Consider the following 72,089-nt stretch of genomic DNA (forward strand, 5'->3'; position numbering starts at 1 on the left):
CTATGTAGGTTAACTAGTTGACCCATGGACTATCTAGGTTAGCTAACGGGCACTTGGAATATATAGGTAAATTAGCGGGCACTTGGACTATGTGGGTGCCCTAGCGGGCATTTGGACTATATAGATTACCTAGCAGGCAATTGGACTTAGTAGGTTACCTAGCGGGCACTTGGACTATCTAGGTTACCTAGCGGGCACTTTGACTATCTAGGTTTTCTAGCGGGCACTTGGACCATGTAGGTTACCTAGCGGGCACTTGGACTATCTAGGCTCCCTAACAGGCACTTGGAATATATAGGTTCCCTATCGGGCACTTGGAATATGTAGGTTCCTCAGCGGGCACTTGGACTTTGTAGGTTCCCTATTGGGCACTTGGACTATGTAGGTTAACTTGAGGGCCCTTGGACTATGTAGGTTAACTAGCGCGCACTTAGACTATCCAGGTTACCTCGCGGGTACTTGGACTATGTACATACCCTAGCGGGCACTTGGACTATCTAGGTTACCTAGCGGCACTTGGACTGTGTACGTCCCCTAGTGGGCACTTGGACTATCTAGGATTACTAACGTGCACTAGGATTATTTGGTTAACTAGAGGGCACTTTGCCTTTCTAGGTTACCTAGCTGGCACTTGGACTATGTAGGGAACCTAGCGGACACTGGACAGTCTAGGTTACCTAGCGGGCACTTGGACTATCTAGGTTAATGAATGGGCACTTGTACTATGTAGGTTACCTAGCGGCCACTTGGACTATCTAGGTTAGCTAACAGGAAATTGGAATATCTAGATTACCTTGCGGGCCCTTGGACTATGTAGGTTAACTAGCGGGCACTTGGACTATCTAGGTTAACTAGCGGGTTCTTGCACTATGTAGTTTAACTAGCGGGCCCTTGAACTATGCAGGTTAACTAGCGGGCACTTGGACGATCAAGGTTAACTAGAGGGCACTTGGACTATCTAGGTTAACTAGCGGGCACTTGGACTATCTAGGTTAACTAGCGGGCACTTGGACAATGCAGATTCCCTAGCGGGAACTTGGAATATATAGGTTCACTACGGGCACTTGGACTATGTAGGTTAAATAGCGGGCACATAGACTATCTAGGTTACCTAGCAGGCCATTGAACTATGTACATACCCTAGCGGGCACGTGGACTATGTAGGATAACTAGTGGGCACTTGGACAGTCTAGGTTACCTGGCGGGCACTTGGACTATGTACGTCCATAAGCGGGCACTTGGGCTATGTAGGTTCCCTATCGCGCACTTAAACTATGTAGGTTAACTTGCGGGCCCTTGGACTATGTAGGTTAACTAGCGCGCACTTAGACTATCCAGGTTACCTAGCGGGTACTTGGACTATGTTCATACCCTAGCGGGCACTTGGACTATCTAGGTTACCTAGCGGCACTTGGACTGTGTACGTTCCCTAGTGGGCACTTGGACTATCTAGGATAACTAACGTGCACTAGGATTATCTAGGTTAACTTGAGGGCACTTGGACTTTCTAGGTTACCTAGCGTGCACTTTGACTATGTAGGGAACCTAGCGGGCACTGGACAGTCTAGGTTACCTAGCGGGCACTTGGACTATCTAGGTTAATGAATGGGCACTTGTACTATGTAGTTTACCTAGCGGGCACTTGGACTATCTAGGTTAGCTAACAGGAAATTGGAATATCTAGGTTACCTTGCGGGCCCTTGGACTATGTAAGTTAACTAGCGGGCACTTGGAATATCTAGGTTAACTAGCGGGTTCTTGGACTATGTAGTTTAACTAGTGGGCCCTTGGACTATGTAGGTTAACTAGCGGGCACTTGGACGATCAAGGTTAACTACAGGGCACTTGGACTATCTAGGTTAACTAGCGGGCACTTGGACTATCTAGGTTAACTAGCGGGCATTGGACAATGCAGATTCCCTAGCGGGAACTTGGAATATAAAGGTTCACTACGGGCACTTGGACTATCTAGGTTCCCTAACGGGCACTTGGACTATCTAGGTTAACTAGCGGGCACTTGGACTATGTAGGTTAACTAGCGGGCACATAGATTATCTGGGTTACCTAGCGGGCAATTGAACTATGTACATACCCTAGCGGGCACGTGGACTATCTAGATTAACTAGAGGGCCCTTGTACTATGTAGTTTAACTAGCGGGCACTTGGACCACCTAGGTTAACTAGCGGACCTTGGACTTTGTAGGTTAACAAGCGGTCCCTTGGACTATGTAAGTTAACTAGCGGGCACTTGGACGATCTAGGTTAACTAGCGGGCACTTGGAGTATCTAGGTTAACTAGCGGGCACTTGGACTATCTAGGTTAACTAGCGGGCACTTGGACTATGTAGGTTAACTAGCGGGCACTTAGACTATCTAGGTTACCTAGCGGGCACTTGGACTATGTACATACCTTAGCGGGCACTGGACTTTCTAGGTTACCTAGCGGCCACTAGGACTATGTACGTCCCCTAGTGGGCACTTGGACTATCTAGGTTAACTAACGGGCAATAGGACTATCTAGGTTAACTAGCGGGCCCTGGGCTAGGTAGGTTAACTAGCGGGCACTTGGACTATGTAGGTAACCTAGCGGGAACTTGGACTGTCTAGGTTACCTAGCGGGCACTTGAACTATCTAGGTAAACGAACGGGCACTTGGACTATGTAGGTTACCTAGCGGGCACTTGGACTATCTAGGTTAGCTAATGGGCACTTGGACTATCTAGGTTACCTACCGGGCATTTGGATTATGTACGTCCCCTAGCGGGCACTTGGACTATCTAGGTTAACTAGAAGGCTCTTGGACTATGTAGGTTAACAAGCGGGCCCTTGGACGATCTAGGTTAACTAGCGGGCACTTGTACTATCTAGGTTAACTAGCGGGCACTTGGACTATCTAGGTTAACTAGCGGGCCCTTGCACTATGTAGGTTAACTATCGGGCACTTGGACCATGTAGGTTAACTAGCGGGCACTTGGACGATATAGGTTAACTAGCAGGCACTTCGATTAGCTGGGTTACCTAGCGGGCCCTTGAACTATGTAGGTTAACTAGTTGACCCATGGACTATCTAGGTTAGTTAACGGGCACTTGGAATATATAGGTAAATTAGCGGGCACTTGGACTATGTGGGTGCCCTAGCGGGCATTTGGACTATATAGATTACCTAGCAGGCACTTGGACTATCTAGGATAACTAACGTGCACTAGGATTATCTAGGTTAACTAGAGGGCACTTTGACTTTCTAGGTTACCTAGCTGGCACTTGGACTATGTAGGGAACCTAGCGGGCACTGGACAGTCTAACTTACCTAGCGGGCACTTGGACTATCTAGGTTAATGAATGGGCACTTGTACTATGTAGGTTACCTAGCGGGCACTTGGACTATCTAGGTTAGCTAAGAGGAAATTGGAATATCTAGGTTACCTTGCGGGCCCTTGGACTATGTAGGTTAACTAGCGGGCACTTGGACTATCTAGGTTAACTAGCGGGTTCTTGCACTATGTAGTTTAACTAGCGGGCCCTTGAACTATACAGGTTAACTAGCGGGCACTTGGACGATCAAGGTTAACTAGAGGTCACTTGGACTATCTAGGTTAACTAGCGGGCACTTGGATTATCTAGGTTAACTAGCGGGCACTTGGACAATGCAGATTCCCTAGCGGGAACTTGGAATATATAGGTTCACTACGGGCACTTGGACTATGTAGGTTAAATAGCGGGCACATAGACTATCTAGGTTACCTAGCGGGCCATTGAACTATGTACATACCCTAGCGGTCACGTGGACTATGTAGGTTAACTAGAGGGCCCTTGGACTATGTAGTTTAACTAGCGGGCACTTGGACTACCTAGGTTAACTAGCGGACCTTGGACTATGTAGGTTAACTAGCGGTCCCTTGGACTATGTAGGTTAACTAGCGGGCACTTGGATGATCTAGGTTAACTAGCGGGCACTTGGACTACCTAGGTTAACTAGCGGACCTTGGAGTATGTAGGTTAACTAGCGGTCCCTTGGACTATGTAGGTTAACTAGCGGGCACTTAGACTATCTAGGTTATCTAGCGGGCACTTGGACTATGTACATACCTTAGCGGGCACTGTACTATCTAGGTTACCTAGCGGCCACTTGGACTATGTACGTCCCCTAGTGGGCAATTGGACTATCTAGGTTAACTAACGGGCAATAGGACTATCGAGGTTAACTAGCGGGCCCTGGGCTACGTAGGTTAACTAGCGGGCACTTGGACTATGTAGGTAACCTAGCGGAAACTGGCCTGTCTAGGTTACCTAGTGGGCACTTGAACTATCTAGGTTTACGAACGGGCACTTGGACTATGTAGGTTACCTAGCGGGCACTTGGACTATCTAGGTTAGCTAACGGGCACTTGGACTATCTAGGTTACCTACGGGGCATTTGGATTATGTACGTCCCCTAGCGGGAAATTGGACTATCTAGGTTAACTAGAAGGCTCTTGGACTATGTAGGTTACATAGCGGGCACTTGGACTATCTAGGTTCCCTAACGGGCACTTGGAATTTATAGGTTCCCTATCGGGCACTTGGAATATGTAGGTTCCTCAGCGGGCACTTGGACTTTGTAGGTTCCCTATTGGGCACTTGGACTATGTAGGTTAACTTGCGGGCCCTTGGACTATGTAGGTTAACTAGCGCGCACTTAGACTATCCAGGTTACCTAGCGGGTACTTGGACTATGTACATACCCTAGCGGGCACTTGGACTATCTAGGTTACCTAGCGGCACTTGGACTGTGTACGTCCCCCAGTGGGCACTTGGACTATCTAGGATAACTAACGTGCACTAGGATTATCTAGGTTAACTAGAGGGCACTTGGACTTTCTAGGTTACCTAGCGGGCACTTGGACTATGTAGGGAACCTAGCGGGCACTGGAGAGTCTAGGTTAACTAGCGGGCACTTGGACTATCTATGTTAATGAATGGGCACTTGTACTATGTAGGTTACCTAGCGGGCACTTGGACTATCTAGGTTAGCTAACAGGAAATTGGAATATCTAGGTTACCTTGCGGGCCCTTGGACTATGTAGGTTAACTAGCGGGCACTTGGACTATCTAGGTGAACTAGCGGGTTCTTGGACTATGTAGTTTAACTAGCGGGCCCTTGAACTATGTAGGTTAACTAGCGGGCACTTGGACGATCAAGGTTAACTAGAGGGCACTTGGACTATCTAGGTTAACTAGCGGGCCCTTGGACTATGTAGGTTAACTAGAGGACACTTGGACTATCTAGGTTAACTAGGGGGCCCTTGGACTATGTAGTTTAACTAGCGGGCCCTTGGACTATGTAGTTTAACTAGCGGGCACTTGGACTATCTAGGTTAACTAGCGGGCACTTGGACAATGCAGATTCCCTAGCGGGAACTTGGAATATATAGGTTCACTACGGGCACTTGGACTATGTAGGTTAAATAGCGGGCACATAGACTATCTAGGTTACCTAGCGGGCAAGTGAACTATGTACATACCCTAGCGGGCACGTGGACTATATTGGTTAACTAGAGGGCCTTTGGACTATGTAGCTTAACTAGCGGGCACTTGGACTACCTAGGTTAACTAGCGGACCTTGGACTATGTAGGTTAACTAGCGGTCCCTTGGACTATGTAGGTTAACTAGCGGGCACTTGGACGATCTAGGTTAACTAGCGGGCATTTGGACTATCTAGGTTAACTAGCGGGCACTTGGACTATGTAGGTTAACTAGCGGGCACATAGACTATCTAGGTTACCTAGCGGGCACTTGGACTATGTACATACCTTAGCGGGCACTGGACTATCTAGGTTACCTAGCGGCCACTTGGACTATGTCCGTCCCCTAGTGGGCTCTTGGACTATCTAGGTTAACTAACGGGCAATAGGACTATCTAGGTTAACTAGCGGGCCCTGGGCTATGTAGGTTAACTAGCGGGAACTTGGACTATGTAGGTAACCTAGCGGGAACTTGGACTGTCTAGGTTACCTAGCAGGCAATTGAACTATCTAGGTTAACGAACGGGCACTTGGACTATGTAGGTTACCTAGCGGGCACTTGGACTATCTAGGTTAGCTAACGGGCACTTTGACTATCTAGGTTACCTACCGGGCATTTGGATTATGTACGTCCCCTAGCAGGCACTTGGACTATCTAGGTTAATTAGAAGGCTCTTGGACTATGTAGGTTATCTAGCAGGCACTTGGACTATCTACGTTAAATAGCGGACCTTGGACTACGTAGGTTAACAAGCGGGCCCTTGGACGATCTAGGTTAACTAGCGGGCACTTGTACTATCTAGGTTAACTAGCGGGCACTTGGACTATCTATGTTAACTAGCGGGCACTTGGACTATGTAGGTTAACTAGCGGGCACTTGGACGATCTAGGTTAACTAGCGGGCGCTTGGAGTATCTAGGTTAACTTGCGGGCACTTGGACTATCTAGGTTACCTAGCGGGCCCTGGGCTATGTAGGTTAACTAGCGGGCACTTGGCTATGTAGGTAACCTAGCGGGAACTTGGACTGTCTAGGTTACCTAGCGGGCACTTGAACTATCTAGGTTAAAAACGGGCACTTGGATTATGTAGGTTACCTAGCGGGCACTTGGACTATCTAGGTTAGCTAACGGGCACTTGGACTATCTAGGTTACCTACCGGTCATTTGGATTATGTACGTCCCCTAGCGGGCACTTGGACTATCTAGGTTAAGTAGCGGACCTTGGACTATGTAGGTTAACAAGCGGGCCCTTGGACGATCTAGGTTAACTAGAGGGCACTTGTACTATCTAGGTTACCTAGCGGGCACTTGGACTATCTAGGTTAACTAGCGGGCCCTTGCACTATGTACGTTAACTATCGGGCACTTGGACCATCTAGGTTAACTAGCGGGCACTTGGACGATATAGGTTAACTAGCGGGCACTTGGATTAACTAGGTTACCTAGCGGGCCCTTGAACTATGTAGGTTAACTAGTTGACCCATGGACTATCTAGGTTAGCTAACGGGCACTTGGAATATATCGGTAAATTAGCGGGCACTTGGACTATGTGGGTGCCCTAGCGGGCATTTGGACTATATAGATTACCTAGCAGGCACTTGGACTTAGTAGGTTACCTAGCGGGCACTTGGACTATCTAGGTTACCTAGCGGGCACTTGGACTATCTAGGTTTTCTAGCGGGCACTTGGACTATGTAGGTTACCTAGCAGGCACTTGGACTATCTAGGTTCCCTAACGGGCACTTGGAATATATAGGTTCCCTATCGGACACTTTTAACATGTAGGTTCCTCAGCGGGCACTTGGACTTTGTAGGTTCCCTATTGGGCACTTGGACTATGTAGGTTAACTTGCGGGCCCTTGGACTATGTAGGTTAACTAGCGCGCACTTAGACTATCCAGGTTACCTAGCGGGTACTTGGACTATGTACATACCCTAGCGGGCACTTGGACTATCTTGGTTACCTAGCGGCACTTGGACTGTGTACGTCCCCTAGTGGGCACTTGGACTATCTAGGATAACTAACGTGCACTAGGATTATCTAGGTTAACTAGAGGGCACTTGTACTTTCTAGATTACCTAGCGGGCACTTGGACTATGTAGGGAACCTAGCGGGCACTGGACAGTCTAGGTTACCTCGCGGGCACTTGGATTATCTAGGTTAATGAATGGGCACTTGTACTATGTAGGTTACCTAGCGGGCACATGGACTATCTAGGTTAGCTAACAGGAAAATGGAATATCTAGGTTACCTTGCGGGCCCTTGGACTATGTAGGTTAACTAGCGGTCCCTTGGACTATCTAGGTTAACTAGCGGGTTCTTGGACGATCAAGGTTAACTAGAGGGCACTTGGACTATCTAGGTTAACTAGCGGGCACTTGGACTATCTAGGTTAACTAGCGGGCATTTGGACAATGCAGATTCCCTAGCGGGAACTTGGAATATATAGGTTCACTACGGGCACTTGGACTATGTAGGTTGAATAGCGGGCACATAGACTATCTGGGTTACCTAGCGGGCAATTGAACTATGTACATACCCTAGCGGGCACGTGGACTATCTAGGTTAACTAGAGGGCCCTTGGACTATGTAGTTTAATTAGCGGGCACTTGGACTATCTAGGTTAACTAGCGGGCACTTGGACTATGTAGGTTAACTAGCGGGCACTTAGACTATCTAGGTTACTTTCCGGGCACTTGGACTATGTACATACCTTAGCGGGCACTGGACTATCTAGGTTACCTAGGGGCCACTTGGACTATGTACGTCCCCTAGTGGGCACTTGGACTATCTAGGTTAACTAACGGACAATAGGACTATCTAGGTTAACTAGCGGGCCCTGGACTATGTAGGTTAACTAGCGGACACTTGGACTATGTAGGTAACCTAGCGGGAACTTGGACTGTCTAGGTTATCTAGCGGGCACTTGAACTATCTAGGTTAAGGAACGGGCACTTGGACTATGTAGGTTACCTAGCGGGCACTTGGACTATCTAGGTTAACTAGCGGGCACTTGGACTATCCTGGTTCCCTAACGGGCATTTGGATTATGTACGTCCCCTAGCGGGCACTTTGACTAGCTAGGTTAACTAGAAGGCTCTTGGACTATGTAGGTTAACTAGCGGGCACTTGGACTATCTAGGTTAAGTAGCGGACCTTGGACTATGTAGGTTAACAAGCGGGCCCTTGGACGATCTAGGTTAACTAGCGGGCACTTGTACTATCTAGGTTAACTAGCGGGCACTTGGACTATCTAGATTAACTAGCGGGCACTTGGACTATCCTGGTTCCCTAACGGGCACTTGGACTATGTACGTCCCTTAGCGGGCACTTGGACTATCTAGGTTACCTATCGGGCACTTGGACTATGTACATACCCTAGAAGGCACTTGGACTATCTAGGTTACCTAGCTGGCACTTGGACTATGTACGTCCCCTAGAGGGCACTTGGACTATTTAGGATAACTAACGGGCACTAAAACTATCTAGGTTAACTAGCGGGCACTTGGTCTATCTAGTTTACCTAGCGGGCACTTGGACTATGTACGTCCCCTAGTGGGCACTTGGACTATCTAGGTTACCTAGCGGGCCCTTGCTCTATGTAGGTTAACTAGTTGACCCATTGACTATCTAGGTTAGCTAACGGGCACTTGGACTATATAGGTAAATTAGCGGGCACTTGGACTATGTGGGTGCCCTAGCGGGCATTTGGACTATATAGATTACCTAGCAGGCACTTGGACTTAGTAGGTTACCTAGCGGGCACTTGGACTATCTAGGTTACCTAGCGGGCACTTGGACTATCTAGGTTTTCTAGCGGGCACTTGGACTATGTAGGTTACCTAGCGGGCACTTTTACTATCTAGGTTCCCTAACGGGCACTTGGAATATATAGGTTCCCTCTCGGGCACTTGGAATATGTAGGTTCCTCAGCGGGCACTTGGATTTTGTAGGTTCCCTATTGGGCACTTGGGCTATGTTGGTTAACTAGCGGGCCCTTAGACTATCTAAGTTACCTAGCGGGCACTTGGAATATGTAGGTTAACTAGCGGACACTTGGACTATCTAGGTTACCTAGCGGGCACTTAGACTATGTACGTCCCGTAGCGGGCACTTGGGTTATGTGGGTTCCATATCGTGCACTTGGACTGTGTAGGTTAACTTGCGGGCCCTTGGACTATGTAGGTTAACTAGCACGCACTTAGACTATCCAGGTTACCTAGCCGGTACTTGGACGATGTACATACCCTAGCGGGCACTTGGACTATCTAGGTTACCTAGCGGCACTTGGACTGTGTACGTCCCCTAGTGGGCACTTGGACTATCTAGGATAACTAACGTGCACTAGGATTATCTAGGTTAACTAGAGGGCACTTGGACTTTCTAGGTTACCTATCGGGCACTTGGATTAGCTAGGTTACCTAGCGAGCCCTTGAATTATATAGGTTAACTAGTTGACCCATGGAATATCTAGGTTAGCTAACGGGCACTTGGAATACATAGGTAAATTAGCGGGCACTTGGACTATGTGGGTGCCCTAGCGGGCATTTGGACTATATAGATTACCCAGCAGGCACTTGGACTTAGTAGGTTATCTAGCGGGCACTTGGACTATCTAGGTTACCAGCGGGCACTTGGACTATCTAGGTTTTCTAGCGGGCACTTGGACTATGTAGGTTACCTAGCGGGCACTTGGACTATCTAGGTTCCCTAACGGGCACTTGGAATATATAGGTTCCCTATCGGGCACTTGGAATATGTAGGTTCCTCAGCGGGCACTTGGACTTTGTAGGTTCCCTATTGGGCACTTGGGCTATGTTGGTTAACTAGCGGGCCCTTAGACTATCTAAGTTACCTAGCGGGCACTTGGATTATGTAGGTTAACTAGCGGACACTTGGACTATCTAGGTTACCTAGCGGGCACTTAGACTATATACGTCCCTTAGCGGGCACTTGGGCTATGTAGGTTCCATATCGTGCACTTGGACTATGTTGATTTACTTGTGGGCCCTTGGACTATGTAGGTTAACTAGCGCGCACTTAAACTATCCAGGTTACCTAGCGGGTACTTGGACTATGTACATACCCTAGCGGGCACTTGGACTATCTAGGTTACCTAGCGGCACTTGGACTGTGTACGTCCCCTAGTGGGCACTTGGACTATCTAGGATAACTAACGTGCACTAGGGTTATGTAGGTTAACTAGAGGGCACTTGGACTTTCTAGGTTACCTAGCGGGCACTTGGACTATATAGAGAACCTAGCGGGCACTGGACAGTCTAGGTTACCTAGCGGGCACTTGGACTATCTAGGTTAATGAATGGGCACTTGTACTATGTAGGTTACCTAGCGGGCACTTGGACTATCTAGGTTAGCTAACAGGAAATTGGAATATCTAGGTTACCTTGCGGGCCCATGGACTATGTAGGTTAACTAGCGGGCACTTGGACTATCTAGGTTAACTAGCGGGTTCTTGGACTATGTAGTTTAACTAGCGGGCCCTTGGACTATGTAGGTTAACTAGCGGGCACTTGGACGATCAAGGTTAACTAGAGGACACTTGGACTATCTAGGTTCACTAGCGGGCACTTGGACTATCTAGGTAAACTAGCGGGCACTTGGACAATGCAGATTCCCTAGCGGGAACTTGGAATATATAGGTTCACTACGGGCACTTGGACTATCTAGGTTAACTAGCGGGCACTTGGACGATCAAGGTTAACTAGAGGGCACTTGGACAATCTAGGTTAACTAGCGGGCACTTGGACTATGTAGGTTAACTAGCGGGCACATAGACTATCTAGGTTACCTAGCGGGCAATTGAACTATGTACATACCCTAGCGGGCACGTGGACTATCTAGGTTAACTAGTGGGCCCTTGGACTATGTAGTTTAACTAGCGGGCACTTGGACTACCTAGGTTAACTAGCGGATCTTGGACTATGTAGGTTAACTAGCGGTCCCTTGGACTATGTAGGTTAACTAGCGGGCACTTGGACGATCTAGGTTAACTAGCGGGCACTTGGACTATCTAGGTTAACTAGCGGGCACTTGGACTATCTAGGTTAACTAGCGGGCACTTGGACTATGTAGGTTAACTAGCGGGCACTTAGACTATCTAGGTTACCTAGCGGGCACTTGGACTATGTACATACCTTAGCGGGCACTGGACTATCTAGGTTACCTAGCGGCCACTTGGACTATGTACGTCCCCTAGTGGGCACTTGGACTATCTAGGTTAACTAATGGGCAATAGGACTATCTAGGTTAACTAGCGGGCCCTGGGCTATGTAGGTTAACTAGCGGGCCCTGGACTATGTAGGTAACCTAGCGGGAACTTGGTCTGTCTAGGTTACCTAGCGGGCCCTTGAACTATCTAGGTTAACGAACGGGCACTGGGACTATGTAGGTTACCTAGCGGACACTTGGACTATCTAGGTTAGCTAACGGGCACTTGGACTATCTAGGTTACCTAGCGGGCATTTGGATTATGTACGTACCCTAGCGGGCACTTGGACTATCTAGGTTAACTAGAGGACTCTTGGACTATGTAGGTTAACTAGCGGGCACTTGGACTATCTAGGTTAAGTAGCGGACCTTGGACTATGTAGGTTAACAAGCGGGCCCTTGGACGATCTAGGTTAACTAGCGCGCACTTGGACTATCTAGATTAACTAGCGGGCACTTGGACTATCCTGGTTCCCTAACGGGCACTTGGACTATGTACGTCCCTTAGCGGGCACTTGGACTATCTAGGTTACCTAGCGGGCACTTGGACTATGTACATGCCCTAGCGGACACTTGGACTATCTAGGTTACCTAGCTGGCAATTGGACTATGTACTTCCCCTAGTGGGCACTTGGACTATCTAGGATAACTAACGGGCACTAGGACTATCTAGGTTAACTAGCGGGCCCTTGAACTATGTAGGTTAACTTTCGGGCACTTGGACCATCTAGGTTAACTAGCGGGCACTTGGTCGATATAGGTTAACTAGCGGACACTTGGATTAGCTAAGTTACCTAGCGGGCCCTTGAACTATGTAGGTTAAATAGTTGACCCATGGACTATCCTGGTTAGCTAACGGGCACTTGGACTATATAGGTAAATTAGCGGGCACTTGGACTATGTGGGTGCCCTAGCGGGCATTTGGACTATATAGATTACCTAGCAGGCACTTGGACTTAGTAGGTTACCTAGCGGGCACTTGGACTATCTAGGTTACCTAGCGGGCACTTGGACTATCTAGGTTAGCTAAAAGAAACTTGGAATATACAGGTTACCTAGTGGGTACTTGGACTATGTAAGTTACCTAGCGGGCACATGGACTATCTAGATTACCTAACGGGAACTTGGACTATGTAGGTTAACTAGCGGGCACTTGGACTATCTAGGTTAACGGACGGCCACTTGGACTATGTAGGTAACCAAGCGGGCACTTGGACTATCTAGGTTAACTAGCGGGCACTTGGACTATGTAGGTTAACTAGCAGACACTTGGACTATCTAGGTTAACTAGCGGGCACTTGGACTATGTAGGTTAACTAGCGGGCACTTAGACTATCTAGGTTACTTTCCGGGCACTTGGACTATGTACATACCTTAGCGGGCACTGGACTATCTAGGTTACCTAGGGGCCACTTGGACTATGTACGTCCCCTAGTGGGCACTTGGACTATCTAGGTTAACTAACGGACAATAGGACTATCTAGGTTAACTAGCGGGCCCTGGGCTATGTAGGTTAACTAGCGGACACTTGGACTATGTAGGTAACCTAGCGGGAACTTGGACTGTCTAGGTTATCTAGCGGGCACTTGAACTATCTAGGTTAAGGAACGGGCACTTGGACTATGTAGGTTACCTAGCGGGCACTTGGACTATCTAGGTTAACTAGCGGGCACTTGGACTATCCTGGTTCCCTAACGGGCATTTGGATTATGTACGTCCCCTAGCGGGCACTTTGACTAGCTAGGTTAACTAGAAGGCTCTTGGACTATGTAGGTTAACTAGCGGGCACTTGGACTATCTAGGTTAAGTAGCGGACCTTGGACTATGTAGGTTAACAACCGGGCCCTTGGACGATCTAGGTTAACTAGCGGGCACTTGTACTATCTAGGTTAACTAGCGGGCACTTGGACTATCTAGATTAACTAGCGGGCACTTGGACTATCCTGGTTCCCTAACGGGCACTTGGACTATGTACGTCCCTTAGCGGGCACTTGGACTATCTAGGTTACCTATCGGGCACTTGGACTATGTACATACCCTAGAAGGCACTTGGACTATCTAGGTTACCTAGCTGGCACTTGGACTATGTACGTCCCCTAGAGGGCACTTGGACTATTTAGGATAACTAACGGGCACTAAAACTATCTAGGTTAACTAGCGGGCACTTGGTCTATCTAGTTTACCTAGCGGGCACTTGGACTATGTACGTCCCCTAGTGGGCACTTGGACTATCTAGGTTACCTAGCGGGCCCTTGCTCTATGTAGGTTAACTAGTTGACCCATTGACTATCTAGGTTAGCTAACGGGCACTTGGACTATATAGGTAAATTAGCGGGCACTTGGACTATGTGGGTGCCCTAGCGGGCATTTGGACTATATAGATTACCTAGCAGGCACTTGGACTTAGTAGGTTACCTAGCGGGCACTTGGACTATCTAGGTTACCTAGCGGGCACTTGGACTATCTAGGTTTTCTATCGGGCACTTGGACTATGTAGGTTACCTAGCGGGCACTTTTACTATCTAGGTTCCCTAACGGGCACTTGGAATATATAGGTTCCCTCTCGGGCACTTGGAATATGTAGGTTCCTCAGCGGGCACTTGGATTTTGTAGGTTCCCTATTGGGCACTTGGGCTATGTTGGTTAACTAGCGGGCCCTTAGACTATCTAAGTTACCTAGCGGGCACTTGGAATATGTAGGTTAACTAGCGGACACTTGGACTATCTAGGTTACCTAGCGGGCACTTAGACTATGTACGTCCCGTAGCGGGCACTTGGGCTATGTGGGTTCCATATCGTGCACTTGGACTGTGTAGGTTAACTTGCGGGCCCTTGGACTATGTAGGTTAACTAGCACGCACTTAGACTATCCAGGTTACCTAGCGGGTACTTGGACGATGTACATACCCTAGCGGGCACTTGGACTATCTAGGTTACCTAGCGGGCACTTGGATTATGTAGGTTAACTAGCGGACACTTGGACTATCTAGGTTACCTAGCGGGCACTTAGACTATATACGTCCCTTAGCGGGCACTTGGGCTATGTAGGTTCCATATCGTGCACTTGGACTATGTTGGTTTACTTGTGGGCCCTTGGACTATGTAGGTTAACTAGCGCGCACTTAAACTATCCAGGTTACCTAGCGGGTACTTGGACTATGTACATACCCTAGCGGGCACTTGGACTATCTAGGTTACCTAGCGGCACTTGGACTGTGTACGTCCCCTAGTGGGCACTTGGACTATCTAGGATAACTAACGTGCACTAGGGTTATGTAGGTTAACTAGAGGGCACTTGGACTTTCTAGGTTACCTAGCGGGCACTTGGACTATATAGGGAACCTAGCGGGCACTGGACAGTCTAGGTTACCTAGCGGGCACTTGGACTATCTAGGTTAATGAATGGGCACTTGTACTATGTAGGTTACCTAGCGGGCACTTGGACTATCTAGGTTAGCTAACAGGAAATTGGAATATCTAGGTTACCTTGCGGGCCCATGGACTATGTAGGTTAACTAGCGGGCACTTGGACTATCTAGGTTAACTAGCGGGTTCTTGGACTATGTAGTTTAACTAGCGGGCCCTTGGACTATGTAGGTTAACTAGCGGGCACTTGGACGATCAAGGTTAACTAGAGGACACTTGGACTATCTAGGTTCACTAGCGGGCACTTGGACTATCTAGGTAAACTAGCGGGCACTTGGACAATGCAGATTCCCTAGCGGGAACTTGGAATATATAGGTTCACTACGGGCACTTGGACTATCTAGGTTAACTAGCGGGCACTTGGACGATCAAGGTTAACTAGAGGGCACTTGGACAATCTAGGTTAACTAGCGGGCACTTGGACTATGTAGGTTAACTAGCGGGCACATAGACTATCTAGGTTACCTAGCGGGCAATTGAACTATGTACATACCCTAGCGGGCACGTGGACTATCTAGGTTAACTAGTGGGCCCTTGGACTATGTAGTTTAACTAGCGGGCACTTGGACTACCTAGGTTAACTAGCGGATCTTGGACTATGTAGGTTAACTAGCGGTCCCTTGGACTATGTAGGTTAACTAGCGGGCACTTGGACGATCTAGGTTAACTAGCGGGCACTTGGACTATCTAGGTTAACTAGCGGGCACTTGGACTATCTAGGTTAACTAGCGGGCACTTGGACTATGTAGGTTAACTAGCGGGCACTTAGACTATCTAGGTTACCTAGCGGGCACTTGGACTATGTACATACCTTAGCGGGCACTGGACTATCTAGGTTACCTAGCGGCCACTTGGACTATGTACGTCCCCTAGTGGGCACTTGGACTATCTAGGTTAACTAATGGGCAATAGGACTATCTAGGTTAACTAGCGGGCCCTGGGCTATGTAGGTTAACTAGCGGGCCCTGGACTATGTAGGTAACCTAGCGGGAACTTGGTCTGTCTAGGTTACCTAGCGGGCCCTTGAACTATCTAGGTTAACGAACGGGCACTGGGACTATGTAGGTTACCTAGCGGACACTTGGACTATCTAGGTTAGCTAACGGGCACTTGGACTATCTAGGTTACCTAGCGGGCATTTGGATTATGTACGTACCCTAGCGGGCACTTGGACTATCTAGGTTAACTAGAGGACTCTTGGACTATGTAGGTTAACTAGCGGGCACTTGGACTATCTAGGTTAAGTAGCGGACCTTGGACTATGTAGGTTAACAAGCGGGCCCTTGGACGATCTAGGTTAACTAGCGCGCACTTGGACTATCTAGATTAACTAGCGGGCACTTGGACTATCCTGGTTCCCTAACGGGCACTTGGACTATGTACGTCCCTTAGCGGGCACTTGGACTATCTAGGTTACCTAGCGGGCACTTGGACTATGTACATGCCCTAGCGGACACTTGGACTATCTAGGTTACCTAGCTGGCAATTGGACTATGTACTTCCCCTAGTGGGCACTTGGACTATCTAGGATAACTAACGGGCACTAGGACTATCTAGGTTAACTAGCGGGCCCTTGAACTATGTAGGTTAACTTTCGGGCACTTGGACCATCTAGGTTAACTAGCGGGCACTTGGTCGATATAGGTTAACTAGCGGACACTTGGATTAGCTAGGTTACCTAGCGGGCCCTTGAACTATGTAGGTTAAATAGTTGACCCATGGACTATCCTGGTTAGCTAACGGGCACTTGGACTATATAGGTAAATTAGCGGGCACTTGGACTATGTGGGTGCCCTAGCGGGCATTTGGACTATATAGATTACCTAGCAGGCACTTGGACTTAGTAGGTTACCTAGCGGGCACTTGGACTATCTAGGTTACCTAGCGGGCACTTGGACTATCTAGGTTAGCTAAAAGAAACTTGGAATATACAGGTTACCTAGTGGGTACTTGGACTATGTAAGTTACCTAGCGGGCACATGGACTATCTAGATTACCTAACGGGAACTTGGACTATGTAGGTTAACTAGCGGGCACTTGGACTATCTAGGTTAACGAACGGGCACTTGGACTATGTAGGTAACCAAGCGGGCACTTGGACTATCTAGGTTAACTAGCGGGCACTTGGACTATGTAGGTTAACTAGCAGACACTTGGACTATCTAGGTTAACTAGCGGGCACTTGGACTATGTAGATTAACTAGCGGGCACTTAGACTATCTAGGTTACTTTCCGGGCACTTGGACTATGTACATACCTTAGCGGGCACTGGACTATCTAGGTTACCTAGGGGCCACTTGGACTATGTACGTCCCCTAGTGGGCACTTGGACTATCTAGGTTAACTAACGGACAATAGGACTATCTAGGTTAACTAGCGGGCCCTGGGCTATGTAGGTTAACTAGCGGACACTTGGACTATGTAGGTAACCTAGCGGGAACTTGGACTGTCTAGGTTATCTAGCGGGCACTTGAACTATCTAGGTTAAGGAACGGGCACTTGGACTATGTAGGTTACCTAGCGGGCACTTGGACTATCTAGGTTAACTAGCGGGCACTTGGACTATCCTGGTTCCCTAACGGGCATTTGGATTATGTACGTCCCCTAGCGGGCACTTTGACTAGCTAGGTTAACTAGAAGGCTCTTGGACTATGTAGGTTAACTAGCGGGCACTTGGACTATCTAGGTTAAGTAGCGGACCTTGGACTATGTAGGTTAACAACCGGGCCCTTGGACGATCTAGGTTAACTAGCGGGCACTTGTACTATCTAGGTTAACTAGCGGGCACTTGGACTATCTAGATTAACTAGCGGGCACTTGGACTATCCTGGTTCCCTAACGGGCACTTGGACTATGTACGTCCCTTAGCGGGCACTTGGACTATCTAGGTTACCTATCGGGCACTTGGACTATGTACATACCCTAGAAGGCACTTGGACTATCTAGGTTACCTAGCTGGCACTTGGACTATGTACGTCCCCTAGAGGGCACTTGGACTATTTAGGATAACTAACGGGCACTAAAACTATCTAGGTTAACTAGCGGGCACTTGGTCTATCTAGTTTACCTAGCGGGCACTTGGACTATGTACGTCCCCTAGTGGGCACTTGGACTATCTAGGTTACCTAGCGGACCCTTGCTCTATGTAGGTTAACTAGTTGACCCATTGACTATCTAGGTTAGCTAACGGGCACTTGGACTATATAGGTAAATTAGCGGGCACTTGGACTATGTGGGTGCCCTAGCGGGCATTTGGACTATATAGATTACCTAGCAGGCACTTGGACTTAGTAGGTTACCTAGCGGGCACTTGGACTATCTAGGTTACCTAGCGGGCACTTGGACTATCTAGGTTTTCTAGCGGGCACTTGGACTATGTAGGTTACCTAGCGGGCACTTTTACTATCTAGGTTCCCTAACGGGCACTTGGAATATATAGGTTCCCTCTCGGGCACTTGGAATATGTAGGTTCCTCAGCGGGCACTTGGATTTTGTAGGTTCCCTATTGGGCACTTGGGCTATGTTGGTTAACTAGCGGGCCCTTAGACTATCTAAGTTACCTAGCGGGCACTTGGAATATGTAGGTTAACTAGCGGACACTTGGACTATCTAGGTTACCTAGCGGGCACTTAGACTATGTACGTCCCGTAGCGGGCACTTGGGCTATGTGGGTTCCATATCGTGCACTTGGACTGTGTAGGTTAACTTGCGGGCCCTTGGACTATGTAGGTTAACTAGCACGCACTTAGACTATCCAGGTTACCTAGCCGGTACTTGGACGATGTACATACCCTAGCGGGCACTTGGACTATCTAGGTTACCTAGCGGCACTTGGACTGTGTACGTCCCCTAGTGGGCACTTGGACTATCTAGGATAACTAACGTGCACTAGGATTATCTAGGTTAACTAGAGGGCACTTGGACTTTCTAGGTTACCTATCGGGCACTTGGATTAGCTAGGTTACCTAGCGAGCCCTTGAATTATATAGGTTAACTAGTTGACCCATGGAATATCTAGGTTAGCTAACGGGCACTTGGAATACATAGGTAAATTAGCGGGCACTTGGACTATGTGGGTGCCCTAGCGGGCATTTGGACTATATAGATTACCCAGCAGGCACTTGGACTTAGTAGGTTATCTAGCGGGCACTTGGACTATCTAGGTTACCAGCGGGCACTTGGACTATCTAGGTTTTCTAGCGGGCACTTGGACTATGTAGGTTACCTAGCGGGCACTTGGACTATCTAGGTTCCCTAACGGGCACTTGGAATATATAGGTTCCCTATCGGGCACTTGGAATATGTAGGTTCCTCAGCGGGCACTTGGACTTTGTAGATTCCCTATTGGGCACTTGGGCTATGTTGGTTAACTAGCGGGCCCTTAGACTATCTAAGTTACCTAGCGGGCACTTGGATTATGTAGGTTAACTAGCGGACACTTGGACTATCTAGGTTACCTAGCGGGCACTTAGACTATATACGTCCCTTAGCGGGCACTTGGGCTATGTAGGTTCCATATCGTGCACTTGGACTATGTTGGTTTACTTGTGGGCCCTTGGACTATGTAGGTTAACTAGCGCGCACTTAAACTATCCAGGTTACCTAGCGGGTACTTGGACTATGTACATACCCTAGCGGGCACTTGGATTATCTAGGTTACCTAGCGGCACTTGGACTGTGTACGTCCCCTAGTGGGCACTTGGACTATCTAGGATAACTAACGTGCACTAGGGTTATGTAGGTTAACTAGAGGGCACTTGGACTTTCTAGGTTACCTAGCGGGCACTTGGACTATATAGGGAACCTAGCGGGCACTGGACAGTCTAGGTTACCTAGCGGGCACTTGGACTATCTAGGTTAATGAATGGGCACTTGTACTATGTAGGTTACCTAGCGGGCACTTGGACTATCTAGGTTAGCTAACAGGAAATTGGAATATCTAGGTTACCTTGCGGGCCCATGGACTATGTAGGTTAACTAGCGGGCACTTGGACTATCTAGGTTAACTAGCGGGTTCTTGGACTATGTAGTTTAACTAGCGGGCCCTTGGACTATGTAGGTTAACTAGCGGGCACTTGGACGATCAAGGTTAACTAGAGGACACTTGGACTATCTAGGTTCACTAGCGGGCACTTGGACTATCTAGGTAAACTAGCGGGCACTTGGACAATGCAGATTCCCTAGCGGGAACTTGGAATATATAGGTTCACTACGGGCACTTGGACTATCTAGGTTAACTAGCGGGCACTTGGACGATCAAGGTTAACTAGAGGGCACTTGGACAATCTAGGTTAACTAGCGGGCACTTGGACTATGTAGGTTAACTAGCGGGCACATAGACTATCTAGGTTACCTAGCGGGCAATTGAACTATGTACATACCCTAGCGGGCATGTGGACTATCTAGGTTAACTAGTGGGCCCTTGGACTATGTAGTTTAACTAGCGGGCACTTGGACTACCTAGGTTAACTAGCGGATCTTGGACTATGTAGGTTAACTAGCGGTCCCTTGGACTATGTAGGTTAACTAGCGGGCACTTGGACGATCTAGGTTAACTAGCGGGCACTTGGACTATCTAGGTTAACTAGCGGGTACTTGGACTATCTAGGTTAACTAGCGGGCACTTGGACTATGTAGGTTAACTAGCAGGCACTTAGACTATCTAGGTTACCTAGTGGGCACTTGGACTATGTACATACCTTAGCGGGCACTGGACTATCTAGGTTACCTAGCGGCCACTTGGACTATGTACGTCCCCTTGTGGGCACTTGGACTATCTAGGTTAACTAATGGGCAATAGGACTATCTAGGTTAACTAGCGGGCCCTGGGCTATGTAGGTTAACTAGCGGGCCCTGGACTATGTAGGTAACCTAGCGGGAACTTGGTCTGTCTAGGTTACCTAGCGGGCCCTTGAACTATCTAGGTTAACGAACGGGCACTGGGACTATGTAGGTTACCTAGCGGACACTTGGACTATCTAGGTTAGCTAACGGGCACTTGGACTATCTAGGTTACCTAGCGGGCATTTGGATTATGTACGTACCCTAGCGGGCACTTGGACTATCTAGGTTAACTAGAGGACTCTTGGACTATGTAGGTTAACTAGCGGGCACTTGGACTATCTAGGTTAAGTAGCGGACCTTGGACTATGTAGGTTAACAAGCGGGCCCTTGGACGATCTAGGTTAACTAGCGCGCACTTGGACTATCTAGATTAACTAGCGGGCACTTGGACTATCCTGGTTCCCTAACGGGCACTTGGACTATGTACGTCCCTTAGCGGGCACTTGGACTATCTAGGTTACCTAGCGGGCACTTGGACTATGTACATGCCCTAGCGGACACTTGGACTATCTAGGTTACCTAGCTGGCAATTGGACTATGTACTTCCCCTAGTGGGCACTTGGACTATCTAGGATAACTAACGGGCACTAGGACTATCTAGGTTAACTAGCGGGCCCTTGAACTATGTAGGTTAACTTTCGGGCACTTGGACCATCTAGGTTAACTAGCGGGCACTTGGTCGATATAGGTTAACTAGCGGACACTTGGATTAGCTAGGTTACCTAGCGGGCCCTTGAACTATGTAGGTTAAATAGTTGACCCATGGACTATCCTGGTTAGCTAACGGGCACTTGGACTATATAGGTAAATTAGCGGGCACTTGGACTATGTACATACCCTAGAAGGCACTTGGACTATCTAGGTTACCTAGCTGGCACTTGGACTATGTACGTCCCCTAGAGGGCACTTGGACTATTTAGGATAACTAACGGGCACTAAAACTATCTAGGTTAACTAGCGGGCACTTGGTCTATCTAGTTTACCTAGCGGGCACTTGGACTATGTACGTCCCCTAGTGGGCACTTGGACTATCTAGGTTACCTAGCGGGCCCTTGCTCTATGTAGGTTAACTAGTTGACCCATTGACTATCTAGGTTAGCTAACGGGCACTTGGACTATATAGGTAAATTAGCGGGCACTTGGACTATGTGGGTGCCCTAGCGGGCATTTGGACTATATAGATTACCTAGCAGGCACTTGGACTTAGTAGGTTACCTAGCGGGCACTTGGACTATCTAGGTTACCTAGCGGGCACTTGGACTATCTAGGTTAGCTAAAAGAAACTTGGAATATACAGGTTACCTAGTGGGTACTTGGACTATGTAAGTTACCTAGCGGGCACATGGACTATCTAGATTACCTAACGGGAACTTGGACTATGTAGGTTAACTAGCGGGCACTTGGACTATCTAGGTTAACGAACGGGCACTTGGACTATGTAGGTAACCAAGCGGGCACATGGACATTCTAGGTTACCTAGCGGGCACTTGGACAATCTAGGTTAAGGAATGGACACTTGGACTATGTAGGTTACCTCGCGGGCACTTGGACTATCTAGGTTCCCTAACGGGCACTTGGACTATATAGGTTAACTAGTGGGCCCTTGGACTAACACGTTACCTAGCGGTCACTTGGACAATGTAGGTTAACTAGCGGACACTTGGACTATCTAGGTTACCTAGGGGGCAGTTGGACTATGTACGTCCCCTAGCGGGCACTTGGAAGATCTAGGTTAACTAGCGGGCACTTGGACGATCTAGGTTAACTAACGGGCACTTGGACTATCTAGGTTAACTAGCGGGCACTTGGACGATGCAGGTTCCCTAGCGGGCACTTGGACTATCTAGGTTCCCTAATGGGTACTTGGATTATGTAGGTTCCCTATCAGGCACTTGGACTATGTAGGTTAACTAGCGGGACCTTGGACTATGTAGGTTAAAAAGCGGGCACTTAGACTATCTAGGTTACCTAGCGGTCACTTTGACTATGTGCATACCCTAGCGGGCACTGGACTATCTAGGTTACCTAGAGGGCACTTGGACTATCTAGGTTAACTAGAGGGCCCATGGACTATGTAGGTTAACTAGCGGGCACTTGGACTATCTAGGTTAAGTAGCGGACCTTGGACTATGTAGGTTAACAAGCGGGCCCTTGGACTATGTAGGTTAACTAGCGGGCACTTGGACGATCTAGGTTAACTACCGGGCACTTGGACTATCTAGTTTAACTAGCGGGCACTTGGACTATCTAGATTAACTACCGGGCACTTGGATGATGCAGGTTCCCTAGAGGGCACTTGGACTATCTAGGTTCCCTAACGGGCACTTGGACTATGTAGGTTCCTTAGCGGGCACTTGGACTATGTACGTCCCTTAGCGGGCACTTGGACTATGTAGGTTATCTAGCGTGCCCTTGGACTATGTAGGTTAACTAGCCGGCACTTAGACTATCTAGGTTACCTAGCGGGCACTTGGACTATGTACATTCCCCAGCGGGCACTTGGACTATCTAGGTTACCTAGCGGGCACTTGGACTATGTATGTCCCCTAATGGGCACTAGGACTATCTAGGATAACTAACGGGCACTAGGAATATCTAGGTTACCTAGCGGGCACTTGGACTATGTACGTTTGCTAGTGGGCACTTGGACTATCTAGGATAATTAATGGGAACTCGGACTATCTAGGTTAACTAGCGGGCACTTTGTCTTTCTAGGTCAACTAGTGGGCCCTTGGACTATGTAGGTTCCTCAGCGGGCACTTGGACTATGTAGGTTAACTAGTGGGCACTTGGACTATCTAGGTTAACTAGCAGGCCCTGGGCTATGTAGGTTAACTAGCGGGCTCTTGGACTATGTAGGTTAACTAGCAGGCACTTGAACTATCAGTTTAACTAGCGGTCACTTGGACTATGTAGGTAACCTAGAGGGAACTTGGACTGTCTAGGTTACCTAGTGGGCTCTTGGACTATCTAGGAAAACAAACGGGCACTTTGATTATGTACGTCCACTAGCGGGCACTTGGACTATCTAGGTTAATTAGAGGGCACTTAGACTACGTACGTCACCTAGCGGGCACTTGGAATATCTAGGTTAACTAGCGGGCACTTGGACTATCTAGGTTAACTTGCGGGTTCTTGGACTATGTAGGTTAACTAGCGGGCCCTTGGACTATGTCGTTTAACTAGCGGGCACTTGGACGATCAAGGCTAACTAGCGGGCACTTGGACTACCTAGGTTAACTAGCGGGCACTTCGACTATCTAGGTTAACTAGTGGGCACTTGGACAATGCAGGTTCCCTAGGGGGCACTTGGAATATATAGGTTCCCTACGGGCACATGGACTATCTAGGTTCCCTATCGGGCACTTGGAATATGTAGGTTCCCTAGCGGACACTTGGACTATGTAGGTTAACTAGCAGACACTTGGACTATCTAGGTTACCTAGCGGGCACTTGAACTATGTACATACCCTAGCGGGCACATGGACTATCTAGGTTAACTAGAGGGCCCTTGGACTATGTAGTTTAACTAGCGGGCACTTGGACTATCTAGGTTAGCTAACGGGCACTTGGACTATGTAGGTTCCTTAGCGGGCACTTGGACTATGTAGGTTAACTAGCCTGCCCTTGGACTATGTAGGTTAACTAGCCGGCACTTAGACTAGGTTACCTAGCGGGCACTTGGACTATGTACATACCCTAGCGGGCACTTGGACTATCAAGGTTACCTAACGGGCACTTGGACTATGTACGTCCCCTAGTGGGCACTAGGACTATCTAGGATAACTAACGGGCACTAGGAATATCTAGGATACCTGGCGGGCATTTGGAATATGTACGTTCCCAAGTGGGCACTTGTACTATCTAGGATAATTAACGGGCACTCGGACTATCTAGGTTAACTAGCGGGCACTTTGTCAATCTAGGTCAACTAGCGGGCCCTTGGACTATGTAGGTTTAATAGGGGACACTTGGACGATCTTGGTTAACTAGCGGGCCCTTGCACTATGTAGGTTAACTATCGGGCACTTGGACAATCTAGGATAACTAGCGGGCACTTGGACGATATAGGTTAACTAGCTGGCACTTGGACTATGTGGGTGCCCTAGTGGGCATTTGGACTATATAGATTACCTAGCAGGCACTTGGACTTTGTCGGTTACCTACGGGGCACTTGGACTATCTAGGTTACCTAGCGGGCACTTGGACTATCTAGGTTTTCAAGCGGGCACTTGGACTATGTAGGTTACCTAGCGGGCACATGGATTATCTAGGTTAACGAACGGGCACTTGGACTATGTAGGTAACCTAGCGGGCACTTGGACAGTCTAGGTTACCTAGCGGGCACTTGGATTATGTAGGTTACCTAGCGGGCACTTAGACTATGTACGTCCCTTAGCGGGCACTTGGATTATGTAGGTTCCCTGTCGCGCACTTGGACTATGTAGGTTAACTTGCGGGTCCTTGGACTATGTAGGTTAACTAGCGGGCACTTAGACTATCTAGGTTACCTAGCGGGCACTTGGACTATGTACATACCCTAGCGGGCACTTTGACTATCTAGGTTACCTAGCGGGCACTTGGAATATGTACGTCCCCTAGTGGGCACTAGGACTATCTAGGATAACTAACGGGTACTAGGACTATCTAGGTTAACTAGCGGGCACTTGGTGTATCTAGGTTACCTAGCGGGCACTTGGACTATGTAGGTAACCTAGCGGGCACTGGACAGTCTAGGGTACCTAGCGGGCACTTGGACTGTCTAGGTTAGCTAACAGGAAATTGGAATATCTAGGTTACCTTGCGGGCCCTTGGACTATGTAGGTTAACTAGCGGGCCCTTGGACTATGTAGGTTATCTAGCGGGCACTTGGACGATCAAGGTTAACTAGCGGGCACTTGAACTACCTAGGTTAACTAGCGGGCACTTGGAATATATAGGTTCCCTACGGGCACTTGGACTATCTAGGTTCCCTAACGGGCACTTGGAATATGTAGGTTCCCTAGCGGACACTTGGACTATGTAGGTTAACTAGCAGACACTTGGACTATCTAGGTTACCTAGCGGGCACTTGAACTGTGTACATACCCTAGCGGGCACGTGGACTATCTAAGTTAACTAGAGGGCCCTTGGACTATGTAGTTTAACTAGGGGGCACTTGGACAATCTAGGTTAACTAGTGGGCACTTGGACTATCTAGGTTAGCTAACGGGCAATTGGACTATGTAGGTTCCTTAGCGGGCACTTGGACTATGCACGTCCCTTAGCGGGCACTTGGACTATGTAGGTTAACTAGCGTGCCCTTGGACTATGTAGGTTTACTAGCCGGCACTTAGACTATCTAGGTTACCTAGCGGGCACTTGGACTATGTACATACCCTAGCGGGCACTTGGACTATCAAGGTTACCTAGCGGGCCCTTGGACTATGTACGTCCCCTAGTGGGCACTAGGACTATCTAGGATAACTAACGGGGACTAGGAATATCTAGGTTACCTAGCGGGCACTTGGACTATGTACGTTCCCTAGTGGGCACTTGGACTATCTAGGATAATTAACGGGCACTCGGACTATCTAGGTTAACTAGCGGGCACTTGGTCAATCTAGGTCAACTAGCGGACCCTTGGACAATGTAGGTTTAATAGCGGACACTTGGACGATCTTGGTTAACTAGCGGGCCCTTGCACTATGTAGGTTAACTATCGGGCACTTGGACAATCTAGGTTAACTAGCTGGCACTTGGACTATGTGGGTGCCCTAGTGGGCATTTGGACTATATAGATTACCTAGCAGGCACTTGGACTTTGTAGGTTACCTACCGGGCACTTGGACTATCTAGGTTACCTAGCGGGCACTTGGACTATCTAGGTTTTCGAGCGGGCACTTGGACTATGTGGGTTACCTAGCGGGCACTTGGACTATGTAGGTTACCTAACGGGCACTTGGACTATTTGGTTATCTAGCGTGCGCTGGGATTATGTAAGTTACCTAGCGGGCACTTGGATTATCTAGGTTAACGAACGGGCACTTGGACTATGTAGGTAACCTAGCGGGCACTTGGACAGTCTAGGTTACCTAGCGGGCACTTGGACTATGTAGGTTACCTAGCGGGCACTGGGACTATCTATGTTACCTAACAGGAACTTGGCCAATGTAGGTTAACTGGCGGACACTTGCAGGATCTAGGTTAACTAGCGGGCACTTGGAATATCTATGTTAACTAGCGGGCACTTGGACAATGCAGGTTCCCTAGCGAGCACTTGGACAATCTAGGTTAACGAATGGGCACTTGGACTATGTAGGTTACCTCGCGGGCACTTGGACTATCTAGGTTAGCTAACAGGAACTTGGAATATCTAGGTTACCTAGCGGGCACTTGGACTATGTAGGTTACCTAGCGCGCACTTGAACTATCTAGGTTAACTAACGGGCACTTGGACTATGTAGGTTACCTAGCGGGCACTTGGACTATCTAGGTTAGCTAACGGGCACTTGGAATATGTAGGTTAACTAGCGGGCACTTGGACTATCTAGGTTAAGTAGCGGACCTTGGACTATGTAGGTTAACAAGCGGGCCCTTGGACGATCTAGGTTAACTAGCGGTCACTTGTACTATCTAGGTTAACTAGCGGGCACTTGGACAATCTAGATTAATTAGCAGGCACTTGGACTATCCTGGTTCCCTAATGGGCACTTGGACTATGTACGTCCCTTAGCGGGCACTTGGACTATCTAGGTTACCTAGCGGGCACTTGGACTATGTATATACCCTAGCGGGCACTTGGACTATCTAGGTTACCTAGCTGGCACTTGGACTATGTACCTCCCCTAGTGGGCACTTGGACTATCTAGGATAACTAACGGGCACTAGGACTATCTAGGTTAACTAGCGGGCCCTTGCACTATGTAGGTTAACTATCGGGCACTTGGACCATCTACGTTAACTAGCGGGCACTTGGACGATATAGTTTACCGAGCGGGCACTTGGATTAGCTAGGTTACCTAGCGAGCCCTTGAACTACATAGGTTAACTAGTTGACCCATGGACTATCTATGTTAGCTAACGGGCACTTGGACTATATAGGTAAATTAGCTGGCACTTGGACTATGTGGGTGCCCTAGCGGGCATTTGGACTATATAGATTACCTAGCAGGCACTTGGATTTAGTAGGATACATAGCGGGCACTTGGACTATCTAGATTACCTAGCGGGCACTTGGACTATCTAGGTTTTCTAGCGGGCACTTGGACTATGTAGGTTACCTAGCGGGAACTTGGACCATCTAGGTTCCCTAACGGGCACTTGGAATATATAGGTTCCCTATCGGGCACTTGGAATATGTAGGTTCCTCAGCGGGCACTTGGACTTTGTAGGTTCCCTATTGGGCATTTGGGCTATGTTGGTTAACTAGCGGGCCCTTAGACTATCTAAGTTACCTAGCGGGCACTTGGACTATGTAGGTTAACAAGCGGACACTTGGACTATCTAGGTTACCTAGCGGGAACTTGGACTATGTACGTCCCTTAGCAGGCATTTGGGCTATGTAGGTTCCCTATCGCGCACTTGGACTATGTAGGTTAACTTGCGGGCCCTTGGACTATGTAGGTTAACTAGCGCGCACTTAGACTATCCAGGTTACCTAGCGGGTACTTGGACTATGTACATACCCTAGCGGGCACTTGGACTATCTAGGTTACCTAGCGGCACTTGGACTGTGTACGTCCCCTAGTGGGCAATTGGACTATCTAGGATAACTAACGTGCACTAGGATTATCTAGGTTAACTAGAGGGCACTTGTACTTACTAGGTTACCTAGCGGGCACTTGGACTATGTAGGGAACCTAGCGGGCACTGGACAGTCTAGGTTACCTAGCGGGCACTTGGACTATCTAGGTTAATGAATGGGCACTTGTACTATGTAGGTCACCTAGCGGGCACTTGTACTATCTAGGTTAGCTAACAGGAAATTGGAATATCTAGGTTACCTTGCGGGCCCTTGGACTATGTAGGTTAACTAGCGGGCACTTGGACTATCTAGGTTAACTAGTGGGTTCTTGGACTATGTAGTTTAACCAACGGGCCCTTGGACTATGTAGGTTAACTAGCGGGCACTTGGACGATCAAGGTTAACTAGAGGGCACTTGGACTATTTAGGTTAACTAGCGGGCACTTGGAAATGCAGATTACCTAGCGGGAACTTGGAATATATAGGTTCACTACGGGCACTTGGACTATCTAGGTTCCCTAACGGGCACTTGGACTATCTAGGTTAACTAGCGGGCACTTGGACTATGTAGGTTAACTAGCGGGCACATAGAGTATCTAGGTTACCTAGCGGGCCATTGAACTATGTACATACCCTAGCGTTCACGTGGACTATGTAGGTTAACTAGAGGGCCCTTGGACTATGTAGTTTAATTAGCGGGCACTTGAACTACCTAGGTTAACTAGCGGACCTTGGACTATGTAGGTTAACTAGCGGTCCCTTGGACTATGTAGGTTAACTAGCGGGCACTTGGACGATCTAGGTTATCTAGCGGGCACTTGGAGTATCTAGGTTAACTAGCGGGCACTTGGACTATCTAGGTTAACTAGCGGGCACTTGGACTATCTAGATTAACTAGCGGGCACTTGGACTATCCTGTTTCCCTAATGGGCACTTGGACTATGTACGTCCCTTAGCGGGCACTTGGACTATCTAGGTTACCTAGCGGGCACTTGGACTATGTATATACCCTAGCGGGCACTTTGACTATCTAGGTTACCAACTGGCACTTGGATTATGTACGTCCCCTAGTGGGCACTTGGACTATCTAGGATAACTAACTGGCACTAGGACTATCTAGGTTTACTAGCGGGCACTTGGTCTATCTAGGTTACCTAGCGGGCACTTGGACTATGTACGTCCCCTAGTGGGCACTTGGACTATCTAGGATAACTAACGGGCACTAGGACTATCTAGGTGAACTAGCGGGCCCTGCACTATGTAGGTTAACTATCGGGCACTTGGACCATCTAGGTTAACTAGCGGGCACTTGGACGATATAGGTTACCTAGCGGGCACTTGGATTAGCTAGGTTACCTAGCGAGCCCTTGAACTATATAGGTTAACTAGTTGACCCGTGGACTATCTAGGTTAGCTAACGGGCACTTGGACTTTATAGGTAAATTAGCGGGTACTTGGACTATGTGGGTGCCCTAGCGGGCATTTGGACTATATAGTTTACCTAACAGGCACGTGGACTTAGTAGGTTACCTAGCGGGCACTTGGACTATCTAGGTTACCTAGCGGGCACTTGGACTATCTAGGTTCCCTATCGGGCACTTGGAATATGTAGGTTCCTCAGCGGGCACTTGGACTTTGTAGGTTCCCTATTGGGCACTTGGGCTATGTTGGTTAACTAGCCGGCCCTTAGACCATCTAAGTTACCTAGCGGGCACTTGGACTATGTAGGTAACCTAGCGGGCACTTGGACAGTCTAGGTTACCTGGCGGGCACTTGGACTATGTACGTCCCTTAGCGGGCACTTGGGCTATGTAGGTTCCCTATCGCGAACTTGGAATATGTAGGTTCCTCAGCGGGCACTTGGACTTTGTAGGTTCCGTATTGGGCACTTGGGCTATGTTGGTTAACTAGCCGGCCCTTAGACTATCTAAGTTACCTAGCGGGCACTTGGACTATGTAGGGAACCTAGCGGGCACTGGACAGTCTAGGTTACCTAGCGGGCACTTGGACTATCTAGGTTAATGAATGGGCACTTGTACTATGTAGGTTACCTAGCGGGCACTTGGACTATCTAGGTTAGCTAACAGGAAATTGGAATATCTAGGTTACCTTGCGGGCCCTTGGACTATGTAGGTTAACTAGCGGGCACTTGGAATATCTAGGTTAACTAGCGGGTTCTTGGACTATGTAGTTTAACTAGCGGGCCCTTGGACTATGTAAGTTAACTAGCGGGCACTTGGACGATCAAGGTTAACTAGAGGGCACTTGGACTATCTAGGTTAACTAGCGGGCACTTGGACTATCTAGGTTAACTAGCGGGCACTTGGACAATGCAGATTCCCTAGCGGGAACTTGGAATATATAGGTTCACTACGGGCACTTGGACTATCTAGGTTCCCTAACGGGCACTTGGACTATCTAGGTTAACTAGCGGGCACTTGGACTATGTAGGTTAACTGGCGGGCACATAGATTATCTAGGTTACCTAGCGGGCAATTGAACTATGTACATACCCTAGCGGGCACGTGGACTATCTAGATTAACTAGAGGGCCCTTGGACTATGTAGTTTAACTAGCGGGCACTTGGACTACCTAGGTTAACTAGCGGCCCTTGGACTATGTAGGTTAAGTAGCGGGCACTTGGACGATCTAGGTTAACTAGCGGGCACTTGGAGTATCTAGGTTAACTAGCGGGCACTTGGACTATCTAGGTTAACTAGCGGGCACTTGGACTATGTAGGTTAACTAGCGGGCACTTAGACTATCTAGGTTACCTAGCGGGCACTTGGACTATGTACATACCTTAGCGGGCACTGGACTTTCTAGGTTACCTAGCGGCCACTTGGACTATGTACGTCCCCTAGTGGGCACTTGGACTATCTAGGTTAACTAACGGGCAATAGGACTATCTAGGTTAACTAGCGGGCCCTGGGCTATGTAGGTTAACTAGAGGGCACTTGGACTATGTAGGTAACCTAGCGGGAACTTGGACTGTCTAGGTTACCTAGCGGGCACTTGAACTATGTAGGTTAACGAACGGGCACTTGGACTATGTAGGTTACCTAGCGGGCACTTGGACTATCTAGGTTAGCTAATGGGCACTTGGACTATCTAGGTTACCTACCGGGCATTTGGATTATGTACGTCCCCTAGCGGGCACTTGGACTATCTAGGTTAACTAGAAGGCTCTTGGACTATGTAGGTTAACAAGCGGGCCCTTGGACGATCTAGGTTAACTAGCGGGCACTTGTACTATCTAGGTTAACTAGCGGGCACTTGGACTATCTAGGTTAACTAGCGGGCCCTTGCACTATGTAGGTTAACTATCGGGCACTTGGACCATCTAGGTTAACTAGCGGGCACTTGGACGATATAGGTTAAATAGCGGGCACTTGGATTAGCTAGGTTACCTAGCGGGCCCTTGACCTATGTAGGTTAACTAGTTGACCCATGGACTATCTAGGTTAGCTAACGGGCACTTGGAATATATAGGTAAATTAGCGGGCACTTGGACTATGTGGGTGCCCTAGCGGGCATTTGGACTATATAGATTACCTAGCAGGCAATTGGACTTAGTAGGTTACCTAGCGGGCACTTGGACTATCTAGGTTACCTAGCGGGCACTTTGACTATCTAGGTTTTCTAGCGGGCACTTGGACCATGTAGGTTACCTAGCGGGCACTTGGACTATCTAGGCTCCCTAACAGGCACTTGGAATATATAGGTTCCCTATCGGGCACTTGGAATATGTAGGTTCCTCAGCGGGCACTTGGACTTTGTAGGTTCCCTATTGGGCACTTGGACTATGTAGGTTAACTTGAGGGCCCTTGGACTATGTAGGTTAACTAGCGCGCACTTAGACTATCCAGGTTACCTCGCGGGTACTTGGACTATGTACATACCCTAGCGGGCACTTGGACTATCTAGGTTACCTAGCGGCACTTGGACTGTGTACGTCCCCTAGTGGGCACTTGGACTATCTAGGATTACTAACGTGCACTAGGATTATTTGGTTAACTAGAGGGCACTTTGCCTTTCTAGGTTACCTAGCTGGCACTTGGACTATGTAGGGAACCTAGCGGACACTGGACAGTCTAGGTTACCTAGCGGGCACTTGGACTATCTAGGTTAATGAATGGGCACTTGTACTATGTAGGTTACCTAGCGGCCACTTGGACTATCTAGGTTAGCTAACAGGAAATTGGAATATCTAGATTACCTTGCGGGCCCTTGGACTATGTAGGTTAACTAGCGGGCACTTGGACTATCTAGGTTAACTAGCGGGTTCTTGCACTATGTAGTTTAACTAGCGGGCCCTTGAACTATGCAGGTTAACTAGCGGGCACTTGGACGATCAAGGTTAACTAGAGGGCACTTGGACTATCTAGGTTAACTAGCGGGCACTTGGACTATCTAGGTTAACTAGCGGGCACTTGGACAATGCAGATTCCCTAGCGGGAACTTGGAATATATAGGTTCACTACGGGCACTTGGACTATGTAGGTTAAATAGCGGGCACATAGACTATCTAGGTTACCTAGCAGGCCATTGAACTATGTACATACCCTAGCGGGCACGTGGACTATGTAGGATAACTAGTGGGCACTTGGACAGTCTAGGTTACCTGGCGGGCACTTGGACTATGTACGTCCATAAGCGGGCACTTGGGCTATGTAGGTTCCCTATCGCGCACTTAAACTATGTAGGTTAACTTGCGGGCCCTTGGACTATGTAGGTTAACTAGCGCGCACTTAGACTATCCAGGTTACCTAGCGGGTACTTGGACTATGTTCATACCCTAGCGGGCACTTGGACTATCTAGGTTACCTAGCGGCACTTGGACTGTGTACGTTCCCTAGTGGGCACTTGGACTATCTAGGATAACTAACGTGCACTAGGATTATCTAGGTTAACTTGAGGGCACTTGGACTTTCTAGGTTACCTAGCGTGCACTTTGACTATGTAGGGAACCTAGCGGGCACTGGACAGTCTAGGTTACCTAGCGGGCACTTGGACTATCTAGGTTAATGAATGGGCACTTGTACTATGTAGTTTACCTAGCGGGCACTTGGACTATCTAGGTTAGCTAACAGGAAATTGGAATATCTAGGTTACCTTGCGGGCCCTTGGACTATGTAAGTTAACTAGCGGGCACTTGGAATATCTAGGTTAACTAGCGGGTTCTTGGACTATGTAGTTTAACTAGTGGGCCCTTGGACTATGTAGGTTAACTAGCGGGCACTTGGACGATCAAGGTTAACTACAGGGCACTTGGACTATCTAGGTTAACTAGCGGGCACTTGGACTATCTAGGTTAACTAGCGGGCATTGGACAATGCAGATTCCCTAGCGGGAACTTGGAATATAAAGGTTCACTACGGGCACTTGGACTATCTAGGTTCCCTAACGGGCACTTGGACTATCTAGGTTAACTAGCGGGCACTTGGACTATGTAGGTTAACTAGCGGGCACATAGATTATCTGGGTTACCTAGCGGGCAATTGAACTATGTACATACCCTAGCGGGCACGTGGACTATCTAGATTAACTAGAGGGCCCTTGTACTATGTAGTTTAACTAGCGGGCACTTGGACCACCTAGGTTAACTAGCGGACCTTGGACTTTGTAGGTTAACAAGCGGTCCCTTGGACTATGTAAGTTAACTAGCGGGCACTTGGACGATCTAGGTTAACTAGCGGGCACTTGGAGTATCTAGGTTAACTAGCGGGCACTTGGACTATCTAGGTTAACTAGCGGGCACTTGGACTATGTAGGTTAACTAGCGGGCACTTAGACTATCTAGGTTACCTAGCGGGCACTTGGACTATGTACATACCTTAGCGGGCACTGGACTTTCTAGGTTACCTAGCGGCCACTAGGACTATGTACGTCCCCTAGTGGGCACTTGGACTATCTAGGTTAACTAACGGGCAATAGGACTATCTAGGTTAACTAGCGGGCCCTGGGCTAGGTAGGTTAACTAGCGGGCACTTGGACTATGTAGGTAACCTAGCGGGAACTTGGACTGTCTAGGTTACCTAGCGGGCACTTGAACTATCTAGGTAAACGAACGGGCACAGGCACTTCGATTAGCTGGGTTACCTAGCGGGCCCTTGAACTATGTAGGTTAACTAGTTGACCCATGGACTATCTAGGTTAGTTAACGGGCACTTGGAATATATAGGTAAATTAGCGGGCACTTGGACTATGTGGGTGCCCTAGCGGGCATTTGGACTATATAGATTACCTAGCAGGCACTTGGACTATCTAGGATAACTAACGTGCACTAGGATTATCTAGGTTAACTAGAGGGCACTTTGACTTTCTAGGTTACCTAGCTGGCACTTGGACTATGTAGGGAACCTAGCGGGCACTGGACAGTCTAACTTACCTAGCGGGCACTTGGACTATCTAGGTTAATGAATGGGCACTTGTACTATGTAGGTTACCTAGCGGGCACTTGGACTATCTAGGTTAGCTAAGAGGAAATTGGAATATCTAGGTTACCTTGCGGGCCCTTGGACTATGTAGGTTAACTAGCGGGCACTTGGACTATCTAGGTTAACTAGCGGGTTCTTGCACTATGTAGTTTAACTAGCGGGCCCTTGAACTATACAGGTTAACTAGCGGGCACTTGGACGATCAAGGTTAACTAGAGGTCACTTGGACTATCTAGGTTAACTAGCGGGCACTTGGATTATCTAGGTTAACTAGCGGGCACTTGGACAATGCAGATTCCCTAGCGGGAACTTGGAATATATAGGTTCACTACGGGCACTTGGACTATGTAGGTTAAATAGCGGGCACATAGACTATCTAGGTTACCTAGCGGGCCATTGAACTATGTACATACCCTAGCGGTCACGTGGACTATGTAGGTTAACTAGAGGGCCCTTGGACTATGTAGTTTAACTAGCGGGCACTTGGACTACCTAGGTTAACTAGCGGACCTTGGACTATGTAGGTTAACTAGCGGTCCCTTGGACTATGTAGGTTAACTAGCGGGCACTTGGATGATCTAGGTTAACTAGCGGGCACTTGGACTACCTAGGTTAACTAGCGGACCTTGGAGTATGTAGGTTAACTAGCGGTCCCTTGGACTATGTAGGTTAACTAGCGGGCACTTAGACTATCTAGGTTATCTAGCGGGCACTTGGACTATGTACATACCTTAGCGGGCACTGTACTATCTAGGTTACCTAGCGGCCACTTGGACTATGTACGTCCCCTAGTGGGCAATTGGACTATCTAGGTTAACTAACGGGCAATAGGACTATCGAGGTTAACTAGCGGGCCCTGGGCTACGTAGGTTAACTAGCGGGCACTTGGACTATGTAGGTAACCTAGCGGAAACTGGACTGTCTAGGTTACCTAGTGGGCACTTGAACTATCTAGGTTTACGAACGGGCACTTGGACTATGTAGGTTACCTAGCGGGCACTTGGACTATCTAGGTTAGCTAACGGGCACTTGGACTATCTAGGTTACCTACGGGGCATTTGGATTATGTACGTCCCCTAGCGGGAAATTGGACTATCTAGGTTAACTAGAAGGCTCTTGGACTATGTAGGTTACATAGCGGGCACTTGGACTATCTAGGTTCCCTAACGGGCACTTGGAATTTATAGGTTCCCTATCGGGCACTTGGAATATGTAGGTTCCTCAGCGGGCACTTGGACTTTGTAGGTTCCCTATTGGGCACTTGGACTATGTAGGTTAACTTGCGGGCCCTTGGACTATGTAGGTTAACTAGCGCGCACTTAGACTATCCAGGTTACCTAGCGGGTACTTGGACTATGTACATACCCTAGCGGGCACTTGGACTATCTAGGTTACCTAGCGGCACTTGGACTGTGTACGTCCCCCAGTGGGCACTTGGACTATCTAGGATAACTAACGTGCACTAGGATTATCTAGGTTAACTAGAGGGCACTTGGACTTTCTAGGTTACCTAGCGGGCACTTGGACTATGTAGGGAACCTAGCGGGCACTGGAGAGTCTAGGTTAACTAGCGGGCACTTGGACTATCTATGTTAATGAATGGGCACTTGTACTATGTAGGTTACCTAGCGGGCACTTGGACTATCTAGGTTAGCTAACAGGAAATTGGAATATCTAGGTTACCTTGCGGGCCCTTGGACTATGTAGGTTAACTAGCGGGCACTTGGACTATCTAGGTGAACTAGCGGGTTCTTGGACTATGTAGTTTAACTAGCGGGCCCTTGAACTATGTAGGTTAACTAGCGGGCACTTGGACGATCAAGGTTAACTAGAGGGCACTTGGACTATCTAGGTTAACTAGCGGGCCCTTGGACTATGTAGGTTAACTAGAGGACACTTGGACTATCTAGGTTAACTAGGGGGCCCTTGGACTATGTAGTTTAACTAGCGGGCCCTTGGACTATGTAGTTTAACTAGCGGGCACTTGGACTATCTAGGTTAACTAGCGGGAACTTGGACAATGCAGATTCCCTAGCGGGAACTTGGAATATATAGGTTCACTACGGGCACTTGGACTATGTAGGTTAAATAGCGGGCACATAGACTATCTAGGTTACCTAGCGGGCAAGTGAACTATGTACATACCCTAGCGGGCACGTGGACTATATTGGTTAACTAGAGGGCCTTTGGACTATGTAGCTTAACTAGCGGGCACTTGGACTACCTAGGTTAACTAGCGGACCTTGGACTATGTAGGTTAACTAGCGGTCCCTTGGACTATGTAGGTTAACTAGCGGGCACTTGGACGATCTAGGTTAACTAGCGGGCATTTGGACTATCTAGGTTAACTAGCGGGCACTTGGACTATGTAGGTTAACTAGCGGGCACATAGACTATCTAGGTTACCTAGCGGGCACTTGGACTATGTACATACCTTAGCGGGCACTGGACTATCTAGGTTACCTAGCGGCCACTTGGACTATGTCCGTCCCCTAGTGGGCTCTTGGACTATCTAGGTTAACTAACGGGCAATAGGACTATCTAGGTTAACTAGCGGGCCCTGGGCTATGTAGGTTAACTAGCGGGAACTTGGACTATGTAGGTAACCTAGCGGGAACTTGGACTGTCTAGGTTACCTAGCAGGCAATTGAACTATCTAGGTTAACGAACGGGCACTTGGACTATGTAGGTTACCTAGCGGGCACTTGGACTATCTAGGTTAGCTAACGGGCACTTTGACTATCTAGGTTACCTACCGGGCATTTGGATTATGTACGTCCCCTAGCAGGCACTTGGACTATCTAGGTTAATTAGAAGGCTCTTGGACTATGTAGGTTATCTAGCAGGCACTTGGACTATCTACGTTAAATAGCGGACCTTGGACTACGTAGGTTAACAAGCGGGCCCTTGGACGATCTAGGTTAACTAGCGGGCACTTGTACTATCTAGGTTAACTAGCGGGCACTTGGACTATCTATGTTAACTAGCGGGCACTTGGACTATGTAGGTTAACTAGCGGGCACTTGGACGATCTAGGTTAACTAGCGGGCGCTTGGAGTATCTAGGTTAACTTGCGGGCACTTGGACTATCTAGGTTACCTAGCGGGCCCTGGGCTATGTAGGTTAACTAGCGGGCACTTGGCTATGTAGGTAACCTAGCGGGAACTTGGACTGTCTAGGTTACCTAGCGGGCACTTGAACTATCTAGGTTAAAAACGGGCACTTGGATTATGTAGGTTACCTAGCGGGCACTTGGACTATCTAGGTTAGCTAACGGGCACTTGGACTATCTAGGTTACCTACCGGTCATTTGGATTATGTACGTCCCCTAGCGGGCACTTGGACTATCTAGGTTAAGTAGCGGACCTTGGACTATGTAGGTTAACAAGCGGGCCCTTGGACGATCTAGGTTAACTAGAGGGCACTTGTACTATCTAGGTTACCTAGCGGGCACTTGGACTATCTAGGTTAACTAGCGGGCCCTTGCACTATGTACGTTAACTATCGGGCACTTGGACCATCTAGGTTAACTAGCGGGCACTTGGACGATATAGGTTAACTAGCGGGCACTTGGATTAACTAGGTTACCTAGCGGGCCCTTGAACTATGTAGGTTAACTAGTTGACCCATGGACTATCTAGGTTAGCTAACGGGCACTTGGAATATATCGGTAAATTAGCGGGCACTTGGACTATGTGGGTGCCCTAGCGGGCATTTGGACTATATAGATTACCTAGCAGGCACTTGGACTTAGTAGGTTACCTAGCGGGCACTTGGACTATCTAGGTTACCTAGCGGGCACTTGGACTATCTAGGTTTTCTAGCGGGCACTTGGACTATGTAGGTTACCTAGCAGGCACTTGGACTATCTAGGTTCCCTAACGGGCACTTGGAATATATAGGTTCCCTATCGGACACTTTTAACATGTAGGTTCCTCAGCGGGCACTTGGACTTTGTAGGTTCCCTATTGGGCACTTGGACTATGTAGGTTAACTTGCGGGCCCTTGGACTATGTAGGTTAACTAGCGCGCACTTAGACTATCCAGGTTACCTAGCGGGTACTTGGACTATGTACATACCCTAGCGGGCACTTGGACTATCTTGGTTACCTAGCGGCACTTGGACTGTGTACGTCCCCTAGTGGGCACTTGGACTATCTAGGATAACTAACGTGCACTAGGATTATCTAGGTTAACTAGAGGGCACTTGTACTTTCTAGATTACCTAGCGGGCACTTGGACTATGTAGGGAACCTAGCGGGCACTGGACAGTCTAGGTTACCTCGCGGGCACTTGGATTATCTAGGTTAATGAATGGGCACTTGTACTATGTAGGTTACCTAGCGGGCACATGGACTATCTAGGTTAGCTAACAGGAAAATGGAATATCTAGGTTACCTTGCGGGCCCTTGGACTATGTAGGTTAACTAGCGGTCCCTTGGACTATCTAGGTTAACTAGCGGGTTCTTGGACGATCAAGGTTAACTAGAGGGCACTTGGACTATCTAGGTTAACTAGCGGGCACTTGGACTATCTAGGTTAACTAGCGGGCATTTGGACAATGCAGATTCCCTAGCGGGAACTTGGAATATATAGGTTCACTACGGGCACTTGGACTATGTAGGTTGAATAGCGGGCACATAGACTATCTGGGTTACCTAGCGGGCAATTGAACTATGTACATACCCTAGCGGGCACGTGGACTATCTAGGTTAACTAGAGGGCCCTTGGACTATGTAGTTTAATTAGCGGGCACTTGGACTATCTAGGTTAACTAGCGGGCACTTGGACTATGTAGGTTAACTAGCGGGCACTTAGACTATCTAGGTTACTTTCCGGGCACTTGGACTATGTACATACCTTAGCGGGCACTGGACTATCTAGGTTACCTAGGGGCCACTTGGACTATGTACGTCCCCTAGTGGGCACTTGGACTATCTAGGTTAACTAACGGACAATAGGACTATCTAGGTTAACTAGCGGGCCCTGGACTATGTAGGTTAACTAGCGGACACTTGGACTATGTAGGTAACCTAGCGGGAACTTGGACTGTCTAGGTTATCTAGCGGGCACTTGAACTATCTAGGTTAAGGAACGGGCACTTGGACTATGTAGGTTACCTAGCGGGCACTTGGACTATCTAGGTTAACTAGCGGGCACTTGGACTATCCTGGTTCCCTAACGGGCATTTGGATTATGTACGTCCCCTAGCGGGCACTTTGACTAGCTAGGTTAACTAGAAGGCTCTTGGACTATGTAGGTTAACTAGCGGGCACTTGGACTATCTAGGTTAAGTAGCGGACCTTGGACTATGTAGGTTAACAAGCGGGCCCTTGGACGATCTAGGTTAACTAGCGGGCACTTGTACTATCTAGGTTAACTAGCGGGCACTTGGACTATCTAGATTAACTAGCGGGCACTTGGACTATCCTGGTTCCCTAACGGGCACTTGGACTATGTACGTCCCTTAGCGGGCACTTGGACTATCTAGGTTACCTATCGGGCACTTGGACTATGTACATACCCTAGAAGGCACTTGGACTATCTAGGTTACCTAGCTGGCACTTGGACTATGTACGTCCCCTAGAGGGCACTTGGACTATTTAGGATAACTAACGGGCACTAAAACTATCTAGGTTAACTAGCGGGCACTTGGTCTATCTAGTTTACCTAGCGGGCACTTGGACTATGTACGTCCCCTAGTGGGCACTTGGACTATCTAGGTTACCTAGCGGGCCCTTGCTCTATGTAGGTTAACTAGTTGACCCATTGACTATCTAGGTTAGCTAACGGGCACTTGGACTATATAGGTAAATTAGCGGGCACTTGGACTATGTGGGTGCCCTAGCGGGCATTTGGACTATATAGATTACCTAGCAGGCACTTGGACTTAGTAGGTTACCTAGCGGGCACTTGGACTATCTAGGTTACCTAGCGGGCACTTGGACTATCTAGGTTTTCTAGCGGGCACTTGGACTATGTAGGTTACCTAGCGGGCACTTTTACTATCTAGGTTCCCTAACGGGCACTTGGAATATATAGGTTCCCTCTCGGGCACTTGGAATATGTAGGTTCCTCAGCGGGCACTTGGATTTTGTAGGTTCCCTATTGGGCACTTGGGCTATGTTGGTTAACTAGCGGGCCCTTAGACTATCTAAGTTACCTAGCGGGCACTTGGAATATGTAGGTTAACTAGCGGACACTTGGACTATCTAGGTTACCTAGCGGGCACTTAGACTATGTACGTCCCGTAGCGGGCACTTGGGCTATGTGGGTTCCATATCGTGCACTTGGACTGTGTAGGTTAACTTGCGGGCCCTTGGACTATGTAGGTTAACTAGCACGCACTTAGACTATCCAGGTTACCTAGCGGGTACTTGGACGATGTACATACCCTAGCGGGCACTTGGACTATCTAGGTTACCTAGCGGCACTTGGACTGTGTACGTCCCCTAGTGGGCACTTGGACTATCTAGGATAACTAACGTGCACTAGGATTATCTAGGTTAACTAGAGGGCACTTGGACTTTCTAGGTTACCTATCGGGCACTTGGATTAGCTAGGTTACCTAGCGAGCCCTTGAATTATATAGGTTAACTAGTTGACCCATGGAATATCTAGGTTAGCTAACGGGCACTTGGAATACATAGGTAAATTAGCGGGCACTTGGACTATGTGGGTGCCCTAGCGGGCATTTGGACTATATAGATTACCCAGCAGGCACTTGGACTTAGTAGGTTATCTAGCGGGCACTTGGACTATCTAGGTTACAAGCGGGCACTTGGACTATCTAGGTTTTCTAGCGGGCACTTGGACTATGTAGGTTACCTAGCGGGCACTTGGACTATCTAGGTTCCCTAACGGGCACTTGGAATATATAGGTTCCCTATCGGGCACTTGGAATATGTAGGTTCCTCAGCGGGCACTTGGACTTTGTAGGTTCCCTATTGGGCACTTGGGCTATGTTGGTTAACTAGCGGGCCCTTAGACTATCTAAGTTACCTAGCGGGCACTTGGATTATGTAGGTTAACTAGCGGACACTTGGACTATCTAGGTTACCTAGCGGGCACTTAGACTATATACGTCCCTTAGCGGGCACTTGGGCTATGTAGGTTCCATATCGTGCACTTGGACTATGTTGATTTACTTGTGGGCCCTTGGACTATGTAGGTTAACTAGCGCGCACTTAAACTATCCAGGTTACCTAGCGGGTACTTGGACTATGTACATACCCTAGCGGGCACTTGGACTATCTAGGTTACCTAGCGGCACTTGGACTGTGTACGTCCCCTAGTGGGCACTTGGACTATCTAGGATAACTAACGTGCACTAGGGTTATGTAGGTTAACTAGAGGGCACTTGGACTTTCTAGGTTACCTAGCGGGCACTTGGACTATATAGGGAACCTAGCGGGCACTGGACAGTCTAGGTTACCTAGCGGGCACTTGGACTATCTAGGTTAATGAATGGGCACTTGTACTATGTAGGTTACCTAGCGGGCACTTGGACTATCTAGGTTAGCTAACAGGAAATTGGAATATCTAGGTTACCTTGCGGGCCCATGGACTATGTAGGTTAACTAGCGGGCACTTGGACTATCTAGGTTAACTAGCGGGTTCTTGGACTATGTAGTTTAACTAGCGGGCCCTTGGACTATGTAGGTTAACTAGCGGGCACTTGGACGATCAAGGTTAACTAGAGGACACTTGGACTATCTAGGTTCACTAGCGGGCACTTGGACTATCTAGGTAAACTAGCGGGCACTTGGACAATGCAGATTCCCTAGCGGGAACTTGGAATATATAGGTTCACTACGGGCACTTGGACTATCTAGGTTAACTAGCGGGCACTTGGACGATCAAGGTTACCTAGAGGGCACTTGGACAATCTAGGTTAACTAGCGGGCACTTGGACTATGTAGGTTAACTAGCGGGCACATAGACTATCTAGGTTACCTAGCGGGCAATTGAACTATGTACATACCCTAGCGGGCACGTGGACTATCTAGGTTAACTAGTGGGCCCTTGGACTATGTAGTTTAACTAGCGGGCACTTGGACTACCTAGGTTAACTAGCGGATCTTGGACTATGTAGGTTAACTAGCGGTCCCTTGGACTATGTAGGTTAACTAGCGGGCACTTGGACGATCTAGGTTAACTAGCGGGCACTTGGACTATCTAGGTTAACTAGCGGGCACTTGGACTATCTAGGTTAACTAGCGGGCACTTGGACTATGTAGGTTAACTAGCGGGCACTTAGACTATCTAGGTTACCTAGCGGGCACTTGGACTATGTACATACCTTAGCGGGCACTGGACTATCTAGGTTACCTAGCGGCCACTTGGACTATGTACGTCCCCTAGTGGGCACTTGGACTATCTAGGTTAACTAATGGGCAATAGGACTATCTAGGTTAACTAGCGGGCCCTGGGCTATGTAGGTTAACTAGCGGGCCCTGGACTATGTAGGTAACCTAGCGGGAACTTGGTCTGTCTAGGTTACCTAGCGGGCCCTTGAACTATCTAGGTTAACGAACGGGCACTGGGACTATGTAGGTTACCTAGCGGACACTTGGACTATCTAGGTTAGCTAACGGGCACTTGGACTATCTAGGTTACCTAGCGGGCATTTGGATTATGTACGTACCCTAGCGGGCACTTGGACTATCTAGGTTAACTAGAGGACTCTTGGACTATGTAGGTTAACTAGCGGGCACTTGGACTATCTAGGTTAAGTAGCGGACCTTGGACTATGTAGGTTAACAAGCGGGCCCTTGGACGATCTAGGTTAACTAGCGCGCACTTGGACTATCTAGATTAACTAGCGGGCACTTGGACTATCCTGGTTCCCTAACGGGCACTTGGACTATGTACGTCCCTTAGCGGGCACTTGGACTATCTAGGTTACCTAGCGGGCACTTGGACTATGTACATGCCCTAGCGGACACTTGGACTTTCTAGGTTACCTAGCTGGCAATTGGACTATGTACTTCCCCTAGTGGGCACTTGGACTATCTAGGATAACTAACGGGCACTAGGACTATCTAGGTTAACTAGCGGGCCCTTGAACTATGTAGGTTAACTTTCGGGCACTTGGACCATCTAGGTTAACTAGCGGGCACTTGGTCGATATAGGTTAACTAGCGGACACTTGGATTAGCTAAGTTACCTAGCGGGCCCTTGAACTATGTAGGTTAAATAGTTGACCCATGGACTATCCTGGTTAGCTAACGGGCACTTGGACTATATAGGTAAATTAGCGGGCACTTGGACTATGTGGGTGCCCTAGCGGGCATTTGGACTATATAGATTACCTAGCAGGCACTTGGACTTAGTAGGTTACCTAGCGGGCACTTGGACTATCTAGGTTACCTAGCGGGCACTTGGACTATCTAGGTTAGCTAAAAGAAACTTGGAATATACAGGTTACCTAGTGGGTACTTGGACTATGTAAGTTACCTAGCGGGCACATGGACTATCTAGATTACCTAACGGGAACTTGGACTATGTAGGTTAACTAGCGGGCACTTGGACTATCTAGGTTAACGGACGGCCACTTGGACTATGTAGGTAACCAAGCGGGCACTTGGACTATCTAGGTTAACTAGCGGGCACTTGGACTATGTAGGTTAACTAGCAGACACTTGGACTATCTAGGTTAACTAGCGGGCACTTGGACTATGTAGGTTAACTAGCGGGCACTTAGACTATCTAGGTTACTTTCCGGGCACTTGGACTATGTACATACCTTAGCGGGCACTGGACTATCTAGGTTACCTAGGGGCCACTTGGACTATGTACGTCCCCTAGTGGGCACTTGGACTATCTAGGTTAACTAACGGACAATAGGACTATCTAGGTTAACTAGCGGGCCCTGGGCTATGTAGGTTAACTAGCGGACACTTGGACTATGTAGGTAACCTAGCGGGAACTTGGACTGTCTAGGTTATCTAGCGGGCACTTGAACTATCTAGGTTAAGGAACGGGCACTTGGACTATGTAGGTTACCTAGCGGGCACTTGGACTATCTAGGTTAACTAGCGGGCACTTGGACTATCCTGGTTCCCTAACGGGCATTTGGATTATGTACGTCCCCTAGCGGGCACTTTGACTAGCTAGGTTAACTAGAAGGCTCTTGGACTATGTAGGTTAACTAGCGGGCACTTGGACTATCTAGGTTAAGTAGCGGACCTTGGACTATGTAGGTTAACAACCGGGCCCTTGGACGATCTAGGTTAACTAGCGGGCACTTGTACTATCTAGGTTAACTAGCGGGCACTTGGACTATCTAGATTAACTAGCGGGCACTTGGACTATCCTGGTTCCCTAACGGGCACTTGGACTATGTACGTCCCTTAGCGGGCACTTGGACTATCTAGGTTACCTATCGGGCACTTGGACTATGTACATACCCTAGAAGGCACTTGGACTATCTAGGTTACCTAGCTGGCACTTGGACTATGTACGTCCCCTAGAGGGCACTTGGACTATTTAGGATAACTAACGGGCACTAAAACTATCTAGGTTAACTAGCGGGCACTTGGTCTATCTAGTTTACCTAGCGGGCACTTGGACTATGTACGTCCCCTAGTGGGCACTTGGACTATCTAGGTTACCTAGTGGGCCCTTGCTCTATGTAGGTTAACTAGTTGACCCATTGACTATCTAGGTTAGCTAACGGGCACTTGGACTATATAGGTAAATTAGCGGGCACTTGGACTATGTGGGTGCCCTAGCGGGCATTTGGACTATATAGATTACCTAGCAGGCACTTGGACTTAGTAGGTTACCTAGCGGGCACTTGGACTATCTAGGTTACCTAGCGGGCACTTGGAGTATCTAGGTTTTCTATCGGGCACTTGGACTATGTAGGTTACCTAGCGGGCACTTTTACTATCTAGGTTCCCTAACGGGCACTTGGAATATATAGGTTCCCTCTCGGGCACTTGGAATATGTAGGTTCCTCAGCGGGCACTTGGATTTTGTAGGTTCCCTATTGGGCACTTGGGCTATGTTGGTTAACTAGCGGGCCCTTAGACTATCTAAGTTACCTAGCGGGCACTTGGAATATGTAGGTTAACTAGCGGACACTTGGACTATCTAGGTTACCTAGCGGGCACTTAGACTATGTACGTCCCGTAGCGGGCACTTGGGCTATGTGGGTTCCATATCGTGCACTTGGACTGTGTAGGTTAACTTGCGGGCCCTTGGACTATGTAGGTTAACTAGCACGCACTTAGACTATCCAGGTTACCTAGCGGGTACTTGGACGATGTACATACCCTAGCGGGCACTTGGACTATCTAGGTTAACTAGCGGGCACTTGGATTATGTAGGTTAACTAGCGGACACTTGGACTATCTAGGTTACCTAGCGGGCACTTAGACTATATACGTCCCTTAGCGGGCACTTGGGCTATGTAGGTTCCATATCGTGCACTTGGACTATGTTGGTTTACTTGTGGGCCCTTGGACTATGTAGGTTAACTAGCGCGCACTTAAACTATCCAGGTTACCTAGCGGGTACTTGGACTATGTACATACCCTAGCGGGCACTTGGACTATCTAGGTTACCTAGCGGCACTTGGACTGTGTACGTCCCCTAGTGGGCACTTGGACTATCTAGGATAACTAACGTGCACTAGGGTTATGTAGGTTAACTAGAGGGCACTTGGACTTTCTAGGTTACCTAGCGGGCACTTGGACTATATAGGGAACCTAGCGGGCACTGGACAGTCTAGGTTACCTAGCGGGCACTTGGACTATCTAGGTTAATGAATGGGCACTTGTACTATGTAGGTTACCTAGCGGGCACTTGGACTATCTAGGTTAGCTAACAGGAAATTGGAATATCTAGGTTACCTTGCGGGCCCATGGACTATGTAGGTTAACTAGCGGGCACTTGGACTATCTAGGTTAACTAGAGGACACTTGGACTATCTAGGTTCACTAGCGGGCACTTGGACTATCTAGGTAAACTAGCGGGCACTTGGACAATGCAGATTCCCTAGCGGGAACTTGGAATATATAGGTTCACTACGGGCACTTGGACTATCTAGGTTAACTAGCGGGCACTTGGACGATCAAGGTTAACTAGAGGGCACTTGGACAATCTAGGTTAACTAGCGGGCACTTGGACTATGTAGGTTAACTAGCGGGCACATAGACTATCTAGGTTACCTAGCGGGCAATTGAACTATGTACATACCCTAGCGGGCACGTGGACTATCTAGGTTAACTAGTGGGCCCTTGGACTATGTAGTTTAACTAGCGGGCACTTGGACTACCTAGGTTAACTAGCGGATCTTGGACTATGTAGGTTAACTAGCGGTCCCTTGGACTATGTAGGTTAACTAGCGGGCACTTGGACGATCTAGGTTAACTAGCGGGCACTTGGACTATCTAGGTTAACTAGCGGGCACTTGGACTATCTAGGTTAACTAGCGGGCACTTGGACTATGTAGGTTAACTAGCGGGCACTTAGACTATCTAGGTTAACTAGCGGGCACTTGGACTATGTACATACCTTAGCGGGCACTGGACTATCTAGGTTACCTAGCGGCCACTTGGACTATGTACGTCCCCTAGTGGGCACTTGGACTATCTAGGTTAACTAATGGGCAATAGGACTATCTAGGTTAACTAGCGGGCCCTGGGCTATGTAGGTTAACTAGCGGGCCCTGGACTATGTAGGTAACCTAGCGGGAACTTGGTCTGTCTAGGTTACCTAGCGGGCCCTTGAACTATCTAGGTTAACGAACGGGCACTGGGACTATGTAGGTTACCTAGCGGACACTTGGACTATCTAGGTTAGCTAACGGGCACTTGGACTATCTAGGTTACCTAGCGGGCATTTGGATTATGTACGTACCCTAGCGGGCACTTGGACTATCTAGGTTAACTAGAGGACTCTTGGACTATGTAGGTTAACTAGCGGGCACTTGGACTATCTAGGTTAAGTAGCGGACCTTGGACTATGTAGGTTAACAAGCGGGCCCTTGGACGATCTAGGTTAACTAGCGCGCACTTGGACTATCTAGATTAACTAGCGGGCACTTGGACTATCCTGGTTCCCTAACGGGCACTTGGACTATGTACGTCCCTTAGCGGGCACTTGGACTATCTAGGTTACCTAGCGGGCACTTGGACTATGTACATGCCCTAGCGGACACTTGGACTATCTAGGTTACCTAGCTGGCAATTGGACTATGTACTTCCCCTAGTGGGCACTTGGACTATCTAGGATAACTAACGGGCACTAGGACTATCTAGGTTAACTAGCGGGCCCTTGAACTATGTAGGTTAACTTTCGGGCACTTGGACCATCTAGGTTAACTAGCGGGCACTTGGTCGATATAGGTTAACTAGCGGACACTTGGATTAGCTAGGTTACCTAGCGGGCCCTTGAACTATGTAGGTTAAATAGTTGACCCATGGACTATCCTGGTTAGCTAACGGGCACTTGGACTATATAGGTAAATTAGCGGGCACTTGGACTATGTGGGTGCCCTAGCGGGCATTTGGACTATATAGATTACCTAGCAGGCACTTGGACTTAGTAGGTTACCTAGCGGGCACTTGGACTATCTAGGTTACCTAGCGGGCACTTGGACTATCTAGGTTAGCTAAAAGAAACTTGGAATATACAGGTTACCTAGTGGGTACTTGGACTATGTAAGTTACCTAGCGGGCACATGGACTATCTAGATTACCTAACGGGAACTTGGACTATGTAGGTTAACTAGCGGGCACTTGGACTATCTAGGTTAACGAACGGGCACTTGGACTATGTAGGTAACCAAGCGGGCACTTGGACTATCTAGGTTAACTAGCGGGCACTTGGACTATGTAGGTTAACTAGCAGACACTTGGACTATCTAGGTTAACTAGCGGGCACTTGGACTATGTAGATTAACTAGCGGGCACTTAGACTATCTAGGTTACTTTCCGGGCACTTGGACTATGTACATACCTTAGCGGGCACTGGACTATCTAGGTTACCTAGGGGCCACTTGGACTATGTACGTCCCCTAGTGGGCACTTGGACTATCTAGGTTAACTAACGGACAATAGGACTATCTAGGTTAACTAGCGGGCCCTGGGCTATGTAGGTTAACTAGCGGACACTTGGACTATGTAGGTAACCTAGCGGGAACTTGGACTGTCTAGGTTATCTAGCGGGCACTTGAACTATCTAGGTTAAGGAACGGGCACTTGGACTATGTAGGTTACCTAGCGGGCACTTGGACTATCTAGGTTAACTAGCGGGCACTTGGACTATCCTGGTTCCCTAACGGGCATTTGGATTATGTACGTCCCCTAGCGGGCACTTTGACTAGCTAGGTTAACTAGAAGGCTCTTGGACTATGTAGGTTAACTAGCGGGCACTTGGACTATCTAGGTTAAGTAGCGGACCTTGGACTATGTAGGTTAACAACCGGGCCCTTGGACGATCTAGGTTAACTAGCGGGCACTTGTACTATCTAGGTTAACTAGCGGGCACTTGGACTATCTAGATTAACTAGCGGGCACTTGGACTATCCTGGTTCCCTAACGGGCACTTGGACTATGTACGTCCCTTAGCGGGCACTTGGACTATCTAGGTTACCTATCGGGCACTTGGACTATGTACATACCCTAGAAGGCACTTGGACTATCTAGGTTACCTAGCTGGCACTTGGACTATGTACGTCCCCTAGAGGGCACTTGGACTATTTAGGATAACTAACGGGCACTAAAACTATCTAGGTTAACTAGCGGGCACTTGGTCTATCTAGTTTACCTAGCGGGCACTTGGACTATGTACGTCCCCTAGTGGGCACTTGGACTATCTAGGTTACCTAGCGGACCCTTGCTCTATGTAGGTTAACTAGTTGACCCATTGACTATCTAGGTTAGCTAACGGGCACTTGGACTATATAGGTAAATTAGCGGGCACTTGGACTATGTGGGTGCCCTAGCGGGCATTTGGACTATATAGATTACCTAGCAGGCACTTGGACTTAGTAGGTTACCTAGCGGGCACTTGGACTATCTAGGTTACCTAGCGGGCACTTGGACTATCTAGGTTTTCTAGCGGGCACTTGGACTATGTAGGTTACCTAGCGGGCACTTTTACTATCTAGGTTCCCTAACGGGCACTTGGAATATATAGGTTCCCTCTCGGGCACTTGGAATATGTAGGTTCCTCAGCGGGCACTTGGATTTTGTAGGTTCCCTATTGGGCACTTGGGCTATGTTGGTTAACTAGCGGGCCCTTAGACTATCTAAGTTACCTAGCGGGCACTTGGAATATGTAGGTTAACTAGCGGACACTTGGACTATCTAGGTTACCTAGCGGGCACTTAGACTATGTACGTCCCGTAGCGGGCACTTGGGCTATGTGGGTTCCATATCGTGCACTTGGACTGTGTAGGTTAACTTGCGGGCCCTTGGACTATGTAGGTTAACTAGCACGCACTTAGACTATCCAGGTTACCTAGCGGGTACTTGGACGATGTACATACCCTAGCGGGCACTTGGACTATCTAGGTTACCTAGCGGCACTTGGACTGTGTACGTCCCCTAGTGGGCACTTGGACTATCTAGGATAACTAACGTGCACTAGGATTATCTAGGTTAACTAGAGGGCACTTGGACTTTCTAGGTTACCTATCGGGCACTTGGATTAGCTAGGTTACCTAGCGAGCCCTTGAATTATATAGGTTAACTAGTTGACCCATGGAATATCTAGGTTAGCTAACGGGCACTTGGAATACATAGGTAAATTAGCGGGCACTTGGACTATGTGGGTGCCCTAGCGGGCATTTGGACTATATAGATTACCCAGCAGGCACTTGGACTTAGTAGGTTATCTAGCGGGCACTTGGACTATCTAGGTTACCAGCGGGCACTTGGACTATCTAGGTTTTCTAGCGGGCACTTGGACTATGTAGGTTACCTAGCGGGCACTTGGACTATCTAGGTTCCCTAACGGGCACTTGGAATATATAGGTTCCCTATCGGGCACTTGGAATATGTAGGTTCCTCAGCGGGCACTTGGACTTTGTAGATTCCCTATTGGGCACTTGGGCTATGTTGGTTAACTAGCGGGCCCTTAGACTATCTAAGTTACCTAGCGGGCACTTGGATTATGTAGGTTAACTAGCGGACACTTGGACTATCTAGGTTACCTAGCGGGCACTTAGACTATATACGTCCCTTAGCGGGCACTTGGGCTATGTAGGTTCCATATCGTGCACTTGGACTATGTTGGTTTACTTGTGGGCCCTTGGACTATGTAGGTTAACTAGCGCGCACTTAAACTATCCAGGTTACCTAGCGGGTACTTGGACTATGTACATACCCTAGCGGGCACTTGGATTATCTAGGTTACCTAGCGGCACTTGGACTGTGTACGTCCCCTAGTGGGCACTTGGACTATCTAGGATAACTAACGTGCACTAGGGTTATGTAGGTTAACTAGAGGGCACTTGGACTTTCTAGGTTACCTAGCGGGCACTTGGACTATATAGGGAACCTAGCGGGCACTGGACAGTCTAGGTTACCTAGCGGGCACTTGGACTATCTAGGTTAATGAATGGGCACTTGTACTATGTAGGTTACCTAGCGGGCACTTGGACTATCTAGGTTAGCTAACAGGAAATTGGAATATCTAGGTTACCTTGCGGGCCCATGGACTATGTAGGTTAACTAGCGGGCACTTGGACTATCTAGGTTAACTAGCGGGTTCTTGGACTATGTAGTTTAACTAGCGGGCCCTTGGACTATGTAGGTTAACTAGCGGGCACTTGGACGATCAAGGTTAACTAGAGGACACTTGGACTATCTAGGTTCACTAGCGGGCACTTGGACTATCTAGGTAAACTAGCGGGCACTTGGACAATGCAGATTCCCTAGCGGGAACTTGGAATATATAGGTTCACTACGGGCACTTGGACTATCTAGGTTAACTAGCGGGCACTTGGACGATCAAGGTTAACTAGAGGGCACTTGGACAATCTAGGTTAACTAGCGGGCACTTGGACTATGTAGGTTAACTAGCGGGCACATAGACTATCTAGGTTACCTAGCGGGCAATTGAACTATGTACATACCCTAGCGGGCATGTGGACTATCTAGGTTAACTAGTGGGCCCTTGGACTATGTAGTTTAACTAGCGGGCACTTGGACTACCTAGGTTAACTAGCGGATCTTGGACTATGTAGGTTAACTAGCGGTCCCTTGGACTATGTAGGTTAACTAGCGGGCACTTGGACGATCTAGGTTAACTAGCGGGCACTTGGACTATCTAGGTTAACTAGCGGGTACTTGGACTATCTAGGTTAACTAGCGGGCACTTGGACTATGTAGGTTAACTAGCAGGCACTTAGACTATCTAGGTTACCTAGTGGGCACTTGGACTATGTACATACCTTAGCGGGCACTGGACTATCTAGGTTACCTAGCGGCCACTTGGACTATGTACGTCCCCTTGTGGGCACTTGGACTATCTAGGTTAACTAATGGGCAATAGGACTATCTAGGTTAACTAGCGGGCCCTGGGCTATGTAGGTTAACTAGCGGGCCCTGGACTATGTAGGTAACCTAGCGGGAACTTGGTCTGTCTAGGTTACCTAGCGGGCCCTTGAACTATCTAGGTTAACGAACGGGCACTGGGACTATGTAGGTTACCTAGCGGACACTTGGACTATCTAGGTTAGCTAACGGGCACTTGGACTATCTAGGTTACCTAGCGGGCATTTGGATTATGTACGTACCCTAGCGGGCACTTGGACTATCTAGGTTAACTAGAGGACTCTTGGACTATGTAGGTTAACTAGCGGGCACTTGGACTATCTAGGTTAAGTAGCGGACCTTGGACTATGTAGGTTAACAAGCGGGCCCTTGGACGATCTAGGTTAACTAGCGCGCACTTGGACTATCTAGATTAACTAGCGGGCACTTGGACTATCCTGGTTCCCTAACGGGCACTTGGACTATGTACGTCCCTTAGCGGGCACTTGGACTATCTAGGTTACCTAGCGGGCACTTGGACTATGTACATGCCCTAGCGGACACTTGGACTATCTAGGTTACCTAGCTGGCAATTGGACTATGTACTTCCCCTAGTGGGCACTTGGACTATCTAGGATAACTAACGGGCACTAGGACTATCTAGGTTAACTAGCGGGCCCTTGAACTATGTAGGTTAACTTTCGGGCACTTGGACCATCTAGGTTAACTAGCGGGCACTTGGTCGATATAGGTTAACTAGCGGACACTTGGATTAGCTAGGTTACCTAGCGGGCCCTTGAACTATGTAGGTTAAATAGTTGACCCATGGACTATCCTGGTTAGCTAACGGGCACTTGGACTATATAGGTAAATTAGCGGGCACTTGGACTATGTACATACCCTAGAAGGCACTTGGACTATCTAGGTTACCTAGCTGGCACTTGGACTATGTACGTCCCCTAGAGGGCACTTGGACTATTTAGGATAACTAACGGGCACTAAAACTATCTAGGTTAACTAGCGGGCACTTGGTCTATCTAGTTTACCTAGCGGGCACTTGGACTATGTACGTCCCCTAGTGGGCACTTGGACTATCTAGGTTACCTAGCGGGCCCTTGCTCTATGTAGGTTAACTAGTTGACCCATTGACTATCTAGGTTAGCTAACGGGCACTTGGACTATATAGGTAAATTAGCGGGCACTTGGACTATGTGGGTGCCCTAGCGGGCATTTGGACTATATAGATTACCTAGCAGGCACTTGGACTTAGTAGGTTACCTAGCGGGCACTTGGACTATCTAGGTTACCTAGCGGGCACTTGGACTATCTAGGTTAGCTAAAAGAAACTTGGAATATACAGGTTACCTAGTGGGTACTTGGACTATGTAAGTTACCTAGCGGGCACATGGACTATCTAGATTACCTAACGGGAACTTGGACTATGTAGGTTAACTAGCGGGCACTTGGACTATCTAGGTTAACGAACGGGCACTTGGACTATGTAGGTAACCAAGCGGGCACATGGACATTCTAGGTTACCTAGCGGGCACTTGGACAATCTAGGTTAAGGAATGGACACTTGGACTATGTAGGTTACCTCGCGGGCACTTGGACTATCTAGGTTCCCTAACGGGCACTTGGACTATATAGGTTAACTAGTGGGCCCTTGGACTAACACGTTACCTAGCGGTCACTTGGACAATGTAGGTTAACTAGCGGACACTTGGACTATCTAGGTTACCTAGGGGGCAGTTGGACTATGTACGTCCCCTAGCGGGCACTTGGAAGATCTAGGTTAACTAGCGGGCACTTGGACGATCTAGGTTAACTAACGGGCACTTGGACTATCTAGGTTAACTAGCGGGCACTTGGACGATGCAGGTTCCCTAGCGGGCACTTGGACTATCTAGGTTCCCTAATGGGTACTTGGATTATGTAGGTTCCCTATCAGGCACTTGGACTATGTAGGTTAACTAGCGGGACTTTGGACTATGTAGGTTAAAAAGCGGGCACTTAGACTATCTAGGTTACCTAGCGGTCACTTTGACTATGTGCATACCCTAGCGGGCACTGGACTATCTAGGTTACCTAGAGGGCACTTGGACTATCTAGGTTAACTAGAGGGCCCATGGACTATGTAGGTTAACTAGCGGGCACTTGGACTATCTAGGTTAAGTAGCGGACCTTGGACTATGTAGGTTAACAAGCGGGCCCTTGGACTATGTAGGTTAACTAGCGGGCACTTGGACGATCTAGGTTAACTACCGGGCACTTGGACTATCTAGTTTAACTAGCGGGCACTTGGACTATCTAGATTAACTACCGGGCACTTGGATGATGCAGGTTCCCTAGAGGGCACTTGGACTATCTAGGTTCCCTAACGGGCACTTGGACTATGTAGGTTCCTTAGCGGGCACTTGGACTATGTACGTCCCTTAGCGGGCACTTGGACTATGTAGGTTATCTAGCGTGCCCTTGGACTATGTAGGTTAACTAGCCGGCACTTAGACTATCTAGGTTACCTAGCGGGCACTTGGACTATGTACATTCCCCAGCGGGCACTTGGACTATCTAGGTTACCTAGCGGGCACTTGGACTATGTATGTCCCCTAATGGGCACTAGGACTATCTAGGATAACTAACGGGCACTAGGAATATCTAGGTTACCTAGCGGGCACTTGGACTATGTACGTTTGCTAGTGGGCACTTGGACTATCTAGGATAATTAATGGGAACTCGGACTATCTAGGTTAACTAGCGGGCACTTTGTCTTTCTAGGTCAACTAGTGGGCCCTTGGACTATGTAGGTTCCTCAGCGGGCACTTGGACTATGTAGGTTAACTAGTGGGCACTTGGACTATCTAGGTTAACTAGCAGGCCCTGGGCTATGTAGGTTAACTAGCGGGCTCTTGGACTATGTAGGTTAACTAGCAGGCACTTGAACTATCAGTTTAACTAGCGGTCACTTGGACTATGTAGGTAACCTAGAGGGAACTTGGACTGTCTAGGTTACCTAGTGGGCTCTTGGACTATCTAGGAAAACAAACGGGCACTTTGATTATGTACGTCCACTAGCGGGCACTTGGACTATCTAGGTTAATTAGAGGGCACTTAGACTACGTACGTCACCTAGCGGGCACTTGGAATATCTAGGTTAACTAGAGGGCACTTGGAATATCTAGGTTAACTAGAGGGCACTTGGACTATGTAGGTTAACTAGTGGGCACTTGTACTATCTAGGTCAAGTAGCGGACCTTGGGCTATGTAGGTTAACAAGCGGGCCCTTGGACTATGTAGGTTAACTAGCGGGCACTTAGACGATCTAGGTTAACAGCGGGCAGTTGGACTATCTAGGTTAACTAGAGGGAACTTGGACTATCTAGATTAACTAGCGGGCACTTGGGTGATGCAGGTTCCCTAGCGGGCACTTGGACTATCTAGGTTCCCTAACGGGCACTTGGACTATGTAGGTTCCCTAGCGGGCACTTAGACTATGTACGTCCCTTAGCGGGCACTTGGATTATGTAGGTTCCCTATCGCGCACTTGGACTATGTAGGTTAACTTGCGGGTCCTTGGACTATGTAGGTTAACTAGCGGGCACTTAGACTATCTAGGTTACCTAGCGGGCACTTGGACTATGTACATACCCTAGCGGGCACTTTGATTAGGTTTCCTAGCGGGCACTTGGACTATGTTCGTCCCCTAGTGGGCACTTGGACTATCTAGGATAACTAACGGGTACTAGGACTATCCAGGTTAACTAGCGGGCACTTGGTGTATCTAGGTTACCTAGCGGGCACTTGGACTATGTAGGTAACCTAGCGGGAACTGGACAGTCTAGGGTACCTAGCGGGCACTTGGACTGTCTACGTTAGCTAACAGGAAATTGGAATATCTAGGTTACCTTGCGGGCCCTTGGGCTATGTAGGTTAACTAGCGGGCACTTGGACTATCTAGGTTAACTTGCGGGTTCTTGGACTATGTAGGTTAACTAGCGGGCCCTTGGACTATGTCGTTTAACTAGCGGGCACTTGGACGATCAAGGCTAACTAGCGGGCACTTGGACTACCTAGGTTAACTAGCGGGCACTTCGACTATCTAGGTTAACTAGTGGGCACTTGGACAATGCAGGTTCCCTAGGGGGCACTTGGAATATATAGGTTCCCTACGGGCACATGGACTATCTAGGTTCCCTATCGGGCACTTGGAATATGTAGGTTCCCTAGCGGACACTTGGACTATGTAGGTTAACTAGCAGACACTTGGACTATCTAGGTTACCTAGCGGGCACTTGAACTATGTACATACCCTAGCGGGCACATGGACTATCTAGGTTAACTAGAGGGCCCTTGGACTATGTAGTTTAACTAGCGGGCACTTGGACTATCTAGGTTAGCTAACGGGCACTTGGACTATGTAGGTTCCTTAGCGGGCACTTGGACTATGTAGGTTAACTAGCCTGCCCTTGGACTATGTAGGTTAACTAGCCGGCACTTAGACTAGGTTACCTAGCGGGCACTTGGACTATGTACATACCCTAGCGGGCACTTGGACTATCAAGGTTACCTAACGGGCACTTGGACTATGTACGTCCCCTAGTGGGCACTAGGACTATCTAGGATAACTAACGGGCACTAGGAATATCTAGGATACCTGGCGGGCATTTGGAATATGTACGTTCCCAAGTGGGCACTTGTACTATCTAGGATAATTAACGGGCACTCGGACTATCTAGGTTAACTAGCGGGCACTTTGTCAATCTAGGTCAACTAGCGGGCCCTTGGACTATGTAGGTTTAATAGGGGACACTTGGACGATCTTGGTTAACTAGCGGGCCCTTGCACTATGTAGGTTAACTATCGGGCACTTGGACAATCTAGGATAACTAGCGGGCACTTGGACGATATAGGTTAACTAGCTGGCACTTGGACTATGTGGGTGCCCTAGTGGGCATTTGGACTATATAGATTACCTAGCAGGCACTTGGACTTTGTCGGTTACCTACGGGGCACTTGGACTATCTAGGTTACCTAGCGGGCACTTGGACTATCTAGGTTTTCAAGCGGGCACTTGGACTATGTAGGTTACCTAGCGGGCACTTGGATTATGTAGGTTACCTAACGGGCACTTGGACTATCTAGGTTATCTAGCGTGCGCTGGGATTATGTAGGTTACCTAGCGGGCACATGGATTATCTAGGTTAACGAACGGGCACTTGGACTATGTAGGTAACCTAGCGGGCACTTGGACAGTCTAGGTTACCTAGCGGGCACTTGGATTATGTAGGTTACCTAGCGGGCACTTAGACTATGTACGTCCCTTAGCGGGCACTTGGATTATGTAGGTTCCCTATCGCGCACTTGGACTATGTAGGTTAACTTGCGGGTCCTTGGACTATGTAGGTTAACTAGCGGGCACTTAGACTATCTAGGTTACCTAGCGGGCACTTGGACTATGTACATACCCTAGCGGGCACTTTGACTATCTAGGTTACCTAGCGGGCACTTGGAATATGTACGTCCCCTAGTGGGCACTAGGACTATCTAGGATAACTAACGGGTACTAGGACTATCTAGGTTAACTAGCGGGCACTTGGTGTATCTAGGTTACCTAGCGGGCACTTGGACTATGTAGGTAACCTAGCGGGCACTGGACAGTCTAGGGTACCTAGCGGGCACTTGGACTGTCTAGGTTAGCTAACAGGAAATTGGAATATCTAGGTTACCTTGCGGGCCCTTGGACTATGTAGGTTAACTAGCGGGCCCTTGGACTATGTAGGTTATCTAGCGGGCACTTGGACGATCAAGGTTAACTAGCGGGCACTTGAACTACCTAGGTTAACTAGCGGGCACTTGGAATATATAGGTTCCCTACGGGCACTTGGACTATCTAGGTTCCCTAACGGGCACTTGGAATATGTAGGTTCCGTAGCGGACACTTGGACTATGTAGGTTAACTAGCAGACACTTGGACTATCTAGGTTACCTAGCGGGCACTTGAACTGTGTACATACCCTAGCGGGCACGTGGACTATCTAAGTTAACTAGAGGGCCCTTGGACTATGTAGTTTAACTAGGGGGCACTTGGACAATCTAGGTTAACTAGTGGGCACTTGGACTATCTAGGTTAGCTAACGGGCAATTGGACTATGTAGGTTCCTTAGCGGGCACTTGGACTATGCACGTCCCTTAGCGGGCACTTGGACTATGTAGGTTAACTAGCGTGCCCTTGGACTATGTAGGTTTACTAGCCGGCACTTAGACTATCTAGGTTACCTAGCGGGCACTTGGACTATGTACATACCCTAGCGGGCACTTGGACTATCAAGGTTACCTAGCGGGCCCTTGGACTATGTACGTCCCCTAGTGGGCACTAGGACTATCTAGGATAACTAACGGGGACTAGGAATATCTAGGTTACCTAGCGGGCACTTGGACTATGTACGTTCCCTAGTGGGCACTTGGACTATCTAGGATAATTAACGGGCACTCGGACTATCTAGGTTAACTAGCGGGCACTTGGTCAATCTAGGTCAACTAGCGGACCCTTGGACAATGTAGGTTTAATAGCGGACACTTGGACGATCTTGGTTAACTAGCGGGCCCTTGCACTATGTAGGTTAACTATCGGGCACTTGGACAATCTAGGTTAACTAGCTGGCACTTGGACTATGTGGGTGCCCTAGTGGGCATTTGGACTATATAGATTACCTAGCAGGCACTTGGACTTTGTAGGTTACCTACCGGGCACTTGGACTATCTAGGTTACCTAGCGGGCACTTGGACTATCTAGGTTTTCGAGCGGGCACTTGGACTATGTGGGTTACCTAGCGGGCACTTGGACTATGTAGGTTACCTAACGGGCACTTGGACTATTTGGTTATCTAGCGTGCGCTGGGATTATGTAAGTTACCTAGCGGGCACTTGGATTATCTAGGTTAACGAACGGGCACTTGGACTATGTAGGTAACCTAGCGGGCACTTGGACAGTCTAGGTTACCTAGCGGGCACTTGGACTATGTAGGTTACCTAGCGGGCACTGGGACTATCTATGTTACCTAACAGGAACTTGGCCAATGTAGGTTAACTGGCGGACACTTGCAGGATCTAGGTTAACTAGCGGGCACTTGGAATATCTATGTTAACTAGCGGGCACTTGGACAATGCAGGTTCCCTAGCGAGCACTTGGACAATCTAGGTTAACGAATGGGCACTTGGACTATGTAGGTTACCTCGCGGGCACTTGGACTATCTAGGTTAGCTAACAGGAACTTGGAATATCTAGGTTACCTAGCGGGCACTTGGACTATGTAGGTTACCTAGCGGGCACTTGGACTATCTAGGTTACCTAACGGGAACTTGGACTATGTAGGTTAACTAGCGGACACTTGGACGATCTAGGTTAACTAGCGGGAACTTGGACTATGTAGGTTAACTAGCAGACACTTGGACTATCTAGGTTAACTAGCGGGCACTTGGAAGATCAAGGTTAACTAGCGGGCACTTGGACGATCTAGGTTAACTAGCGGGCACTTGTACAATGCAGGTTCCCTAGCGGGCATTTTGACAATGTAGGTTCCCTAGCGGGCACTTGGACTATATAGGTTCCCTACGAGCACTTGGACTATCTAGGTTTCCTAACGGGCACTTGGAATATGTAGGTTCCCTATTGCGCACTTGGACTATGTAGGTTCCTCATCGGGCACTTGGACTATGTAGGTTAACTAGTGGGCACTTGGACTATCTAGGTTAACTAGCAGGCCCTGGGCTATGTAGGTTAACTAGCGGGCACTTGGACTATGTAGGTTAACTAGCAAGCACTTGAACTATCAGGTTAACTAGCGGTCACTTGGACTATGTAGGTAACCTAGCGGGAACTTGGACTGTCTAGGTTACCTAGTGGGCTCTTGGACTATCTAGGAAAACAAACGTGCACTTGGACTGTGTACGTCCACTAGCGGGCACTTGGACTATCTAGGTTAACTAGAGGGCAGTTGGACTACGTATGTCACCTAGCGGGCACTTGGACTATCTAGGTTAACTAGAGGGCACATGGAATATCTAGGTTAACTAGAGGGCACTAGGACTATGTAGGTTAACTAGCGGGCACTTGGACTATGCAGGTTAAGTAGCGGAACTTGGGCTATGTAGGTTAACAAGCGGGCCCTTGGACTATGTAGGTTAACTAGCGGGCACTTAGACGATCTAGGTTAACAGCGGGCAGTTGGACTATCTAGGTTAACTAGAGGGCACTTCTACTATCTAGATTAACTAGCGGGCACTTGGATGATGCAGGTTCCCTAGCGGGCACTTGGACTATCTAGGTTCCCTAACGGGCACTTGGACTATGTAGGTTCCCCAGCGGGCACTTAGACTATGTACGTCCCTAAGCGGGCACTTGGATTATATAGGTTCCCTATCGCGCACTTGGACTATGTAGGTTAACTTGGGGGTCCTTGGACTATGTAGGTTAACTAGCGGGCCCTTGGACTATATTGGTTAACTAGCGGGCACTTGGACGATCAAGGTTAACTAGCGGGCACATGGACTACCTAGGTTAACTAGCGGGCACTTGGAATATCTAGGTTAACTAGCGGGCACTTGGACAATGCAGGTTCCCTAGCGGGCACTTGGAATATATAGGTTCCCTACGGGCACTTGGACTATCTAGGTTCCCTAACGAGCACTTGGAATATGTAAGTTCCCTAGCGGACACTTGGACTATGTAGGTTAACTAGCAGACACTTGGACTATCTAGGTTACCTAGCGGGCACTTGAACTATGTACAAACCCTAGCGGGCACGTGGACTATCTAGGTTAACTAGAGGGCCCTTGAACTATGTAGTTTAACTAGCGGGCACTTGGACTATCTAGGTTAACTAGCGGGCACTTGGACTATCTAGGTTAGCTAACGGGCACTTGGACTATGTAGGTTCCATAGCGGGCACTTGGAATATGTACGTCCCTTAGCGGGCTCTTGGACTATGTAGGTTAACTAGCATGCCCTTTGACTATGTAGGTTAACTAGCCGGCACTTAGACTATCTAGGTTACCTAGCGGGCACTTGGATTATGTACATACCCTAGCGGGCACTTGGACTATGTACGTCCCCTAGTGGGCACTTGGACTATCTAGGATAACTAACGGGCACTAGGAATATCTAGGTTACCTGGCGGGCATTTGGACTATGTACGTTCCCTAGTGGGCACTAGGACTATCTAGGATAATTAACGGGCACTCGGACTATCTAGGTTAACTAGCGGGCACTTTGTCAAACTAGGTCAACTAGCGGGCCCTTGGACTATGTACGTTTAATAGCGGAAACTTGGACGATCTTGGTTAACTAGCGGGCCCTTGCACTATGTAGGTTAACTATCGGGCACTTGGACAATCTAGGTTAACTAGCGGGCACTTGGACGATATAGGTTAACTAGCTGGCACTTGGACTATGTGGGTGCCCTAGTGGGCATTTGGACTATATAGATTACCTAGCAGGCACTTGGACTTTGTAGGTTACCTACCGGGCACTTGGACTATCTAGGATACCTAGCGGGCACTTGGACTATCTAGGTTTTCGAGCGGGCACTTGGACTATGTAGTTTACCTAGCGGGCACTTGGACTATATAGGTTACCTAACTGGCACTTGGACTATCTAGGTTATCTAGAGTGCGCTGGGATTATGTAGGTTACCTAGCGGGCACTTGGATTATCTAGGTTAACGAACGGGCACTTGGACTATGTAGGTAACCTAGCGGGCACTTGGACAGTCTAGGTTACCTAGCGGGCACTTGGACTATGTAGGTTACCTAGCAGGCACTTGGACTATCTATGTTACCTAACAGGAACTTGGACTATGTAGGTTAACTGGCGGACACTTGGACGATCTAGGTTAACTAGCGGGCACTTGGAATATCTAGGTTAACTAGCGGGCACTTGGACAATGCAGGTTCCCTAGCGGGCACATTTACTATGTAGGTTCCTAGCGGGCACTTGGAATATATAGGATTCCTATGGGCACTTGGACTATCTAGGTTCCCTAACGGGCACTTGGAATATATAGGTTCTCTATCGATCACTTGGAATATGTAGGTTCCTCAGCCCGCACTTGGACTATGTAGGTTCCCTATTGAGCACTTGGACTATGTAGGTTAACTAGCGGGCCCTTTGACTATCTAGGTTACCTAGCGGGCACTTGGACTATCTAGGTTACCTAGTGGGCAGTTGGACTATGTACGTCCCTTAGCGGGCACTTGGACGATCTAGGTTAACTAGACGGCCCTTGGACTATGTAGGTCAACCAGCGAGCCCTTGGATTATGTAGGTTAACTAGCGGGCACTTGGACTATCTAGGTTCCCTAACGGGCACTTGGACTATGTAGGTTCCCTATCAAGCACTTGGACTATGTAGGTTAACGAGCGGGACCTTGGACTATGTAGTTTAAGTAGCGGGCACCTAGACTATCTAGGTTACCTAGCGGGCACCTGGACTATGTACGTCCCCTATTGGGCACTTGGACTATCTAGGTTAACTAGAGGGCCCTTGGACTATGTAGGTTAACTAGCGGGCACTTGGACTATCTAGGTTAAGTAGCAGACTTTGGATTATGTAGGTTAACAAGCGGGCCCTTGGACTATGTAGGTTAACTAACGGGCACTTGGATGATCTAGGTTAACTAGCGGGCACTTGGACTATGTAGGTTAACTAGCGGGCACTTGGACTATCTTGGTTAAGTAGCAGACTTTGGACTATGTAGGTTAACAAGCGGGCCCTTGGACTATGTAGGTTAACTAGCGGGCACTTGGACGATCTAGGTTAAATAGTGGGCACTTGGACTATGTAGGTTAACTAGCGGGCACTTGGACTATCTTGGTTAAGTAGCAGACTTTGGACTATGTAGGTTAACAAGCGGGTCCTTGGACTATGTATGTTAACTAGCGGGCATTTGGACGATCTAGGTTAACTAGCGGGCACTTGGACTATCTAGGTTTACTAGCGGGCACTTTACTATGTAGGTTCCCTAGCGGGCACTTGGACTATGTAAGTCCCTAGTGGGCACTTGGACTATGTAGGTTCCCTATCGCGCACTTGGACTATGTAGGTAAACTTGCGGCCCCTTGCACTATGTAGGTTAACTAGCGGCCACTTAGACAATCTATGTTACCTGGCAGGCACTTGGACTATGTAAATACCCTAGCGGGCACTTGGACTATCTAGGTTACCTAGGGGGCACTTGGACTGTGTACGTCCCCTAGTGGGCACTTGGAATATCTAAGATAACTAACGTGCACTAGGACTATCTCGGTTAACTAGCGGGCACTTGGACTATCTAGGTTCCCTAGCGGGCACTTGGAATATTTAGGTTCCCTATCGGGCATTGGACTATATAGGTTAACTAGAGGGCATTTGGACTATGTAGGTTACCTAGCGGGCACTTGGATTTTGTAGGTTCCCTATCAGGCACCTGGACTATGTAGGTTAACTAGAGGGCATTTGGACTATGGAGGTTACCTAGCGGGCACTTGGACTATGTAGGTTCCCTATCGGTCATTTGGAGAATGTAGGTTAACTAGCGGGCCCTTAGACTATGTAGGTTAACTAGCGGACCCTTGGACTATGTAGGTTACCTAGCGGGCACTTGGACGATCTAGGTTAACTAGCGGGTACTTGGACTATGTAGGTTAACTAGCGGGCCCTTGGACTATGTAGAATAACTAGCGGCACTTGGACTATCTACGTTAACTAGCGGGCCCTTGGACTATGTAGATTCCCTAGCGGGCACTTGGACTATGTAGGTTCCCTAGCAGGCACTTGGACTTTGTAGGTTCCAGAGCGGGCACTTGGACTATCTAGGTTCCCTAGCGGGCACTTGTACTATGTAGGTTAACTAGCGGACACGTGGACGATCTAGGTTAACTAGCGGGTACTTGGACTATGTAGGCTAACTAGCGGCACTTGGACTATCTACGTTAACTAGCGGGGCCCTTGGACTATGTAGATTCCCTAGCGGGCCCTTGGACTACGTAGTTTCCCTAGCGGGCACTTGGACTCTGTATGTTCCCTAGCGGGCACTTGGACTATGTATGTTCCCTACGGACACTTGAACTATGTAAGTTAACTACCGGGCCCTTGGACTATGTAGGTTAACTAGCCGGCCCTTGGACTATCTAGGTTACCTAGCGGGCACTTGGACTATGTAGGTTAACTACCGGGCACTTGCAATATCTAGGTTACCGAACGGGCATTTGGACTATGTAGGTAACCTAGCGGGCACTTGGACAGTCTAGGTTACCTAGCGGGCACTTGGACTTCTAGGTTAACGAACGGGCACTTGGACTATGTATGTTGCATAGCGGGCAATTGGACTATCTAGGTTAGGTAACGGGCACTTGGACTCTGTAGGTTACCTAGCGGGCACTTGGACTATGTAGGTTACCTAGCGGGCACTTGGACTATCTAGGTTACCTAACGGGCACTTGGACTATCTAGGTTTCTTTGCGGGCACTTGGATTATGCAGGTTAACTAGCGGGCACTTGGACTATATAGGTTACCTAGAGGGCCCTTGGACTATGTAGGTTACGTAGCGGGCACGTGGACTATGTAGGTTAACGAACGTGCACTTGGAATATGTAGGTTAACTAGCGGGCACATGGACTATCTAGGTTAAGTAGCGGACCTTGGACTATGTAGGTTAACTAGCCGGCACTTAGACTATCTAGGTTACCTAGCGGGCACTTGGACTATGTACATACCCTAGCGGGCACTTGGACGATCTAGGTTACCTAGTGGGCACTTGGACTATGTACGTCCCCTAGTGGGCACTAGGACTATCTAGGATAACTAACGGGCACTAGGAATATCTAGGTTACCTAGCGGGCACTTGGACTTTGTATGTTCCCTATGTTCACTTGGACTATCTAGGATAATTAACGAGCACTCGGACTATCTAGGTTAACTAGCGGGCACTTGGTCAATCTAGGTCAACTAGCGGGCCCTTGGACTATGTAGGTTTAATAGCGGACACTTAGACGATCTAGGTTAACTAACGGGCCCTTGCACTATGTAGCTTAACTATCGGGCACTTGGACAATCTAGGTTAACTAGCGGGCACTTGGACGATATAGGTTAACTAGCTGGCACTTGGACTATGTGGGTGCTCTAGTGGGCATTTGGACTATATAGATTACCTAGCAGGCACTTGGACTTTGTAGGTTACCTACTGGGCAAGTGGACTATCTAGGTTACCTAGCGGGCACTTGGACTATCTAGGTTTTCGAGCGGGCACTTGGACTATGTAGGTTACCTAGCGGGCACTTGGACTATGTAGGTTACCTAACCGGCACTTGGACTATCTAGGTTATCTAGCCTGTGCTGGGATTATGTAGGTTACCTAGCGGGCACTTGGATTATCTAGGTTAACGAACGGGCACTTGGACTATGTAGGTAACCTAGCGGGCACTTGGACAGTCTAGGTTAACTAGCGGGCACTTGGACTATCTAGGTTAACAAATGGGCACTTGGACTATGTAGGTTACCTAGCGGGCACTTAGATTATCTAAGTTAGCGAACAGGAACTTGGAATATCTAGGTTACCTAGCGGGCACTTGGACTATGTAGGTTACCTAGCGGGCACTTGGACTATCTATGTTACCTAACAGGAACTTGGACTATGTAGGTTAACTGGCGGACACTTGCATGATCTAGGTTAACTAGCGGGCACTTGGAATATCTAGGTTAACTAGCGGGCACTTGGACAATGCAGGTTCCCTAGCGAGCACTTGGACAACCTAGGTTAACGAATGGGCACTTGGACTATGTAGGTTACCTCTCGGGCACTTGGACTATCTAGGTTACCTAACGGGAACTTGTACTATGTAGGTTAACTAGCGGACACTTGGACGATCTAGGTTAACTAGCGGGCACTTGGAATATCTAGGTTAACTAGCGGGCACTTGGACAATACAGGTTCCCTAGCGGGCACATTTACTATGTAGGTTCCCAGCGGGCACTTGGAATATATAGGTTTCCTACAGTCACTTGGACTATGTAGGTTCCCTACGGTTATTTGGACTATCTAGGTTCCCTAACGGGCACTTGGAATATATAGGTTCCCTATCGGGCACTTGGAATATGTAGGTTCCTCAAGGGCACTTGGACTATGTAGGTTCCCTATTGGGCACTTGGACTATGTAGATTAACTAGCGGGCCCTTGGACTATCTAGGTTACCAAGCGGGCACTTGGACTATGTAGGTTAACTAGCGGACACTTGGACTATCTAGGTTACCTAGTGGGCAGTTGGACTATGTACGTCCCCTAGCGGGCACTTGGACGATCTAGGTTAACTAGACGGCCCTTGGACTATGTAGGTCTACTAGCGGGCCCTTGGACTATGTAGGTTAACTAGCGGGCACTTGGACTATCTAGGTTCCCTAACGGGCACTTGGACTATGTAGGTTCCCTATCAAGCACTTGGACTATGTAGGTTAATGAGCGGGATCTTGGACTATGTAGTTTAAGTAGCGGGCACTTAGACTATCTAGGTTACATAGCGGGCACCTGGACTATGTACATACCGTAGCCCACACTGGACTATCTAGGTTACATAGCGGGCACTTGGACTATGTATGTCCCCTAGCGGGCACTTGTACTATCTAGGTTAACTAGAGGGCACTTGGACTATGTAGGTTAACTAGCGGGCACTTGGACTATCTAGGTTAAGTAGCGGACTTTGGACTATGTAGGTTAACAAGCGGGCCCTTGGACTATGTAGGTTAACTAGCGGGCACTTGAACGATCTAGGTTACATAGCGGGCACTTGGACTATGTAGGTTAACTAGCGGACACTTGTACTATCTAGGTTACCTAGTGGGCAGTTGGACTATGTACGTCCCCTAGCGGGCACTTGGACGATCTAGGTTAAGTAGACGGACCTTGGACTATGTAGGTCAACTAGCGGACCCTTGGACTATGTAGATTAACTAGCGGGCACTTGGACTATCTAGGTTCCCTAACGGGCACTTGGACTATGTAGGTTCCCTATCAAGCACTTGTACTATGTAGGTTAACGAGCGGGACCTTGGACTATGTAGTTTAAGTAGCGGGCACTTAGACTATCTAGGTTACCTAGCGGGCACCTGGACTATGTACATACCCTAGGCCGCATTGGACTATCTAGGTTACATAGCGGGCACTTGGACTATGTACGTCCCCTAGCGGGCACTTGGACTATCTAGGTTAAGTAGCGGACTTTGGACTATGTAGGTTAACAAGCGGGCCCTTGGACTATGTAGGTTAACTAGCGGGCAGTTGAACGATCTAGGTTAACTAGCGGGCACTTTATTATGTAGGTTCCCTAGCGGGCACTTGGACTATGTAAGTCCCTTAGTGGGCACTTGGACTATGTAGGTTCCCTATCGCGCACTTGGACTATGTAGGTTAACTTGCGGGCCCTTGGACTATGTAGGTTAACTAGCGGCCCCTTAGACTATCTAGGTTACCTAGCAGGCACTTGGATTTTGTACATACCCTAGCGGGCACTTGGACTATCTAGGTTACCTAGGGGGCACTTGGACTGTGTACGTACCCTAGTGGGCACTTGGACTATCTAGGATAACTAACGTGCACTAGGACTATCTAGGTTAACTAGCGGGCACTTGGACTATCTAGGTTACCTAACGGGCACTTGGACTATGTAGGTAACCTAGCAGGCACTGGAGAGTCTGGTTACCTCGCGGGCACTTGGACTATCTAGGTTCCCTAACAGGCACTTGGACTATGTAGGTTCCTCAAGGGCACTTGGACTATGTAGGTTCCCTATCGGGCCCTTGGACTATGTAGGTTAACTAGCGGGCACTTGAACGATCTAGGTTACCTAGCGGGCACTTGGACTATGTAGGTTAACTAGCGGACACTTGGACTATCAAGGTACCTAGTGGGCAGTTGGACTATGTACGTCCCCTAGCGGGCACTTGGACGATCTAGGTTAACTAGACGGACCTTGGACTATGTAGGTCAAATAGCGGACCCTTGGACTATGTAGGTTAACTAGCGAGCACTTGGACTATCTAGGTTCCCTAACGGGCACTTGGACTATGTAGGTTCCCTATCAAGCACTTGGACTATGTAGGTTAACGATCGGGACGTTGGACTATGTAGTTTAAGTAGCGGGCACTTAGACTATCTAGGTTACCTAGCGGGCACCTGGACTATGTACATACCCTAGGCCGCACTGGACTATCTAGGTTACATAGCGGGCACTTGGACTATGTACGTCCCCTAGCGGGCACTTGGACTATCTAGGTTAAGTAGCGGACTTTGGACTATGTAGGTTAACAAGCGGGCCCTTGGACTATGTAGGTTAACTAGCGGCAAGTTGAACGATCTAGGTTAACTAGCGGGCACTATTATGTAGGTTCCCTAGCGGGCACTTGGACTATGTAAGTCCCTTAGTGGGCACTTAGACTATGTAGCTTCCCTATCGCGCACTTGGACTATGTAGGTTAACTTGCGGGCCCTTGGACTATGTAGGTTAACTAGCGGGCACTTAGACTATCTAGGTTACCTAGCAGGCACTTGGACTATGTACATACCCTAGCGGGCACTTGGACTATCTAGGTTACCTAGGGGGCACTTGGACTGTGTACGTCCCCTAGTGGGCACTTGGACTATCTAGGATAACTAACGTGCACTAGGATTATCTAGGTTAACTAGCGGGCACTTGGACTATCTGGTTCCCTAACGGGCACTTGGAATATGTAGGTTCCCTATCGGGCACATGGACTATGTAGGTTCCTCAGCGGGCACTTGGACTATGTAGGTTCCCTATGGGGCACTTGGACTATGTAGGTTAACTAGTGGGTCCTTGGACTATCTAGGTTAACTAGCGGGCACTTGGACTATGTAGGTTAACTAGCAGACACTTGGACTATCTAGGTTACCTCGCGGGCACTTGAACTATTTACATACCCTAGCGGGCACGTGGACTATCTAGGTTAACTAGACGGCCCTTGGACTATGTAGTTTAACTAGCGGGCACTTGGACTATCTAGGTTAACTAGCGGGCACTTGGACTATCTAGGTTAGCTAACGGGCACTTGGACTATCTAGGTTACCTAGCGGGCACTTGGACTATGTAGGTAACCTAGCGGGAACTTGGACTGTCTAGGTTACCTAGTGGGCACTTGGACTATCTAGGATAACAAACGGGCACTTGGACTATGTACGTCCCCTAGCGGGCACTTGGACTATAAAGGTTAACTAGAGGTCACTTGGATTACGTACGTCCCCTAGCGGGCACTTGGACTATCTAGGTTAACTAGAGGGCACTTGGAATATCTAGGTTAACTAGAGGGCACTTGGACTATGTAGGTTAACTAGCGGGCACTTAGGCCATGTAGGTTAACTAGCGGGCCCTTGGACTATCTAGGTTACCAAGCGGGCACTTGGACTATGTAGGTTAACTAGCGGACACTTGGACTATCTAGGTTACCTAGTGGGCAGTTGGACTATGCACGTCCCCTAGCGGGCACTTGGACGATCTAGGTTAACTAGACGGCCCTTGGACTATGTAGGTCTACTAGCGGGCCCTTGGACTATGTAGGTTAACTAGCGGGCACTTGGACTATCTAGGTTCCCTAACGGGCACTTGGACTATGTAGGTTCCCTATCAAGCACTTGGACTATGTAGGTTAATGAGTGGGATCTTTGACAATGTAGTTTAAGTAGCGGGCACTTAGACTATCTAGGTTACAAAACGGGCACCTGGACTATGTACATACCCTAGCCCACACTGGACTATCTAGGTTACATAGCGGGCACTTGACTATGTATGTCCCCTAGCGAGCACTTGTACTATCTAGGTTAACTAGAGGGCCCTTGGACAATGTAGGTTAACTAGCGGGCACTTGGACAATCTAGGTTAAGTAGCGGACTTTGGACTATGTAGGTTAACAAGCGGGCCCTTGGACTATGTAGGTTAACTAGCGGGCAGTTGAACGATCTAGGTTAACTAGCGGGCACTTTATTATGTAGGTTCCCTAGCGGGCACTTGGACTATGTAAGTCCCTTAGTGGGCACTTGGACTATGTAGGTTCCCTATCGCGCACTTGGACTATGTAGGTTAACTTGCGGGCCCTTGGACTATGTAGGTTAACTAGCGGCCCCTTAGACTATCTAGGTTACCTGGCAGGCACTTGGATTTTGTACATACCCTAGCGGGCACTTGGACTATCTAGGTTACCTAGGGGGCACTTGGACTGTGTACGTCCCCTAGTGGGCACTTGGACTATCTAGGCTAACTAACGTGCACTAGGACTATCTAGGTTAACTAGCGGGCACTTGGACTATCTAGGTTACCTAGCGGGCACTTGGACTATGTAGGTAACCTAGCAGGCACTGGAGAGTCTAGGTTACCTTGCGGGCACTTGGACTATCTAGGTTCCCTAACGGGCACTTGGAATATGTAGGTTCCCTATCGGGCACTTGGACTATGTAGGTTCCTCAAGGGCACTTGGACTATGTAGGTTCCCTATCGGGCCCTTGGACTATGTAGGTTAACTAGCGGGCACTTGAACGATCTAGGTTACATAGCGGGCACTTGGACTATGTAGGTTAACTAGCGGACACTTGGACTATCTAGGTTACCTAGTGGGCAGTTGGACTATGTACGTCCCCTAGCGGGCACTTGGACGATCTAGGTTAACTAGACGGACCTTGGACTATGTAGGTCAAATAGCGGACCCTTGGACTATGTAGGTTAACTAGCGAGCACTTGGACTATCTAGGTTCCCTAACGGGCACTTGGACTATGTAGGTTCCCTATCAAGCACTTGGACTATGTAGGTTAACGATCGGGACGTTGGACTATGTAGTTTAAGTAACGGGCACTTAGACTATCTAGGTTACCTAGCGGGCACCTGGACTATGTACATACCCTAGGCCGCACTGGACTATCTAGGTTACATAGCGGGCACTTGGACTATGTACGTCCCCTAGCGGGCACTTGGACTATCTAGGTTAAGTAGCGGACTTTGGACTATGTAGGTTAACAAGCGGGCCTTTGGACTATGTAGGTTAACTAGCGGGCACTTGGACTATCTAGGTTAACTAGCGGGCACTTTATTATGTAGGTTCCCTAGCGGGCACTTGGACTATGTAAGTCCCTTAGTGGGCACTTGGACTATGTAGGTTCCCTATCGCGCACTTGGACTATGTAGGTTAACTTGCGGGCCCTTGGACTATGTAGGTTAACTAGCGGGCACTTAGACTATCTAGGTTACCTAGCAGGCACTTGGACTATGTACATACCCTAGCGGGCACTTGGACTATCTAGGTTACCTAGGGGGCACTTGGACTGTGTACGTCCCCTAGTGGGCACTTGGACTATCTAGGCTAACTAACGTGCACTAGGACTATCTAGGTTAACTAG

This window comes from Tenrec ecaudatus, chromosome 5, assembly GCF_050624435.1.
Source record: "Tenrec ecaudatus isolate mTenEca1 chromosome 5, mTenEca1.hap1, whole genome shotgun sequence".
Lineage (NCBI taxonomy): Eukaryota > Metazoa > Chordata > Mammalia > Afrosoricida > Tenrecidae > Tenrec > Tenrec ecaudatus.